This window comes from Schistosoma mansoni, chromosome 3 (assembly GCF_000237925.1).
Source record: "Schistosoma mansoni strain Puerto Rico chromosome 3, complete genome".
NCBI classification, from domain to species: Eukaryota; Metazoa; Platyhelminthes; class Trematoda; order Strigeidida; family Schistosomatidae; genus Schistosoma; species Schistosoma mansoni.
Genome location: NC_031497.1, coordinates 6,698,514 through 6,762,958, shown reverse-complemented (window position 1 = coordinate 6,762,958; position 64,445 = coordinate 6,698,514). Strand labels below are relative to the sequence as shown.

At 34.0% G+C, this 64,445-nt stretch overlaps 5 protein-coding genes across 5 annotated transcripts in view; 1 reads left to right on the top strand and 4 right to left on the bottom strand.

Moving 5' to 3' along the window:
• Positions 1–3,811: 3,811 nt before the first annotated feature.
• Smp_174770 (putative coiled-coil flagellar protein) lies at positions 3,812–21,879 on the bottom strand (the record flags this gene model as incomplete). The annotated part of the gene is made up of 11 exons (XM_018799051.1): positions 3,812–4,027; positions 5,002–5,237; positions 7,652–7,898; positions 10,710–10,998; positions 11,937–12,047; positions 13,368–13,484; positions 14,929–15,002; positions 16,074–16,250; positions 18,435–18,750; positions 21,546–21,789; positions 21,825–21,879. 11 exons carry the CDS (start codon positions 21,877–21,879, stop codon positions 3,812–3,814), a joined length of 2,082 nt encoding a protein of 693 aa, XP_018650878.1.
• Positions 21,880–21,938: 59 nt separating this feature from the next.
• Smp_174780 (hypothetical protein) lies at positions 21,939–22,828 on the top strand (the record flags this gene model as incomplete). The annotated part of the gene is made up of 5 exons (XM_018799050.1): positions 21,939–21,964; positions 22,285–22,371; positions 22,406–22,504; positions 22,535–22,635; positions 22,674–22,828. The coding sequence occupies 5 exons, from the start codon at positions 21,939–21,941 to the stop codon at positions 22,823–22,825; spliced, it is 465 nt and encodes a 154-aa protein (XP_018650877.1). The 3' UTR covers positions 22,826–22,828.
• Positions 22,829–39,770: 16,942 nt separating this feature from the next.
• On the bottom strand, positions 39,771–40,019 carry Smp_202010 (uncharacterized protein; the record flags this gene model as incomplete). The annotated part of the gene is made up of 1 exon (XM_018799049.1): positions 39,771–40,019. One exon carries the CDS (start codon positions 40,017–40,019, stop codon positions 39,771–39,773), a length of 249 nt encoding a protein of 82 aa, XP_018650876.1.
• Positions 40,020–50,668: 10,649 nt separating this feature from the next.
• Positions 50,669–60,757, bottom strand: Smp_174790 (hypothetical protein; the record flags this gene model as incomplete). The annotated part of the gene is made up of 2 exons (XM_018799048.1): positions 50,669–50,802; positions 60,718–60,757. 2 exons carry the CDS (start codon positions 60,755–60,757, stop codon positions 50,669–50,671), a joined length of 174 nt encoding a protein of 57 aa, XP_018650875.1.
• Positions 60,758–63,939: 3,182 nt separating this feature from the next.
• Smp_174800 (putative zinc finger protein) overlaps positions 63,940–64,445 on the bottom strand; it is a 1,843-nt gene continuing 1,337 nt past the window's right edge. Inside the window, exon 2 of the mRNA XM_018799047.1 lies at positions 63,940–64,445. This exon is cut by the window's right edge and continues 1,084 nt beyond it. Coding sequence (XP_018650874.1) covers positions 64,278–64,445 — 168 coding nt within the window. The 3' untranslated portion in view covers positions 63,940–64,277.

Sequence of the window (64,445 nt, the reverse complement as noted above, 5' to 3'; positions counted from 1 at the left end):
GAGTGTGGGATCGTGGATGCGCACTGCTGAGGAGTCCCATAATAGGACGAAACGGCCGTCCAGTGCTTCCAGGTTTTCGATGGTGGTCTAACTTCAATTGACTCATGATTTCAACTTTGAAATATAAATAAGTACTTAAATTATGTTTAAAATTTTTTAAAGAAAATAATAAAAATGACATATTATTAAAAAATATATAAGTAGTACCAATCATTCTAATTATATAATATTTAAACATACTTGCCCATATTAACTTGTTTTTCAAGTTTATTTATTAAACATTGAATTGCATCCAATAATAAATTTAATTCTAATAATTTTTTTTCACGTGAATAGATTTGAATTTCAAGTGTATCAATTTTATATTTTAATTCAGCTATATTTTCATTTTTTCCATTTAATTCATTTAAACGTGTTTCATATATAATTATATTAGTATTTTTATGATTTTTGCATTTAATTAAATCTTTTTGAATTGCATCACCTGTTTCACTATCCAATAAAAATGCTTTTGGTGAGATAGCGGTTTTTTCTAATTTTGCTAAACGATCTTGATATACAGCTAACTAAAAAATTTAAAAAAATTTTTTTTTAAACTTGGGAAAAATTTATTATTATTATATATTAATAATGTATAATCTGATCCATCATTTCTTAACAATAAAATAACTATCCAATTAACAAATAACTGTCAATGCAAATGTCAAGACATTTGTACTGTATGGGGCGGAGACGTGGAGAATTACGAAAGCCATCATCCAGAAGATACAGGTGTTTATTAACAGTTGTCTACGCAAGATACTTCGGACCCGTTGGCCAGACACTATCAGCAACAACCTACTGTGGGAGACAACAAACCAGATTCCAGAGGATGAAGAAATCAGGAAGAAGCGCTGGAAGTGGATTGGGCACAATTTGAGGGAATCACCCAATTGCGTCACAAGACAAGCCCTCACATGGAATCCTGAAGGCCAAATGAGAAGAGGAAGACCAAAGAACACATTACTCCGAGAAACGGAGACAGACATGAGAAGAATGAACAAAAACTGTACAGAACTAGAAAGGAAGGCTGAGGATATAGTGGGTTGGCGAATGCTGGTCGGCAGCCTATGCTCCATTGGGAGTAACAGGCGTAAGTAAGTAAGTAGGTAAGTAAGGTTTATAAAAACATTAGAATGTAAACATGATTTTAAATTTCAAGAACGGTATAAACATTAGTTTTATTCGATTATGAGGTACTTTATGTACAAAAATCTTCAGTAACGTATAACTGATAAGATGAAAAAGTTGTACAATCATGGGCTTAGATTAATTATTTTACAGATTAAAATTACAATTACAAATTCTCCATAGAATGGTTTAGATTCTGTAGATTCGTATAGTAACCAAAATGCTTCAGCAAACGTTTACTGCAAGGTATACTAATTATATCGAATAGCTCCGCAACAGATGTTTAATTATTTAATATGTAACAAAATTTAGAATTAACGGCTTGGATGTAAGAACTTTTAAAATTAACCGACCAATGAACTAAATGTACAGCAATTAAGAATCGATTATGATAACTTAGAGACAATTCTACCTTAAATTGTTAGTTCTCAATATATGTGTTGTAACGAATTGTGATTACTCAAGTCAGTGAATTATATATTGAAAACTAGAGTATCCTACTTGTTTAACATCGGCTTAAGTGGTTTATCAACATTAAGACAAAGTGAAATATGATTATATATATTGAAAATTGAAATATGTAACTTAGTTTAATTAATGCATAACAATTACGTGTGTTTTTGTGTTGTAATAACAATTACGTGTGTTTTTGTGTTGTATTAAAATTAACTTCGAAAGCTAGAAACAATATTACATTATAGGTATCATTAACAAGTTTTGATTTGACAATTTTGAATAAATTGAGCATTAGGTAGATTGTTATAAATAAATTAATATATTTGTAATATCCCAATGAGTAGAAAAATTAGATTTTCTGACGTTTCGTCACTCAGTGTAAGCCGCTCCTTCAGAGAATAAATAACCAAATCAAAATTAATCCAAGCTTAAATAGTACACGGAACTACATGAATATTATGTGATCAATCAAAAAACGGGTCTGAATAATGTCAGGTCATTTCATTTCGGTCAAGGTGATTCATAAGCGATATGTATGTAAATTTGTATGTATGTGTGCACTGTTGATGATGAAAAATGTGTGACCATTATAATGACAAAGGATAGAGTTTAATTTGTAATGCAATGGTGTGAATTGTAAATAATATCAGACTAGATGATTAGGATAGATAGTCCAAGTAGGATATTACAAATATATTAATTTATTTGTAATATTACATTATATTCTAGGATAAGCTATACGTGATGGAATTACTCAATTGACTTGACGACAAAATAAATATTGCAATAAAAATTCATAAGAGAAATAAGATGTATCGAATCGATTTTTTCTTAAAAAAATAACAATAAAATTACCTGTAGTTGACTAGACTGAACTTCATTTTTTAGTTTTTTACTTTTTTCACTCTCTTTTTTCAATAATTCATTTTTTCTTTTTATATCATTTTTGATTAATTGTAAACTTTTTATTTCATCTTCTAATTTATTCATTTCAATTTCACCTTTATGAAGAGTGAAATTTTGTAGATTCAATTTTTCCTTGTTTTTAATGAAAGAACAAAGATTAATGAGGAGACTTTTGAGTCTATATTTAAAGGTCAATAAAGGGATATTTTGTAAAAATTGATGTATATCAGTTATTTAGGATTTCGCTTTCATCTAGTATACAAGTAAACTGAGAACACAAGGATATTCAATCATACAAATTTTGGTGCTTTTTTCTAGACTTCAGTTTTAGTCTACATCTTTCTACGCCCCGGTCAATATATTGCAAAATAAACTAATTTTTGGATAATACCTAATGTTTCTGTCCCAAAAACTTACCGAATCCTTTCTTAAGAATTACATAATAGGATTATTAAACCTGGAATCATAATATCATAATCAAATTTATATGGTCCTAGGATTTCTATGCTAACAATCAGAAAGTCTTTTTATAGTAATATAATATCAATTACGAGGAACAAACCTTTAGATGTATAATTATTCATTGAATGATTAAAACAGAACGAATATTTCACTTTCGTTCTCATTTTGCATTACAATTACTAATAAAATGGTCTGAACTTACTAGAAAAATTAATTTCAGACGAAGGTATTAAAATCAATAGACTAACAAGAGGCATAATCAGTTTTAATAAATTACGAAGATATCTGTGGTTTAAGTAAGGATTTCGTTTTGTAAATAGACATGATTTGCAGAAAATTTGTTTCGAACAAAGTTAAACAAACTGAGATGTAATTTTAAAAAAAATCTATTTTATGTATGCTCATGAATACGTAGGTTTAGTGTTTCTGATGCAGTATTTCTTACATTTGTGCTTCATTGTGTTTTGTAGAAACACTTGAAGATAGTCAAGTACAAACAGCGTTACTAGAACGAATTGTTTTAGAAGATATAGAATATATAACTAAAGATTACTCCTATCTGAATCAGACAACGCTAAGAGTTTTAGGTGGAAAGAACCCCTCATGATAACGTGACGAGAGTAATAACTTGAGTGGGGGATTTCTGTTTTTCATATAGACGACTATGATTCATCGGCTCGTCTCAATCACGTGAACTTTAATTAAAAGCTATTTAATAATAACAGACTCAGTAAATAAACAATCAATAAACCGTGATCATTTGATAAAAACCTACTAAAGGCAGTATGTTTTCTTCGTCTGTTTACATTCTTATAGCTCAAGTGAATACAAAATGTTTTACCTGTAGAACACAGAATTCTTCATTACGTTCAACTATTTCAATAGCTCGAGAGTCGCGTAGTTTAATTACATGACCTATAGCATTTTTTAAGTCTTCTAATTGCTTCGTTGTTTGTGTAATTATTGTATTTTGCCTATGGATTGATTGTTCCATTCGTTCCTTTTGCGCTTCATTATCTTTGATAGTACAACTCTACACAAGCGAATAATGAAAAAAATAAGCAAATAAATAATAATGGTAGTGGATGATGATTACTTGATGTAGTAAACTGACTGAGGCAAAATGTGCAAACTGACACAGTGAGCAAATCAAAATTTGGCAAGTGAAAAGGTCATGTTATGCTCACGAAAATTCTCTAAACGATAAGTCCTGGTGGTTGACCAAGAAACAGTTTTATCTTCTAAGGAGTAGACATGTATGTTTATTCATTTTACTCGGTTAAGCCCAGTAAAATCTCCTTGGCACTCTTAGTCTTCCGATTCAGTTGCCGGTTGGAGACCAACGTATAAGAAGTCTGTGTACTAGTATCAGTTTGAAACACTGAGTGTGATAACACAAACTATTTTATACCAGTCTATTAATATAAAAGTTAAATGTCCATCACGGAGCCTCAAGATTTTGGGTTTGAACCCTAATAGTATTATGGATGCAAACTCTTAGTGTTTTGAATTAGAACGGAATGTTTGCCCAGTACTTCCTGGTTTTTTATGGCTATCTAAATTCACTTCATGTCGTAGACAAAAGTATTTACTATTATTAAGCTGCTGTTATCTTTTTGTCAAAAATAGGTTCAATCCATTATTAGAAAACACTGTTTGTAATCTAATTCAAGTACATACTCCAGGATCTTAGTTATTAACAGGCTGTGTTCTGAATTTTGATACGTGTGAGTGATGAGGCACCAACCTGCTTCTTGGACTGAACTGAGGAAAGATAATTTCAAACTTGACACCAATTAGATATAAATCAAGTTATCAAACCTCTGTATTGTACCTGCACAATAATAATAAACAACTAAAAAACAAATGAAACTTAAATCCATCCATTGCTTCCAGGTTTTCGATGGTGGTCTAGCTTCAATTGACTCAGGATCTCAACTCTATGAAACTTAAATTACTTGAAATGCATACATATACTGTTTGAAAACATTTTTAGAAAAAACATACCAATTTTGAGAATTCATTGCGTAAAAGATCACGTGCTACAGTAACTTTTTCAATATTTTTTCGTTGTTTATTTAATAATTCTTCTTTATGATCTAAATGATTCTTTAAAATATCTATTTCATTTGCTGATATACGTAGTTTTTCTCCCAATTCTTGTATATGTTGATTTGATAATTGAATAGAATTTAAACAATTATTACGTTCTTCTTTAACTGTTTCATATAAATGAGCGAAATCTTTCAATTTTTTCTAAATAAAATAATTTTTTTTAAAAAATTCACATAAAATTAGTATAAAAAGAAGCTGTTATAATGTTAATAAGAAAGAGATTTTAAACAAAATTTTTGTTGCCCCTTTAGTCCGACTCCAATTAGATCGTATGATGATGTCATTTGGGCTACCATCATTAGTAAATAACGGAGTAAACTATGTCGAATATGAAAATGAATTTCGAATACGCATATTTCTTACACTCATTGAAACGTACAGACATTCAAAATAAAAAGCGGAAAATCAAAACGAAGCGGAGAAGGTGAGTGAGAAAACAAATTTAGTTAAAGCGAGATTTCATATTTATGGTCAGACGAAAATAAGCTACAGGCATGTGATGAGTAGAATAAGCAATACACACGTATGCACTACTATAAAAACAACCAATGTTAATAAACGAATAACGAACAAGGTAAAAATGTGGCTCAAGAAGGATGATTAAATCAGTCTATCGAGAAGCTAGAATAACCGACATGGGCTTGATATAGTACTAGACACTATTGGATAGCCTGCTATCATTTTCAGTGATACAAATCAATAGTATCTCCATCTTCTTTCTTCATTCTTTTGATTAGATCGTTGACTATGGTGATGACATATGTGTTCACATAGTTTGATGTACGTTAGTAACAGGAGTTATGCTTTTCAAAAATTATTGTAAAGAATTATTTATCAGCTCATAAGACGAAGTTCGTTCAAGCACTTTTCTAGATTCAAGGTTAGCTACAATTTTTTACTAAAAACTGACTAAATAACTAGTGTTGCAGTTGTGTGTTGACAATTTCATTTATCCACTGTCAATAAAATAATAGTCTGTTTCAAGAGTATAACCTAAACGAAAGGTTGAAAGTGGGTTGACCAGCAGTATATCTAGTATCTAACAAAATCTATCGAATTGAGAATATACATCAAGAGCCAGCCAATGAGCGTAAGTTGCATATTAGTTATGTAGTTCTTGCAAAATAATAATTTTTCTTCAGTGGCTATTACCGTTTACTTTTAATGCTTGTCTGCTGCCTTTATGGGAACCTATTAATGAGAAACTTTCTACAAAGAATCATTTAATCGATTTTGTACGCTTTTCAAAAATATTTGCACAAAATAAAGTCTTCAAGTATGTTAACTCTGCTTGATTTTTTCACTTTCATTTTATAGTAGGTTGGCTCTTTTTTCAGTAGATACTAGGTTACTTGCATAGATTTAGTAAGCTATGTCATTATCAATCACTTTTAAATGTACAGCATATAATCTCTTCGTTATGTAACACATGAATTCGCAACATTCAATGCATTTTTTATTATAATTGTATTGTTTTAACATTCTGTATAAGTTAACTTCATTCTTGTGCGTTCACTGAACACTTGTTTATTTGTACGTATTTCCATATTGAGTACACATGTTTGTTATCTGCGATTGTTGAATTTGAACCACTACTTAGTTTTTTGGGTGATTTTGGTAAATTATTCTTAGATAAACATTTCAGGAAGCATTTCTCACTTAAATGTACCTTGGTGCATTTCAATACCTTACGTGACTTACAAATTAAGGTTTTTTAAAATGTATTGCTTCTACTGACACTTATTACAGTACTGCTTTTTATAGACAAACCTAGTGTTCTGATTTAAGATTTTATGTGTGACCCAATCATTTGTTCCAGGTCATCCGGCAAATTTAACAAGTTATATACTAGGAAACAAATATCCAAATAACTATGAGCTTGTAAAACTCATAAATACTAAAATGAAGGTTAACAATATGCTGATACATTAATTAACTAGGAATTCGAAATGGCAAATATCTATACGAAAAAAATATACTTTTTAAAAATATTTACTAGGTCAATCGCTAATACACATACATGAAAATGTGAATTGATGTACCGGAAGAAATATTTACGAAACAATTGAGTAACCATGACTAGATGAGTCAAGTTTACCAGAAGAGAGATGCAAGCAAATTAATTGAATTGGATTTTGTTTATATCTTTCGCGAAACTCCAAATAATTTTATCTCAGTCTAGTGTCTTGGTATAACCGTGTTAGACTCAATGTTATTCATCTGATTTCCTTCAGTTTACTTTGTTAAAAAGTCGGGAGTTACCACAGCTAAGGAATCCCAAATACAACTGAAGTGGCATGAGATTACCTAATGTCTTTAAATGGTTTTTAAGTTAGTGGAATTTCTCAATAATAATATTCTCTATCTCTTGGAGTCTGTGAACATTTCTTGTTAGGAGAATAAGTGTAGCCCTTAGATAACGCACATTTAGGTAAATAACGAAGGTTTATTGAAATCAAAATTTGATAAATACTTCATAATTTAGACCAGAATACAATATGTACAGTAACAAAATCGATAATTTCTGCAAATACCTGTGTACTATTCAGTGATTTATCATATTCATTTATTTGCAGTTGTTTTGACTTAATATCATCTTGTATACGATTGTATCGTGATTGAGCAATTAAAAACTCTCGAGATTTTTGTTCTCTCTCATCTGATTTAATAGTAACTAAACGTGTCAATTCTACAAGTTCAATACGTAAATTAGCCAAATCATAATTCATTTGATCTACTTGTTGTAAACTTTGACGTAGTTTAGTTTGTTCAAGTTCAGTAAGTTGACACTAAGATATCAAAAAAGAAGAGCAAAAAATGAATTAAAAAATAAATCTCTAATTAAAACTCCTTAATTAATTCATTTGCATTGTTAGGTATATTCTCAAAAATCAAATACCTGAGTCGTATTTGAACGTTAAAATATTTTATGTTCAGGAACTTGTATATTACAGCTCCAGTTCTAATATCTAATCGCTTAGCAGGGTTATTAATAAACCAGCCTGATTACTTGTGAGTTTGCTTAAAACAAAAAGAATTTGTCATTCATTGTTCATATTACTACGATTTGATTTGTGAGACCTAGTGATTCTTGTATCTAATGTTTGATAGCACATATATTGTTCATTAACACATTTAAGTAATGCATAGAATTTTGTGTTAGTGGATTACAGTTTGATTATTAAGTGATCAATTTAAACTGACACTTTATGAACACAAAATTTCATTGGCTGGAGAAAGTATTACTTGGGATTTAAGTGTCTACTTGGAACTTATAATTTGCAAATCAAAATCAACCAATTGTTTATCTGGTTCATTACAAATCAGCCGTATATGCTAGTCGTTAGCCAGCCGTTGTAAACAGTTAAAGGATTCGAGCCAAATGCTCACAGTAATAACTTTTGTACACTTGGATTAAAACCTATACTCCACATCCAGGAAGGATAACTAGCTGGTATTCATATTATCTAACAGCTTAAGAAATAAAACCTTTTTCTATCTCCAGCAAAACCTTTCTTCTTTAAATTTCAAACTGGAGTTTTCTTTGACACAGTCAGTCCCTTTTATAAATCTTGTTAGTGTAATGAGGAAACAGAGTCGATCTGGAAAAAATGTGTTGTATGTAGTCCATACATCTTGCACAATCTGATCAAATATATGCTTATCAAAACAACTGATACATGAGAACTAGTAGAGGTCGATCAATTAACAGGTAAAGAAAATATAAAGTGATAAATGTAAATAAAAATGAAGAAAATTTGTGTGAAATAGAGAGAATAAGAATCCATACCACCTATGAACCGGAAAACGACTTAAGGACTGTCGTACCAGATTCGAGGTTATTGTTATATCGTAACAAAGAATATATCAATGGTAACTGCTAAGAATTATTTATGGACTATTATTTCATATATTATAAGTGGATAACCATTAAGTAACTATATTATATGTATATCCATATTCCTTTTATTATAAGGGTTTCATTTGACCTATTGACTACTATTATACGATTTCCTATTCTTAAGTTATTCCCAATTTATTAGTTACAGCCTCTCACAGACAATTTTGGCTTGATCTTGTATAATTGTTATTTTCTATTTTATGGTATGGTGCGATCTGATTTGCTTGTATATAAACTGCATATGTCTGAAATACATTATTCATACAGTGAAACCTGATATTGGTGTTCTGAACTCAAACGGACGGGGTTAGGCGAGAAGAACCGATAAGTACTCATAATTGACTCTAGGCTGCTCGTATTTTTAACGCGTCTTTGGCATGGCACAGCACCAAGGTCATATAGGTCGGTGTTCTAATTGGAGATTTTGCCACGTGATAATCAATAGGGCATAAGAACATAACAGTTATGACAAATTGTTTTGTGTGCACAAAGTATATTTGAATTCCTAATACCCAAGGCGTCTATAAGCTTTCTTTGTAGTTCTTTGTAGTTTCTAAAAGACACTAAAAGATGTATTAGGACAGATTCAATGGCTTGTTTCAGTTATGTGTTTTGCTATTGATGAACATGATTTTCATTTAAACACATATAATTAAACTAAAGAGTAGAATATTTCAAATAACTTGTAGAATAACCACAATTTGACGGTGGCTAGGAGTAGAATATATGATGCTCCCTTCGTCCTATTTGGGACTTACCAGCTGGATGAACCTACATCCCAGTAGTTATCTGCACACCGGAACCCCATTTACTTCAGCCCATAACATCAACAACATCAAACAACCAATTTAAAATGAACTAAAGTTTACCATGTTGCACAAGCCAGCGGCTATCTTCACTCAGTAGCTAATTAGATAACAATTTGTGAATTTGATGCCAAATGTACTAGGTTCTAGGCCTGAAGTAAACATCGACTATGAGATGCAGCTACATCTGGATGACGAGTCCCAAATAAGACGAAACTCGTGTCTAGGATTCTACTGGTAGCCACCATATATCCCTGTTTAAAATACTTCTGACTTAATGGTAATATCAATGCAATTCTCAAAGTATTTACAAATGTTAAAACAGACTGATCAATTGAAGTTCACAAAATCAACGGAAGATTCAAATAACCAATACATTATGAACTTATAGATTTATTAAAATTCTTTCACAGAGAACTCTTTTACAACAGATTCAATAAAAGTTCAGCTACTGGTAATAACAGTCGGGTGATATTGTATACAATATATAGACTAGTCATGGATATTGGTTTATACTTTACACAGTGGAAATTTATGAGTAAGTGTCAACCTGTGCTAATAATTCACTACTAGGAAGGATCAAGCAATACGAAAATGTAATTTACAAGGAAAGTCCAACTAAACACCCATAAGACATATACATTGTCAGTGTATTCATAGAGCTTTTGACAAAAAATTAGACCAGTGACCTATTATTTTCTAAAAGATGGACTAACTTCAGATAGAAAAAGATTCGAAACCAGAAAATAATTGACAGATTTTATGCAGTCTCCTAATGTATTCAGTTCTATGAGGTAATAATAATGGAATTAAACCAACTGGCCTTAACTTCTGGTGTGATATTTATGGTTATATACAGTGATTCAATGTCTGAATTTTATTTTACAACTTACTTGACTTATCAGCATTTCTTTAAGCTTCTTTATATCATTAATTAATTGAGTACGTTTCTTTAATAATTGAGTATTTTGACCAGTTTGTTTCATAGCCAAATAATTCATATGCTTTTCAGAACATGTTTTCATTGTAAACTTAACAGATTCTTTTAATGCTTGTAGTATATTATCAGCTTTACGAGTTTTACGTATAAATGCTTCATGTAAACGTGTTTGATGATTGATACGATCTTTCAACTGTAAAAGTTCTTGTTTTAAATGGTCCATTTTCAAATCTGTTTCTGTTCTATTTTCAAACACAAAAAAACAAACAAGAAAGGGGAATTAAAGAACTATTCTGTTATTATTTCAGATTCAGTCTTCAATAATGGTACCAATCAAGTTTAAAATGGTAGTTTTATAATGAGGAAACAATTTTTCATGTTCAAAGATTTTTCAGCAGTTTATCTCTTTGTAGTAGCTTTCAAATAACAAAATAGTCAATATGTTTTACATATTGTGTTGTGTATAGCGTTGTTTTACACAACTATTTCGTTTTTGTTAAGTTTCCTAGTTCAATATCCGAAAAATATAAGTTGACTTGGAAATGCACATACAACTTTCCAACCACAATAAGATTGGGATTTCACTAGAATATTTTAATATTATAGCAGCTGAAAACGGTATTCATACTTCAAAACATCTGACAAACATTTCATTTAGTTTGAATGATATGAATGATTATTAGTGGATTGTTCACCAAGCACTTAAATATACCATAAAACACTAATAATATCACAGTTTTTAACTTTTAACAAACTGCTATCGAAATAATTACATTTAGGCTGATTGACAACTGACTAATAACATAAGTTTTGTTCATACTTTTTTCTATCATTACTTCAATTAATTTATTGAGGTTGAATAAGTCCATCAATCTAAGCAGTTCAACGTCACATATATTGTGTTGCACAGTCCTACAAAATGTCGGACTGGACACGAATATCTCAATCTTAATGCCTGTGACCATAAAAATAGGCCTTGTATGTTTGAATCTTACATAGGATATCAGTTCTCTAATATTACAGATATTCTTCTTTGATGAGCTCCAACTAACACGAAACGTGGGTTCAGACCTTTATACTGCTAACATTCAACCACCTAGTATGACGAAAAAGATAATTGCATAAAAATAAACGTCATTTTTACATTTTCAATGGTACCATGAAAGTAATTTTAATTTACTTTTGCAGCGTCATTTCCGCATTTTTCTGTTCTAGTTCAGAAACATGTATATTTACAGCTTCATGTTGCGCTTGTAAATCACAGAGTTTCTTCTGTTTTTTAGTAGACTGACTACAGAATAAAAAACAATTCATACGGTGGTATTAGAGCAGTAAACATCAAATAATCCGTGCTTATTGATAAGTGAATAACAGTTGATGTCTTAATTGTTATCCGTTTCTAAAATTACTGAATCAGTTATCAAGTGTGTTTGTTCATTATTACATAATAAGAATCAGAAAACCTTTGAAAGTTAATCATTCACTAAACTGTCTTTAAAAATAGAGGATAATTTATAATATTTTCTGTACACTTAGTCTTTATGAATGGAGACCATTTCCAATTATACTGAATCATTCGAGATATACTCAGATAAAAACAAGCTGACCGAAAGTATATTATGTGATGATAATGACTTCTGGAAAATGTGTTCGTTCCATGCTCCTAAACTGAATCACCATTGATTATTCTCCTTTTCTATCGAGATTTTAATAACTTAATTTAGAAACTGGAATAAATTTAAGGAATATATCTGAATAGTAATGAGTAAATAACTGATATAGTACCCTTCTTAAGACTCGAAATTCTCCTATTTGATCCAATGTGACTTCCAGTAAACAGGGTTGGTGAGTCTCGAAGTAAGGCGATATTGATGTTTAATGATATGCATTTAGAGACTCTTCAGGTTACATACAATTAACAAAAGGGTTCGGTCACTGATATCATTCTAAAATTTATTAATATTCTATTTTTAAACGTAAGAATGACCTATAACTTTCTCTGTAGTCCGAACGATTTCTTTAACTGTCGTCAATTGCTTAAGATGCGTTTTCAGTCAAATGAATGAACGATTTTTTCATGTTAATTAAATGAGCTAGAGGAATGTCTAACGATTAAAAGCAGTAAGTTTTAGACATTTCATTACAAGTTCATTCACAATTAAAGTCTCAAATGAAACGTTGATTTGGAAAATGACAGAATCATTGTACTGAATAGCGACTCATCGTAAATAAATACCTCCGACCCTTTAAAAACTTTCTATTGATCAGGGTTTCTAACCAATTATCGAACGCAAACTCTAAAAACACATTTAATGTGTGATTAAGCTCGGTTGTATTTTCCGTAATGTGATCCATATGCGAACATACTTTATGCTCATTCTTCGGCTATTCTCAATGACTATAATGCTTTTAAAAATGAATTTTTTGTTTAATTAATTGCTTTAAAATAAAACTGCTTGTAATTTGGTGTCTAGGGTAGTATAATCAAACTAGATAACAAATAAATAAAAAAGATTGACAAAATTTTAAAAATCAGTCAGTTTTCATGAAATCATAAATACCACTTAACATTAATAAAATCAAATTTCAAAAAGGGACAAATTTACATTACTTTTGTAGTTTTACACTTTCTAATTCAAGTTGTAAACGAAGTGATTCTAGTGTTTTCATTTCATCTTGTAACTTCAACTGTTCATCTGACGTTTCGGTTTTTAAACGTTCTACTTCGCTTAAAATAAATCAAAATTACATATATAATAATTGTCAATATAAATATTCAAAAGAAAGGGAAATGAAATATGAGATCAAAACCCATGAGGACCAGTATACTTTTCATAAGCATTACAAATGACATATCCCAGTCTCAACTGACCACATGTAGGAGTGAGAACTTTACAATGACTGACAGTTGAGTGTTAAGTGACAGGATACTTGCCTAGTACTTAGAACTGATTGGTCAAGTTGCAACATCACAACGAATAAAAGTGAAGCAATATTTTGTCCATTTTTTCCTGATTTTAAGCGACTTCAGAAGGTATCCAGGTATCTATAAACCTAAGCTTGTTGTTAACTGACATCAGTCTATGAGTTGAACCGTTACCTTTTTATTGAGTAGAACTTAAATTAAATTATTCGAAAGTCATTTCCCTCTATCTTTTTGCGACCACTCAGTTTTCTAATGTTTATTTAAAAGTCTGGTCATATGAGAAAACTTTAGAAATGAACTGTGTCGGTTGAATAATTCAGTTTAACAATTCAAGTATTGTATGCTTTTCCAAACAAGTGTATTTAAGTTTTCCTTTCTGTGAAAATTTAATTAGACGAGATTATCTAATCGTGTTTCATCCTCAACTGAAACAACCGAGATTAGGAAAATATGTTCAGCTGTCTCAACCAAATACGGTATTATCTGTATAATATCTTCTTCACTTACATCATTTATATTTCTGCTATTTCTAAAAAAGAAATTCAATATTGTATAAATACCTTTACGACAAGTGAACAGAGACCAAAAAAGTAACAGTTTATTGAGATAAGCTTAAAACAATCTCTTAGGATTCCAACCGTCTGTGAGTCAGTTAAGAAACTACTTTTGTAAATGAGTAGTTTACAGAAAAGTTAAAAATTGTACAAATTTTACACAGTTAATAGATTTGTTGAAACCTTATAAATATTGTTCTGTCCGTAAACAAAACGTATAATATCTAAATTAACTTTTATAGATATAGAATAACCCTAATAGACTTTTAGGAGTCCACGCATTGTTGTTGGTTAGGATTTACAGATGGCATTAAGGTTTTTGTTTTTGTTAGAGTTATAGATTTAGATTTGATGATTTAGAATTAGGATTTAGGAATATGTCCGTTTTATGTTTTAGGTACAATCAGCATAGAACCAATGCGGGGTGTTATATGTTTAAAACTTTATTTCGTGCGATAGCAATATTTCCTCATTTTAAACGCATTAAGTACGCCATGAGTGTACGTCTACTTCGTGTTTTACATAATATGATGAAAACGTTAATGGTTTTGTAGTCTTTTCTGGAAAAACTCAATAGTTGTTTTCTTGTTACTGATTCATACGTCTAGATATTAATACTTTTAGTGATAGAAGGTTGAATTTTAAGATCAATAATTTTAGACAACAATTAAACAAAAAAATGAACTACATACTCCTTTTGTTTTTGTAACTTATCAGTTTCTTTCATTGTTTGTAACAGTTGTGATTGAATTTCTGTACTTTCTGACTAAAATAAACAATACATTAACAAGATACGTTTATCAACGGGCTTAATTATTCCCAAATGTTATCAACTAAAAATATTGGTCATTAAACATTCAATTGTGAAAGTTTGCCATAATCAATTAAACTATACATACATACATCTGTCGGAAACACATACTATAGATGCATAGCTTTAATCGTTTCTCCTCACCTTATCATTATTCTTGACCTTCAATAGTCTAAGACATTTTAAAAATAAACAGCAGTATTAAACTTTCAACTTTTCCTCAGAAAGACCATAATAAATTAGTTTTTCATCTATTGTTCCTCGTTTCCACGTACAATTGTAGTGGCTAAAAAGGGTTGTAAAATATTACAATTGTCTTGCTTACAAAACCTCACAAATTTTTGAAATAACACATTTTGTTAAATGAATAATGGTATGAGAAAGTGTAATCATATGTACATTCATTCAGCGCTCCTAGGTTTTGGTCGAAACAATATGAAATTCACAATGTTGTGAATATATTTTTTTGTTAAAAAGCATCCTGTCGCTCGTAAACCTTAACAGAAATGTTACTCAGTGAGCAATGTATTTCGAGAAGTCGATAAGCGATTTAAAGTCATAATCTATATGTAATGATGAGTAGTAATAATCCGATGTATAAAACGAAGCAGATAAAACAAGGATGGAACCTGTTAGATCCAAATGACCATTCTGGAACAAATATGATTTCTTTGCATAATATGCTAGTACAAGAAGACTACCTTAGTGACAGTTTTGATAAGTAGAAGGTTACGTTACCTGACTTTGGGGACGCATCACAGCATAAACCATTCACTTGAGCTCCTAATTTTCTCTCATGACAAAAGATTATTATTTAAAGTTATGTTATGACTAATGATGATTTTTATTCTACATATAGATAACTGTTAATTTACACCCACATTAATTCCGCTACATAAAAATAAATAGATATCATTGATAACTATCAGTTGAAAAGTATTTAAACAGCTTTATGGAAATAAAAATTAATGATAATATTTGACAGTTTTTTATAGACGAAAGAAAATGTAATGATACGATCCTAACCACCAAATTTTGACATCGTTCTTCGACATCGTTCTTTAGTTTGGTTACTTGTCCTAACATCTCCTTCGTATCTTGCAATGTTTGTGTTAATTGTCGCGTTTCTCCCGATCGCTTATTTATTTCGCTTTTCACTTCGCTAACAGATTTTTCTAATTGTTTACGCTGGTTAATAACATCCTGTTTTCAACGAAATTGTCAAAAATAAATAAACATAGATGATAATACTTTATTTAAGAGCTTAGTCATATTGAAAATTTAATGATAACGATCATCTATTATGGATGCACACTGCTGTGGACTCCCACACTAAGACGAAACGGCCGTCTAGTGCTTCTAGTTTTTTTCAGTGGCGATCTGACACTGATCAGTTCACGATCTCAATGAGATTTAACTGTCTCTACAATCCCATACTCAAAAAGAATAGTTTGAGTTTTTAATAAGTTAAGGTAGAGTGGATTTGACAGAATTGCACTAACTTATTCGTAAAATTCTAATAAATCATTCAAGCAGAAAAATACTTTCAAGTTTTAGGTTTTATTAATAACGACCTTTATTTATCAAACACCGAATACTACAAGTTGAGAACCATATGTACATTAAATACTCTTATGAAGTATGCTGTTTTACAGATTTCCTATTTACTTATATGGGATTTGGTTAGATTTCAGTAATCAATTAGTTTTATAAACGTATCTCTGTTTTAATTGTTTTACTACTTTGTTATGAAAGTTGATTGCATACGATTTACGAATTTTCTTACTGAGAACTAAATGAAGTCATTTGACACCTAACCAAGTTATTTCTTATAAAATACAAAATAGATGAAAAATAAAGTGCTTAGAGTATAACCCGTATTTTCACTCTATTTCAAATTAGTATAAACAGTGAGCAATTAACAATTCTTACTTCCCTTCACCTAGTCCTACATGTCATAGAACGGAAGTAGCATTTTGGACGAAAAGAAGCTTTGCACCAACCAAAAAAACGGAATATTGGTACAACAATTTTAATGTACATACATAAATCACCTACGGTTTCATGCACTACATTGACAGCTAAAATAATAATACTACGACGAACTGATTACAAGTTACATCTCTCTTATATCCATCATTTTTCACAAGATAAATGCCAGAAGGCTTGGTTCAAGTGCAAAATATTAGTTAGTGTAAGTGAGTGAATACTACCATGGGTTTAACTAAAATCGCTATTTATTTATCTTGTACTCTTCCCTTTAATAAAGAGACATAACCATGATTACGTTATGAGCCAAACTCAATATAAAATATCTGACTTATTGTGGTGTTTGAATGAACCAATGATTCTTTTGTATTGATGTTTGTTTTGATTTTGAATTCTAAATACAGTACATTCGTTAGTGTTCATCTAATACTTCTTTATAAAATGGCGTTATTGTTGGGACTACTAGTTCATACTATAATTCCAATACTCTTAATTATCACAATTATCAACGACATTTTTGAATCAAACTATAAATTAAGTGAACAAAGGGACCTTTTACGTTTTTTGATACAATCACAGTATGTAATGTTTGGTTATTCCTCACTAGTAAACTATAGGCTGAGTATAATTTACTAATAAATATCCATAATTCTCCCAGAAAATAGTTTAACATATAATCTTAAATCTTCTTAAAAGACCGTTTGTTAGTCCTAAAAACTCAGTGCAAGACGTCCATATTTAAATCAATAAAGATATTATTGAATTTTCAAGTTTTACAGCCCAAAAAATCACATACCTGTATTATCTTATCATTCTAAACGATCGTTAACCCTAAAATTACTAAAGGAATGATCTATATTGTTCAACCTGTGACATTTAAATTGCCATTGTCCATACTAGAAATGTTAAACATATTATTGGAAGCTATGGTTTTAATTCCTTACATTCCTTAGATATTCGGAGTCAGTCTTCTGTTTTAATTAGTGGTAACACTCTTTCTCATTTTATGAAAGTTGGTAAACCGTGTCAGTTTATTTCACTTTGATATAATGAATCATCTAATGCCCCACAGTCATACTTTCATCTCACCGCAAATGAATCTTAATGAGAACAGATGATTGAATTATAAGCAAAGATGGATAGTGGCTAGCAGTGGAATCCAGGACGCTCGTTTCGTCCTATTTGGGACTCGTCATCAATGGGAAGATTCAAACAAGTAATGTCAAGTGAATTCAGGATGATTGAATTGTTTTAAATTTTTATTTAAAACTGTAATTATTCGTTATATTGAGTATAGTTAACCCCATATGAACTTTCGTTTCATGGGTTATCATCTACTTGTTAGTATATATTCCAAAATCAAAATTTATCACGTCTCAAATGAAGTCATTCAATTACCTCTTCTTTTGGCATACGATTATATTCATTTTCTAGCATACGTTTTTCATCTTTCAAGCTTTCTATGGTATAATTTAATTCATCATTTCTTTCTTCAATTTGTAATAGACGATTATTTGCATTCAAGAGTTGTTCACGCAATTTATCTGCTTTTGTATTATAACCTTCAGGATAATTGTCAGCTTTTGATAAGGATTCGTTCAAACTATCTAGTTGAATTGACATTTTTTTAGATAACTGTATTAAATTGAATTCGTTGTCTCTTATTCTGTTTGTTTCATTATTTGGGAAGAAAATATACCAAAAGTGATATAAGCTAACATAGACATAAATGTTAGTCAAAAGAAAAATCTGAACTCTTAATAGGACAAAGACGTTTAGGACTTTGGAGGACCATGAATTGGTACTTTTACTGAATCGGTGACGGGTACTTATCAGCAGACCTATATTAGATCGGACTATTACTCAGTTCTGGAAGAATATTTACTTTCCAAGTGTCAATGCAAATCAATGAACCGAGGTGTAGTTTGAGAAAATGTGAAATAAAGTATTTCATGAACAGATAAAACGGGAAAAATATCGAATAAGTTGGCCGAAAAGTTATACAATGACAAGTTTGAGTGCATTTTTATCTGGAAAACAGCCTTATGTTTAGAAAGCTAAACTTATACAGAGGCTAGCGCGAATATAAAACATTCAGTTATCATCTAAAGATTGGGGCTATTGTTTGGGTCAACTTAACAAATATTTGGTTATCAACAAGTTTAAGGATAAAATAATACTTCACGTTGAATTGTTTTAAATCTGTGGAACATGCAATCCATAAGATTGCACAACTGAAAACATTCGACAGCTTACTGTTGATCCTCTGAAAGTAATTTCTTTAAAAACCGTAACTCTGGATGCTATAATGATCAAAGCCCATAAATTTTTAGGTTTTTGCTTGGTAGACGCAATGCGTTCTAGTCATCAGTTCTGCAATCTTAGAGGGAAACTCACTATTTTTGTCCAAAATTTACCAGGATTCTTCATTTTAAGATGATAATTCTAATGAGAAATTAGTTGCGTTTGATGCAAATATATAACAGAATTATGGCAAATTAATTATGGCCTCATCTTGGTCTTCAATCCATTCATTTTTGAGACAAAAGCTTGAAATATAAAAATCACTACAGATAGAATGTCTTTTTGAACTACTTATTTCACAGAAGGATACTTCTTTTATTTATAACTCGATAATATCGAAACATTTTCCAAAAGTCTTATAAAAACAACCGGAATCGCCAATTGAAAAGGCACGGCAGGTACTCAAAAATATGTTTATAAAAGTTGCAGCAACGCAAATTCTTTGAACTACACTAAGGTTCCGATAGATTCCCCATCTTGGTTCAGTAATGAGGTTTTTACCCTTCTACGTGAAAGCAAATGTTTTGGCGATATATTTGGGGTACTGAGTACAGACGAGAAAAATTCTCAATATCAGGAGGCCAAAACTATCTATGTCTCGTCCCTCTGAATGTTTAAAAGGTTGTACGGGGAAGAGCTTGGGAAGGAGTCTATAGAATAACCTAGACGCTTATATTCCTGCATATGTCAGAGAACTAAAAGAAGAGAGAACATCCCAGTATCACGAGGGGGACAGTAGTAATACATCACTAGTAGAAGACCATTATGGTAAGGCTTAGGTTTTCTCAAATTACTTTAGCAATATATGTACCATAGCATTGCCCCCCATCCGGTTCACCAACAATAAACACCCTGAAAACTGTGACCAATAAAGAACTCGATGCCTTTGGTCTGTTAAGCAAGCTTGATAAGGGTAAATTTATGGGACTTGGTGAACAAATCTTAGTCTGCTAAAAGGAGCTAGCACATTTCATCATAAATACCTTAAGCACATATTTCAATCTATCAGTAACCCAAGGTAGATCACCAAAAGGCTGAAAGAACGTCATAGTAAGTCCTGTCTTTAAAACAGTCACGAGACAAAACATGAGAACTATTAACCTAAGAACATAATCAGCGTTGTTGTCAATATTTTAGAAAAGGTTATTTGGTTGTTTAAGTTTTTCGACAAAATCCTGGTCTTTTTCTGAAAAGCAGAATAGTTTTAAAACGGATTATTCATGTTTCACTAACGTATTGAATGGGCGTGAAAGTTGATTTGTTCTTAAAAATCGAAAGCCATGTATAGAAGTTGCCTTCGTTGAATTCAGTGAGGCCTTCAATAAAGTTCCATACAGCGAGCTGTTACCTCAGTTAATTGATGTCAGGTTTGGAGGCAACTTACTTATAAGTATGGATAAATGATCTCCTAGTTGGGCGTCTGAAAAGCGCATTGATTAACTCCAAGTTATCTAGCTGAAAAAACCATGTATCGCCATTGTTGTTTCTTCTGTATGCAAATGACCTCACTAGTGTCACATTGCTATCGGTTTTTTTATAAGCTAATGTTATCAAGATATAGAGAACGAATGTATGAGATAATAGCTTCAAAATCACCTGAAGAAATTATCTAAATGGTTTAAAATTTTACAATTGCCGATGAATGCAACCGAGAGCGTTACTGTGCATATTATTCACTAAAATGCAGATACATATACGGTGAGTAATGCTGAGCTACCTGTTTTCCTGAAACACAATGACCCAGAAGTTCGTGAGCTTGGAACGAGTTACTTGTCCGCTGACTATCGACTGAACAGAAATCTTGTACTGGTATTTCATATGTTCGAAACAAAATTAGATTGTTCTACAATAACATGTACGGAAGTAACTACTGGATAAAATGAGTTGAGTAATAAAAACTGGAATACCCTACTCTAACTAAAGGTATTAAATCAATCAGTGGTCGACTGTTGGAAGCAGCTCAGTTCCCTAATATTGATATGAGGAACTGATAAATGCACATGGTTCAAAATTATATTCTTGTTATTAAAATCTGAGCATCCTTCACTCATAGCCTATTTGCTCTGAGTAAACTTTTTTAGATGGTTTTCACTTTAGACACGAAGTTGGTAATAACTTGCAACGTGGTCAATCATCAATTATCTAAAACAACGGTTAACGACCGTACGCTTTATGCAATTTTGAAATTCTAATAAATGCACATACTTCGAAAGAAGGCCACTAAGTTTGAAGAAACGATGCTTCATTTGAGCGATTTGAACACTGCTTAACTTTCCTTCATATCCTAACTTTTCTACTGCATCAATTGCTGAAAAGAAGCCTCCCAGTGACGAATCATCTTTGATGTCATTGTTATGATCAGCTTTATTGTTTTCTAGCTCGTCTGAAGCAACGAGAGGTTCGTGAATACAATCTGGTCTCGCGATAAGGAATTCGTCATCTGATTTATCTGCAATCAATGTATATTTCAAATAATCAAACCACTTGGTTTTGTAGGTAGCTCTTCCGTTAAAGACTTAGGATCGTTCTCATAAGACATTTCTCAAATACTTCCCTTTGGTACATTCAAATTGTCGCAAAACCGATTGAGTGGTTGTCATGGCAATCATCAGTGAAATTTTACAGTAACTTACATCTTATTTTTTTGAAAAGACATTTAGTTTGAATTACGATAATTATTTGTTAATATATGTAGAATCTATGTTTTAATAATCATGAATCACCTTAAGTTGGTTGTGGTCGGTCCAAACGAGGTTATCATTTATAAAGAATTATCTGATTTTCGATATTTTAGTGTGGCAAATCATATATCTGCAACTTTCTTTCAGAAGCTGTAGATCAGGTTACCGGTGGATATCATCCAACCACTGGTGTCAGGCATGTCTATTACTTACCTGTTAAATAATTGTCTAAATACTCATAATATCCTATCTTTACAATGTAGAATATTAGAATATGAACAAAAAATCAAAATAAAAGGAAAACCCAGTAAAGTTGAAGTCGAGCTATGGGATGCAAGTGGAGATAGAAAGTAATTCTCTAGTAATATTTGTGATGCCCCATAGATATGAAACTTGCTGGCCAGCTATTTTCAGAGGATCTCATGGAGTAGTTTTTGTATATAATCCTGATAATCCTTATCACATAGACGATTTACATAATTGGTAAGTTTTTCTTACTGACACTTTTTGTAGGTATCGAGAAGTGCCGTCTAGTTTGGGCTTGAGCGAACAGCAAATGTGCATCATTTGTCACAAAAAACCAGATACATCAACTCGAGACCCAGTTTCTCTGCGTAAGCTAAATATATGCAAAATCACCTGTTACTTACAGCAGACGACCTGCATAAAATACTTCACCTATTCTCCAATATACCGAAGGATGGGGAAAGACTCAGAGAACAGTTTGGAAAATTCGTGTCACATGTAGCATGGGGCAGGGTTGAGGCAAATGAACAAGAAGAGCTTAAAATAATGAATAGTTAGAAATATGATTGGTTTTCAAACTTCTGCTTCATGACCACTACTATTTTGTTAACGACATAAAAATAATGCTTACAACATATTTTTCGGTCACTATGGTTTGCATTTTGTTCCTAATTAACTTGAGTATTTACTGGAGCATTATTTTTTTTAAATCAGTGTCACTGAGATAAAATCATTCATATTCTCCACATATCGATCTTACATAAGACAATTTAGTCACTGACTGTCATTGTGTAAGCAAACAGAAACTCATAGGGACGTTTTGTTTCGAAACGACACGTTAAATGTAAACTAGAGGACATTCATATTCCGGACTATAGTAAAAGCCAACGGTCTAGTGTCTGAAGATGTACGTCAGTTTGCGTATATCTTTATGACTGCCGTTACTTCTCTGCCACAGTCTGCACAATCCCGTTATTCTGAAAAGTATCTTCATATAAAATGGGATATGTTGACCAAAATGATCCACAGGTATTTCCGTACACCGATAATGATAAATACATTCAACCTCACTCATTGTGCTTTCGCCCTTCATACGAGTGAAGACGCTGGATCGTACTCAATGATGAGCCAAAAAATCGGGATGTGCATTTAGGTTCGGATCTAACGACGACTTGAAGACATCAAATCTTTATTACTTGAAGAATACGAGATAACCTGGTAGTATTGTAAATGCCTAAGGGTATCCACTGGAGCACGTTGAGTCCTAACTCAAACTTTTAATGAAACGCTCGGTATGCGTTAGTTCATTGAAGCTGGGTAGGTTGTTGGGATATTCTTTCTATTGAACATGAATGTTCATCACCATTTGAAATAAATTCCCCTTAAAGTCCTATAAAAAAAGCCCTGATATTTTTTTCAAAACCTTAGAATAGACTTTCATGTTGATTTGCTGGAACTGCTTTTAGTTCTTTACATACAACATTATCCTATTTTGTTCACAGTTTTTAAAATCCACTTGTCGCTCGTTCTGGTTTCAGTCGTGTTTATGTTTTCTGATTGCTACCTAGCAATCCGTAAGATTGCGATAACCACATCTAAACATTCTTATAGAACTTCGGATTTGTCGTTGTTTGATGAAGGAATCTATGTTTTGTTTTATTGTAAGTACCTGGCTTCTTTAAAAATTATTACTAAGTAGTATATAAAATTTAGTGTTTACTACCTGGGCGGTTTAATCCCTCTTTTAAAAGTTACTGTACTCAATTTTACACTACTATATGGCCTACTTTAGTATTGGGCAGTTAATAAAAGGTTGTAACCTGAAGACGAATTGTGTGTGACAAAATACAAAACTACTATTTAATTTTTATTTTGCACTGAAAATTCTCTCTACATTTGTGGGCCCCACAATGATATCTTTGGCTAAGTATTAATGTAGACATTTATGTCCAGATGTGTGGTTATCATTTAGCAACCGAGAAATCCCAAGGATTAGTTCACCAGCTGGTTACAATGCCAGGGCTAAAAATTCTAATTTTACGACCCTGTTTTCCCAGAGGCTATTATTGTTGGCGTAAGTTATTGATTTTCAATTTCTAATGTAGTTGTTCTACATTGAAGCCCCATAAGACTTGTAGTGCCGTGCTTCGCTAATCGTTCAACTTGATAACCCTTATAATACAAGTCTTAACGGTGCATAATATCAGAAGGCGAAGGGAAGCGGCAACTACATTTTTATTGACAAATAACGAAGGTCAGAAAGCTGTGAGCACATGAGCAAATGTTAGCGAGCGAAGAAAAGACGATGTGTAGTGGAGAAGGCATGTAAGTCAACTCGAGAGCGAAGCAAAAATAACGCGTATTGGAGATGGCGGGGAAACCAACTCGTTATTAGCAAGCGTTAATCAGTATTTATAGTCAGACAAAAATAAATGACAGACATGTGATAAACAGGATAAGAAATGTACATACACATACGCTCATATAAAAATGGTCAGCATTAAAAGTGAATAATTGACAAGTTGTAAACATGACTCATAATGGACAGGCGAATTGGCTTGGCCAGAAGTAAGAATAAGGCATATGGGCTTAACATGTCAAACGATACTACAGACTTTTATGACATGAGGCAGTGATAAAAAGACAATTGGAATAAAGAAGCGATCCCGCCTACAAAATTGTATCAACAAAAAAGAATTAACCTATTGTTAGTGAAACCATATAAAATATAGGTTACAACTGGCCACATGACAATCTGCGTTTACAGATATTATAAAATAGAAGGCTAAATCAAAAGAATAAAATCGGCTCATCCCACTTTGAAGACTCTCTTCAGTTAGAGACGTTTACATAAAACTTTTGGAATGAGAATATATAGCCGTTTTGCGAAAAACAATGGTGAAGTTTGAAACAAGACAACCTAGATTATAATAATTCACTTCGAAAAACAATCTCTATATTGTTCTCAAAGCATATTTCCGAAAACTAATAATGCCTGCAAAACCAACCTTAAATACAGGCTGATTATGTATCTTTCAGTATCCATTGTAGATTGTTTCGAACATATATTAGACGCAAGATAATGCCATAAAAAGGATAATTGACAGCTTCATCCTAGTTTGAAAATAAGCTAACTTTACGTGTTTCAAAAATTTTTGAAGCAAACACTAATTTTACAATTAGATATGATAACCGACAATAACAAAATATAGAAACTTAATTATTATTGCAAGATGTATACTGGCCATCACTTACAGAATCAGTGAGTTATGAACGGAAATTTTATCAGGTAGATTGTAGTGTAAACTAAAATGCAACTATATTACAGGACACTATATAACCTATAATTTCCCAAATGATTACTTTTTAATTATAGACCTTTGATTTTGAAAAACCTTTTTGTTAATTTAGAAGAATTTGGCCATCTAGTGGAAGACTGTTTGCATCTGTAAGTCTTGTGATGCAGCCGAATTCCGATAAAAATCTAGAAGAATATTTCAGCTACCTTTCTAAGTATACATCTATTCTCTAAGCTTATTTCCATAGTAAAACACTACTTTCACTCCTTAAATGTCAAGACGAAATAATATCAAATTATATTTGTATTGACACTGTAAACCGTTTGTCTTCACTGTTGAACTCCCAGAATTTTCTCACTAGTTGGGCACCCACCCAAGTGAAATCGTGATATCCTATGTAGTAAGACATATATATACATAATCTTTTAAAATAGAATCCTTTAGTTGGGATATCAGATTAAATTTAAAAGGTACAGTATGAAACTTTCTATTCGGTTGGAAGATTTGTTTGTTAACGTATACATATTCTACGTATTATAACCAATTCACTGGATGCCGGCTCAGTGGTCTAGTGGTTAAGCGCTCACGCGCGAGACTGATAGGTCTTGGGTTGGAATCTCGCGAGGCGGGATCGTGAATGCGCACTGCTGAAGAGTCCCACATTAGGACGAAACGGCTATCCAGTGCTTCCAGGTTTTATATGGTGATCTAGCTTCAATTGACTCATGATTTCAACTATATAAAAAGAATTCGTATTATAATCGAGTCATTAACGCTGGTAATTTTCGATATTACGTTTAGCTACTTATAAGTAGCATACATTTACACGAAATATGTGCCGAAACTTCATTTTTATAATAAATATATCTCAATAAAATAAAACATGGGTCAAGTTCTCTAAAACTTATGTTTCTCTTTTAGACCATAGCTCCAAATCATATCGCAAGTCGTTAGAGTCTCATAAAAATATGTTAATGTCTTATGATATGTATAAGGGTTCGATTTTCTACATGGCTGATATTAGGGGCTAAATTTGATCAGTATATTTTGGTATTTCTCCACCCCGGATGGATTATCATGACATTACCACTAAGCACAAGACTGAACAAATGCAGTCCTTAAATATCAACAACGGGGAAACTCAAACTAATACATATACATTTATATTCATATCCATCGAACAAGTTGCCATATGAGCTCAGTAGCTTGAGCGATAACAAGATGTTGTTTGAAGGAAAAAAATGGAGAAATATAATGGGGCCAATAGTACGGAAGTATGACTTTTTAAAATATCATACGAACGGCTTTATTTATTTTTTATAATAGGATTGGAAGATGCTTGAACTATTTTATCTGCTTCCATGTTATCCTATTTCTAGGCTTCTGTTTGATCTTTCGTAGTCAGACGTCTTATAATTCCAGACATTTCTTCAATGTTATTCCCCTATTACTCTGACCTTGTCTCTCTTATGACCAAGTAGTACACAAATTGTAATTTACTAATTGTATTGCTGTATAGTCATACATTTCAGGTATGTTATTGTATAAGTTTCGAGTCATAAATGAATTGACTGCAGTTAAGAACTGATTCGTTTTCTATTTTCCTTTTATATTTGAACACTAGGTTATAACGAGATTGAGAACCAATAAACTTTAAGCTTTTGGTTGTTGTTTACTGGTACGGCCGAGAGTGGGGAGAGTCCACTCTCCCTCTCGAAATGCTCTCTCATGGCCAGCGAATATATAGCCTCTGCCAGGGAAGTCCTACTCACTGCCTTCTCGTGGCAGGGGTGTTGTTTACGAAAGTGAGAGAACGAAAAGCGAATGTCCGGCGCTATAACCGGATTGGTGGACACGGAGGGTCCACCTAGGGGAGTTGGAAAACCCTGATTCCAAACCAATGGTGCACATGGGCTCCAGTATCCTGATGGAACGAATGGCGAATGAACCTGCTGTTGGTCAACGGCTACCATGGGACTGCATCTCCTCACGATGCTCCACTGCCTTGTGGATCAGACCTTTAGGTCAAAGGCTCTGGGTGTGGCCCCCTTAGGAAACCGTCTGTTTCGGTCTTGGGCACCCGGGCAGTATCACAGCTCACACGCAAATAAATGAAATGATGAATTCTATTGACGATACTATTCTCGCTCATACTAGAAGCAAGACAATTTACACTATTATTATTATTACCATTATTATTATTATTATTATTATTATTATTATTTACTACGTCGCTTTTTCACTCCCTTTATTCCCAATTTGTGTATCCTTCCTTTCCAACTTATGCAGTAGCTCGCCCATGGTGGAAACTCTGTCCTATCTAAACGATCTCCAGTCACTGTCTGGTTGTAAGTGAATGCTTCCACAGATCACGAATACTGAAGCAGTCTTTCTGAAACCACGTACGCCGTTCAAGCTGGCTTCCTTCAACGTTCGCACACTAATGCAGATCGGACAACAGATGGGGCTGGCTATGTCTTTAGAAAGTCTTAATGTTGATGTTTGCTGTCTATCCGAGACCCGTATTCAAGACTCTAGTCAAGTACTACAAATTCGCTCTCCATCTGTCGCTTCGAAAAGCTTGTTTCACGTGCGCTTATCCGGGGACCCTGTGGCATCTTCGTCTGGTCTTGCTGGCGTTGGTGTTGCACTAAGCGCTAGGGCTGAGGCAGCACTAATCAATTGGATCCCCATTAACAGTCGGTTATGTGCTGTTAGATTAGAAAGTTCCATCAAAGTGAGAAGAAACCGGCGTGAGAAACGGTGTCTTTTCGTCATCTCCGCCTATGCCCCGACAGATTGCAGCCCGGATGCAATCAAGGATGAGTTTTACCACCAGTTAACAGTTCTTCTCCAGAAAGCGCGTTCGACAGATATTGTAGTATTAGCCGGAGACTTGAATGCTCAGGTCGGGCGTCTAGGCACAGAAGAGAGTCGTTTAGGTGGCCGATGGGGACTTGTTGGTCGCAGGACAGATAACAGGGACCATTTGCTGCAACTGTGCACAGACCACAACCTGTTTCTGGCTAGCACTAACTTCCGGCACAGTCATCGCCGGTGTGCCACCTGGCGTCCTCCCTCTGCATCTCAAGCCTGGACTCAGATTGATCACATCGCGATCAGCTACCGCTGGCGTGGTTGTGTACAAGACTGCCGCTCCTTTTGGAGTACCTATCTGGAGTCTGATCATGCCCTGGTCTGCGCCAATCTCACCTTACTTTTCAGTGGCTGAAGGATTGACCACCACCAACGGATCGATGTTAGTAAACTGGCTGCAACATCTGTTGCAAGTAAGTATCGAGCGGAGTTAGCCTCTAGGCTAGCTACCATCCCACCGAAAAGTATAGATGAGCATTGGTTGCATCTTCACGACGCCATGAAAATGGCGAGTAAAGCCGCTTGCGGCTTCACGAAACGTCCCGCTTACAAGCACTGGGTTTCTTCTGGCTCCTTACAACTGATGGAAGCCCGTCGGTCTACTCCGGGTGACCGTGAGTTTGACCACAAACGAAGGCTGTTACGTAATGAAATCGGGCAAAGCTTGCGTAAGGACCGGGAAGCCTGGTGGTCGGAGCGTGCTAATGAGATGGAAGCAGCAGCTGCATCTGGTAACTGCCGGAAGCTCTTCCAACTCATCCGAGCCACTGGCAGCAAGAAGTCTGGTGTGAGTGAAACAATCTACGAGGATGATGGGATGCCAATCACTAATATCTCTCGACGTCTTGGACGATGGGCGGAATTCTTCGAAGGGCAGTTCAACTGGCCTGCTGCTCCGGCAACATCAACCAGTTTGTCCTGCCCCCCATGGCCGGTGACGACTGATCCACCAAACGAGGCGGAAGTCCGAAAGGAACTCCAACTCTTGAAACGTTACAAACCACCTGGCCCAGATGACTTACCTCCGGCTCTTTTTAAAGATGGTGATGACTTTCTGGCTAAGGAACAAACGGTGTTGTTTGCAAAGGTTTGGGAGCAAGAAAGTGTTCCAACATCATGGAATGAGTCGATAGTCGTCCCTATCTTTAAAAAGGGTTCACGTTGTTCCTGCAATAACTATCGGGGGATAAGTCTACTTCCGATTGCGTCCTAACTATTGGCTTCTGTCATTCTTCGTAGGTTGTTTAAAACCCGAGAACGATTGACTCGCGAGGAGCAGGCTGGTTTTCGTTCTGGTCGAGGATGCATTGATCACATCTTCACCCTCCGCCAAATGTTAGAACACCGTCATACTTATCGCAGGCCAACAATCGTAGTGTTTCTTGATATCAGGGCTGCCTTCGATTCGTTGGACAGGACCGTTCTCTGGGTTTGTCTATTGAAGAAGGGTGTGCCTGAGAAGTTCATTAACATCTTAAATGCCCTGTATACGAACACCTCAGGCAGAGTGAGGGCATACAACCACCTTTCTCCCTTGTTTCATTCGAGCAGTGGGGTTAGGCAGGGTTGCCCGATCTCACCATTCCTCTTCAACTTTGCTATCGATGACATTCTGGAAACAGCTCTAATGGATGTAAGTAATGGTGGTGTGGATCTGCTGCCTGGAGAACGACTTCTCGACCTCGAGTATGCGGATGATATTGTCTTACTGTGCGATAATGCCCAAGGCATGCAATCCGCACTTAATCAGTTGGCAATCAGTGTCCGCAGGTACGGCATGTGCTTTGCACCCTCCAAGTGCAAAGTACTCCTACAAGACTGGCAGGATTCTCATCCTGTACTCACCCTGGATGGTGAGCAGATTGAAGTAGTTGAGAAGTTCGTATATCTAGGTAGCTATATAAGTGCTGGTGGTGGCGTGAGTGATGAGATTGATGCACGTATAAGGAAAGCCAGAGCGGCTTATGCCAATCTGGGCCATCTTTGGCGCCTTCGTGATGTTAGTCTGGCTGTAAAAGTTCGGATCTAAAACACGTCGATGAGGGCAGTTTTGCTCTATGCTTGTGAAACCTGACCTCTCCGAGTTGGGGATGTTAGACGACTCTCTGTGTTCGATCATCGTTGTCTCCGAAGGATTACTGACATCCAGTGGCAACACCATGTTATTGATGCAGAGGTTCGACATCGTGTGTTCGGGCGCAGAGACGATAATCCAATTGGTGTCACCATCTTGAAACACCAACTTCGGTGGCTTGGACATGTTTTACGAATGTCGTCCCAGAGACTTCCACGCCGTGCATTATTTGCCGACTCTGGGACTGGTTGGAAAAAGCGGAGAGGAGGTCAGTGTATGACATGGTGTCGTGGCATGAAAGAGAGCTGCAAAGGGCTAGCTTCTGTTGGTCCTTCACGACTCCCTGGCTGGGGTCCGAGAGATGGTGCAACACAGTGGCTAGAGACGTTATCGGATATGGCTCAGAATAGAAGCCAGTGGCGATCCTGCTGCAACCTTCTTTTACTTTCTACATAAAGAGTGGTTCTAACTTTCTTAACTGAAAGAGTCTTCTGGTTGTACATTTCAGTCCGCCTTATCTTTTCATCCCTTCTCTTCCTACTTTCATTATTTTATGTGGCGCATATGTATCTGGTGCCCTTTTGTACCAATATATATGTGTTTAAATAAATAAATAAATAAAATTACTGGTCGATTTGCCAAATAGTACTTAGGTTAGCAGTCTCAACGAATAAATAGCTAAACCAATCGATAATCGGAGTAGTGATATAATCGCTTTCCTCATATCATGACCCAATCACATTGGTGCAACACAAATTGAGCAATTTACTTCTCTTTCGACATAACATGCAGCCTTGAGTTCCTATGTGAACATCGACACAGAAACACACGTGCTTCTAGTTGACGAGTCAGGATTAGGACAAAACAAGTGTCCTGGATTCTACTGGTAGCCACAATTCAATTTAATTCTATGGTTAAATTTCTGAACTCGGTAGTTCGATAGGTTGATAATCCTGGTTTTTCTAAAGTAATAAAATAACGTTATATATATATATATATATATATATATATATATATATATATATATATATATATATATAGTTTAGTAAAATCTCACTTTAATATCAAGGCGAAAAATAATATACTCTTTGTTAAACTTTTCCACATTACAAAACATGAAAGTACAGTCTAGAAGTTCTATCAACTGTCTAACGAGATTACATTATTTGACAGATATGGAAAGAATCAATAATTTGTGTTATCACAGGTCTCAAAATAACTTCTGTATATTTTAGTCAACAAGTTTGGTATCGAAAGTTGATAGTTCAAGATTTCTTATGAAAATATTTTACAGTTTTTGTAGGTAAGTTTTATTGGAATATAAAAAGTAAACTTAAATAGAACTGCTACTTTCTAGAGTTATTTTACCTTCTATCCGTACATAAATATATCACTTACACTAAAAAACATTTAGAATTTTCCATACAATTTTAGGTAGCTAATTTTCACATTGTTTCAAACCGTAACTAATTGTACATATTAGATGAAACATATGATTTTTTTCACCCTTTAAAAACTTCATTTTATTGATAGTTATCGAAGTTGATGAGTCGCATTTCGAAATTCACAGCTACGGTTATTGCTACTAGATATAGAAAATTGTTTATTCACCACTAATCTTATATCTATTGGTTAGATTTCTGACAGAGTCATGGCGGCCTGAAAGGTTTGGTTCCCATCCCTAGTAGTATCATGAGTCAATGTTGCTAGGGGGTCCCAGATTAGACAACATTGACGCTTGATGATCCTTGTTTTCCAATGATACTCAACTGAGTCTGTTATTATTGTCAATTGCAAATCAACCTGATCTATACGGAATCCTCCATTGAGTGAAAGTTCGTTCACATCTTTATTATCACTCATTTTATTAAAGGTATCAGTTAGATTGATCAGCTGATTTCTTGCTCACTAAAGCCTATTACCCCTCTAGGAACACAGACCGGCGACCAGAGATTCATAAGCGAATCTTTCCTGGGCTGTCCTTATTACTTGTTCCTAAGTTATATTCACGGTCTTGATGTCTCTAATCGATTCACTGTGTTTTTAGTCTGCCACATTCATTTTTATGTTGAGAATTCCAAGTCGGGGCTTGCCTTGTGATGCAGTACAATTGTTTCGATTCATCCGCAGCATCTTTTCCAAATTCCTCCCTCAACTGACAGCTGGTTTGTTCTCCTCCAAAGTAGATTATTGCTGATCTCTGGAGAAATGTTTTTGGAGCATTCAATGTTCATAATTGTTTATGAAAACCTGTGTTTTTTATTTATGGCAGCAGTAGTTGAAGATTTTCTTGGTTCTTTGAATAGACCGAAAAGTTTTCTTTATTTCATCTAACCTCCTTTTGGAGCCGTATTGAATTGCTTCACTGATGTATGAACTAAGAATATGATTGATCATGTCTAAAGCTAAGTATTTATCTTTAATCTGAGGCCTTGCTCCAAAATTGTCATCATCAACACAGAACTCCTAACCAGAAAATGCGTCATTTTAGTGAATTTTTATTCATATATGTGCAGAATATATGTTACAAGGTATCGAAGTTATCCAATATTGAAAATTAAATTTTACACATGATATAAATATTCTGTTACATCATATATATAACGTCACTACGACTTTTCAAGTGTAGTGCTGTTTCTACGTTCCACTCTGGACATATTCAGAGATCCAACTTTGAAATATATGATAATGAATAAACAGTCTAAGAACGAGACAATCAGTTAATGAATTAATCTTCTATGTCTTCATACAATCCCCGCCGTATGGTAGTAATCAATATCACTGAAACGTAAGAACACAACTAAATTCAACAAGAACACTTAATTCAATCTTTATGCACGTTAGTCAAATAAACTGAGGTTATAAAGTTAATATATGAGACTGAAGTCATGTTTATGAGGCTCAATAAGAATAATTTTCATAACACTATAATAAACTATAGTGGTTTTGCTTCGTTAATCAATCACCTTGATGACCCTCATTATATAAATCCCAACGGTGTTTGGAATCACAAGGTAATAAGAAGCGGCGACTACAGTTTATAAGCGGATAGCACAGATAACAATACTGTAAGTATATCGATCGGATTTGAAGTGGAGATGCGAGTGTGTGTATGCGAGCAAACACAGAGGTAAATTTACAGTTAAATCGAATAAGGCGCAGCCAGGCAAGGCAAAGGCTAATAATAGGACTTGAGTACATATATACATGGGGAAGAGAATGAATCATCGAGCGATATTTAAGGTATAAACATCTTAGCTAGAGTCTGTCATGTGAACAAGCGTGCACGTTTGTACAGATGTGGTAGTGATCATAATAGTACAAAGAAATATGCGAATTATTACTGTTCAAATAACATTGTCTGTTAAGTAAGGTAACAAGAGGGCTTAACCAAAATTAACCATAATCGAAGTTGATTGTAGCAGAATTGTTATAATGTTTCCGGCCTGCAAACAAAGATATCTGAAAAAATGTCTGTGTTTGCACAATCTTTTGAAGATATCGGTCTATACAAAATTGAGATAAAGCTAATGTGTCTGTTAACATTTTTGTGTATCTGGATTCGTGCCCGTCTGTGTGGTTATGCGAAATACTGATAAGAAATAAGAGGAATGTGGTATCATTTTACGAAAACATTATACATATAAGCGTCAAGATATTCCACGTTTTACAGTGTATAAATGAGCATAATACTCCGTATGTACACAATGAAGGGGAAGAACTACAACTAATATTGAAAATAGTGGGAAATCATCAACTTAAAATTGTAGTTATATGGCGTTGGGACCATCTTACCCTGAGGCCAAATCTCGCCATTACCTGAGTCTCCTCTTTTTGCTTCGTTAGTGTCTTTGATTCTTGAGACCCGTGTTTGGTAAGATGCCGTGCAAATACGTTTAAATCTGAGGAGTTCTGTACGCTGCTGGAAGAGTCGACTTTCTAATTGAGCTGCTCTATCAGTTGTGATAATCGCTGGCACACTATAACAAGAAATCCAATTCTTGATTAGGGCTTTGACTACAGACTCGGCTGAGGTACCTTTTATCGGTACTGCTACAGGCCATTGCGTGGATCTATCGATGCATGTAAAAATATAGTCCTATCCATTCGAAACCGGCAGTGGTCCTACGATATTGATGTGTATGTGCTGGAATCTAGTGTCTGGGTGATAATATATAGAGGTAAACTGAGAAATGAATTCTAACAGACGGATTTCCATCAGAGAATAATTATCATGCTTTACGCTCAATGCTTTCATGAGCGGTTTGTGGTCCGTGTATACAGTAAAATTTGTACTTTCTACTATATGTCGAGAGTGTAAATTGCTAGTAATTCTCCTCCGAAAGTAAGATAATTCGTTTGCGTAAGATTCAACCTCTTCGAGAAAAATGAAAGTGGTGCCTACGTGCCGTTTACTAACTGTTGGAAAATGGCTCCTATCGCTACATTCGATGCATCAGTAATGATAGCTAATGGGGTTTCGTTCTTTTGTCTAGCTAGTGTCTTTTTTTGTGTAATGCCTTCTTGGCGTTCTCGAATGCCTGTATCGCCTCTGCTGATAATGTAATGTGCGGGCACGTTCACGTAACGTGTCAGTCAATGGTGGCAGTATTGCTGCACAATTCAGAATAAATCGTCTATAATATTTTACTAACCCGAGAGATCGTCGTAACTTCATATATGAGTCGAATAATGGATGGTCTCGAATAATATCGACGGATCGGCGTAATACCTTGAAAAGTTACTATGTGACATAGGAAATGTATGTATCCCTTTCCGAACGCACACTTCTCAACGTTTACAGAGATATGATAGTGATCATAATAGTACAAAGAAATATGCAGATTATTACTGTTCAAATAACATTATCTGTTAAGTAAGTTAATAAGAGGGCCTAACCTAAATTAACCATAATCGAAGTTGATTGTAGGAGAGTTGCTATAAAACCATATCATCCAGTAATTTAGGGTTGCGTACAATATTCCCCGGATTCAGGCTGCTGTACTATAACAAATAAATCCGAAATTATCAAATCGAATTCTCTTTTGAAAATGTCATTAAATCTGACACAAAATGTTTGATATCTCTCTATGATAAATTTGAAAGTCCATCACTGAAGTAAGTATATAAACTTGCATAAATATTTCTAGGTAAACAACCAATTGTCTATCCAACAAGTATGTTAGAAGTCTACAATTTGTCCATCATTGCTATCATAAGTTTTGTTGAAGTGCAAACACATAAGTATAATTGTTTGCGAGACTCTATATTTAGAGATATTTGTCTATCCACAAGGATATATGAACATTGTAATTTCTTTTGTAATTAAGCTTCTTTTTGAAATGATGTTTATTTAAACAACACTATAGTTAATTTAATAAAAGCTTATTTTTGTTCTCTACACTCGAAAAATGATTTTCATAATGGAAGTGTTGTGGAGATCAACTTGGAAATGAAAATAAATTTAAAAGAACGGATAATCAGTCTAATTCATATCCTAAATTATGCTAATCAACTTTTAAATAATTTACCTACTAATCATCAAGTAACGTTACACGTTTATTCATTACCTTGATAATTTTAGTTATTTGATAACAATGTTTTCCGTCAGAAATAAAATTTGATAGATTAGAAATGAAAATGTCAATGATTTCTTTGTACACAGACAGAAGTTCAGATGAAACAAATACCAAATGTTCAATGTCTAGTTGGTATTAGGTTGAGTTTCGTTTGTAAACGTACAGAAAACTTATTAATAAGAATCTAGAAAATGAGAAATGATAGAAAAAAAGAGGATGTATGAAAAATAAAGACTAATGGATAATCGTTTCATCCTAACATGAGACTTCTCAGCGTTTTACATCGACGAACTTACCAGGAACCGGACTCAGAACTGTCAGAATCCTCAGCCAAAGCTTAACCTTGAAATCACTCAACCAACACCTGATAATATACACTTTTACTGACGGTGTCGCTTAACCATTATCAATTGACAGTGGACATATTTATCTCACACTCAATATGATTGAACTCTTCACTAGAACTCAGTGGTTTATCACTCGAAATCAGTCATTGATAAGCACATGGGAATGAAAATAAAAACTTTTTCTCTACGAATGTACGCAATTTTCTCGATTATATCTTATTATCTTTTAAGCGATTTAGGTAAAACAGTTATTTAAAATGAAAGTATATTTTATAAGTCATCAAATAATACTCTTATAAACGATGACTATGAATTCGACCCTTGTAAGGTAGCGATTTACTCCTTTATTATCAATGTATTACTTTCAACTCCGAAGTGACATTGAAATCAACAAATGTTCATGTTTTTTTTCAGTATATATAATGTCCGTTTATTTCCTCATTGTGATCAAATCAAAGAAATTAAATCAAATAGATGATTCCTCGATCAATATAAAGGAATGTTTTATGTACACATAGTCCTTTAAGCCCACATCTTCTTGTATATTTATAAGCTAGACATGATTTAGACGTTTCCTCTTTTCTTAAACCTTTAGTCAAGACACCAGAAGTCATGACAAGTGGTCGTAAACACTATAGTTTCCACTCATCATTCAACTCACCTTAATTCTGAACTGGTACAAAACTAGGTCGATTTCGTTGTCGTATACTAAATACAACATTTTAATAAACTGATGGTTATTTTTAAAAAGTTAACTTATCTATAATAGTAGTTACTAAGTTAAAAGAAAGCCCAAAGATTTGTATAACATGCAAACGATCATTTCATAAGTACTCCATGAAAATACACAAACTAATTCACTAGTATTTAGTCGTATGATTTTAATACTGTTCCTTTCTCAGCTCTATTCTCTACAGTTAGTTTACTGAATGCATTATCAATTGTATAAAACTATGTGTTGTTAAACATACATATGTTTTAATACACATATTCTCTGAATCAAAATCGCTTTAAGAAAAAAATTCTTTAAATCATAATAGTCAATGATTAAAATCTGATTGAAAATATCACTATTAGCCATCATTGACGGATTTATTCTGGAAATCTTAAAAATTATCAGAAACTGTACTGCTGAGAATAATAAGTGAAAATAAATGAATAAGTATCAATAAGGAAAAAGATGTCTCGACAAAGTTGTATGTACAATTGTGGAAATCATTACAGTCACAATTTTTACATTGAGATAACTTTGAAGTATAAAATGCCATAGCCTCAAGTTCATATAATCAATTTGGCGATACTGACAGACATCAAAAGAAAATATGGGGGTATGACGGTAACTATCAGCCAGAATAAGAATCTATGGCAAGCAGAAGTATCAAAAAGCCTAGAATTGATTGTAAGTAAACTGACGTAACATTCTCAACAAAGAATAGTGAGTCATGATTGATAAGGTAAGCTTTATTTTAATGTCATCCTATTAGCATAAGAGAAACTATTCGATAGACAGACAATATAAAGTCCTCACAAATAACTGTTATGTTAACAGATAGCCATGACCGTTCAAAACTTCATTTCAACTAGTAAGTGTGAGAAAGAAGACTGTATCAACCACATATGTGGGCTTAACAATCCAATCAGTAAAATGTAAACTGCAAGCACCATATACCCTAAAATAACAAAGCAATAGAAAAACTCGCCTATAATTAAGGTTGACAAAACACTAGTGAGTAACATTCCAAACGCATTACATTAAAGGCAGAAATAAATATCCGAGCTGACCAATTAGACAGTAAAAGCCATTGGACTAATGCATAAAAATGACATGTGACTAGGTTCTTTTTATTGTCCAAGAACGAGTCAGTTATATCTGATTTTTATTTCACATTCTTTTAATAACCGTATCCTGTTTCTATCACTACTTTAATCTCACACTTTATTTGATGTTGATTTCATACTATTTATGTGGGGATTGTTCGAACAAAGTGAGAAAAGGAAATTAATCATCACTATATAAAATGTATGCTTTCAAAAATGATATGTAGGAATTATCTTTGCGGTATTTGCTCAGTCTGAATTATATACTTTCTCTTAGTCGTGGCTTATCCATTGAGTGATAGATAAAGCAATAGCCAGTGGATTTCGCGCTAACCGCTTAGACAGCAGTGGAGTAGTAATAAATTCCAAAGTATTTATACACCTAATATTAAGGATTGTCTTATAGGGGCCAAGATCATATGAATGATTGTTGTCAAAGTATACATCCTGTCTATCCTCGTATGAAATACATGACTTAACCCGCGTTCGTGAATAACGGAATTAAATAAGTCAAATACAAGAATAGATTTCGAATACATATATTTTATACACTCATTGATCTGGACAGGAAATCAGAAGGATGAAGCGAATAGAAGAGAGCAAAGCGAAAATAACACACATTGGAGATGACAGGTAAGCCAACTCCTTTAATAAAGCGTTAATGAATATTTTTTACTCAGATAAGAATAAGTTACAGACATGTTGTGATTAAGATAAAAAGTGTACACACACATGCGCTCATATAAAGAAAGTCAGGGTCAATAAGTGAATAATTAACAAGGTCAAAATGTGACTCAAGATGGATAGGTAAATTGGCTTGTCTAGAAGCTAGAATAAGGTATACGGGCTTAACATATCAACCGACACTACAGTCTATGTAAAGAGTGATCTATGCAGAAATGGCACTGTGGTCGCAGTATTTATAACGTGGTAGGACTTAATGACTCTTAGATTAAGGAATAATTCGATCATGTGCCGCTCAAATGTTCATAAAACTCGGTTTTAAACAAAATAGGTGAATCAAAATTGTTTTGGATGTTAAAAGCATTAGCAAAAATACGACGAACAGTCTCATCGCATAATATTATGGTTATCTTACTAGATTTTCTTACAACTGATGCTGAATTTTCACCTTTTTCCGAAAGCATGTTAAACTGAATCTGCTTTCGATCACAACCTGAATTTCTTATTCAGCTTCCTTTGGACAAGGATTTGATGAATAAAATGAAACTATCCCTTAACATTGACTTCACAAGTCATTTCATCGTCACGAATGAGGAAACGTGAATTAGACAACTATATGCTATACTTTATAGAACTTTACAAGTGTGAAAACTTACTACTTGATGAGAATAGTGAAAAGTGATTTATTTCAATTTTTAAGACAAAGACCATTGATTGAGAAAATTCCCCCTCTCCTTTCAATGGTTTTCATATTTTCACGAAGACTCGAGATAAACTCCAGGTATTCGAGCCAGTCAGTAATGGCTGTTGTTTTTATCTATTTCGTCATTCAATTGTAGATATTTTGAAATACTTTCTATCATGGAATAGACTAGAGGTATGAGCTTTTGTATGTTGTAATTTTTCTTCCATCATGACTGAATGTTCCACACTTGACACGTCCGTATAAAGATAGGGCGGTATTTTCGTCGACGAAAAGCTTACATTTCTCATGTGGGCCAGCAAAAACGACAGAGAGTGGAGCACTCCATCCATCATAGGGTACGATAATGTAAATGGTAATTGTCGCCTCATTTTTGTTAATTGCCAGGTGCAAGGTTAAAACCGTGATCGAGAGTGGAGTTTTATCCTTACCCTTTCATGAATGATACATTGGACTACTTTTGTAGTCTAAGATCAAAATTTTTGGAATTAAATGTAAATCATTTACAATTGCTAGTTTATTTAGGTGTACTTTGTCGGGATTACACTATTAAAATAATCAGTATCATAAATTGCAAAATAATTTGTTGCTTATGTTTAGCTAAAGTGTTAGTCCATTTTGTAAGTTGGCTGAATATTCAAAAACAAGAAATTAAATATTGAACCACCATTAATATTCATGCATAAATTTGTTTACATAGGTATTATCAAATAATTCCTACTTACTTCCATTGCTAATTACTTAGTTATTTTTTATTGATTTATGATCACAAGCTCAACCTTAAGTACTAAACACAGAACTATTTTCCATGTCAACCGTTTTATGTAATAAGATAAAAGCTTTCATTGAATTAATAAGTAAAATTAATTGAAGTGATCTGAGCTCTTTTTCACACTAAAAAACTTCCCAAAAAAAAGATAAATAAAGATCAAAGAAAATAGTATGAAATCAAATAACATCCTTGTATTTTATGAAAAGAAGAAACTAGATTAGATTGTCGGAAAAAAAGTATAGTAAAAGACAAAGGAAGTTCGTATCACTTAGGGGAAGCCTGAAAACTATGTATAAGAACAAATGAGCTAATCAGTTTTTATGCAATCTAGTGTGATTCTCAGTTTCTGTTTTGTTCTTGTGGATTGTTGACATCTCTGGTTTATTGTTTCCTAATTACTATTATCTGATACAGGACAGATGAAACATGGTTAGCAATTGAAATCTGAGACATATATTTCACCCTATATGAGACTCTTCAACTGAATATAACTATATCCCTATGTTGTTATTCACTCCAGAACTCAAGCCCAGTAGCACCATTACTTCAAACACCGTCGCGTTATCCACTTAGGTATTGAGTCTAGGTAGCCACTCACTTGTGAACATCAACTCTGGAATCCAGGTACATATGGCTAACAGGTTCCAAATAAGATGAAAGGCGCATCCTGGATTCCATCTATAGCCATATTCTATCAATTCTATATAAACTTGTGACATAATGGCCATTTTTAGGTAATTCTCACAGGATTCATATATTCCAAATAAGTACAGGTAAATTATCTGGATACTGATCAAAAGGCATACATTCTTGACGGTTATTGAAATCACCATCGAAGCTCTTTAGATGGAAGTTAATTTTTAAAGAAAATAAGAATAACTAAAACAAATATTATTACCGTTCCTTAAATACGTATATATATTACATGATATCAAATCATGGTTGGAGCTGTCTAGTTAACCATAAAAACTAAGGAATATTATCGAATAAATTGATGATTTCAAAAAAACTTAATAATATAACTGTCAACAAACAAACCGTCCATCAAAATTTTTTTCGCCGTTACATCGATTTTATTTTCACTCCCTTCTAAAAGAAAATAAAAAGCACATCAAATTCATTTGAATAGTTAAATATGACTTACATAATTTTAATAAATTTTTTTATTATTTAACTTTTCTTTACATTTCCATCATGTAATTTTTAAATTAGGAGTTCTTTATTAAAAATAAATCAGACAATTTCAACGTCGGCGTTATAACTTCACCTCTGTTTCTTTTTAAATTGAAATGGTTCAATATAATTTTGAGAAATTTTATGTTTAATACTACTATTAATAGTAATTGTAATATTCTTACTATTATTATCCTTGATAGTAAGAGAGTGAAATATAATTATTTGTACTGTGGTAAGCTGACTGGTACATGTTCATCTCGTTAAGTGTATATCTTATATACAAACATCCTGCTATTGTATCTAAAGTAATGACGACTGTGTGCGTTTGTTTCTCTCTCTCTCTCTGTAAATTTATATATATATATATATGCATACATATTAGTCCACATCAATTCAATCGATTGGTTTTCTTCTCTCTAAGTTGTTATTTTTATTGCTACTATTTTTATCATTGTGGTCATTATTATTATTATCATTATTATTATTGTTACCATTATTGTTTTTATTCCACAACTAATTATAATAATAATAATGGCAATAATAATAATAACAATCATTATTCGTAATATTATTGGACCTGTAATTATAATAGTAATCATGAAAAGCAATAATAATAACGATAATAATAATGGTAATAATAATAATAATAATAATAATAATAATGGTTACAAATATAATTATAAACAGTATGATTATCGGGTGTTTGTTATTATTTTTTTAGCATTATTACCTCCATATTATTGTTTTCTGTTATGGATGTCCATATATGTCCATATAAAACTATTATTATTACTATTATTATCATCAGTACGGTTAAAGTCATACTGATGACTGAACATTTTCTAGAGTTGGATGTTTTTTCGTCAAAATGTTGAATACTTTAGTAATTAAGGATTATTGAATAAGAGTTGATTATTATTCTGAAATTGTCTGAGAACATTCACTTTCCATGCTTAATCACTTATGTGATTTCATACATAGATTTACATAAAAGATAACAGTCGGTAGATATCATTGTCCTATTTTCACTCATACTTGCTACTGCTGCTTGTCATATTGCATAAGTAAAGATTAGTCGATTGATAAGATGACTATACACATCCTGTAGATGTTAGATAAAAACCATATTCATTATTTACACAATGTATGGCTACAAATATCCATACTCTGTAGTGGTTCTATACATTATTGGCCACTATGATGGGAATTCAGTCTAAATACAATTATTTTACTCAAACGAATAGTTCCACGGGATATATCGACCTTCACTAAGTAATACATTTCAGCTATCAACTTCTCATTTTGACCAATAGGAAAGAATAAACAGTTTCTTATCGGTTATACAATAACACCATCTTTAAACAAGATTATAGTATTTTCCCATATTACTGTAAGAAAAAGCTTTCATTCCGCTCACAATCAAGAAGGCTAATAATCGACTGTCCTATTTAGTTCCTAATATACTGACCAAATACGTTAAATTCTTTATAAATAATTTACGTAGATCATTTTGCTCCCTGAAATATTTTGATGTACGATGCAATAGAACTGTTATAAACAAAGTACACTTTTTTGGTGGAACATCAAAGTGTATAATAGTTAATAAATTCGATAGTTTCTTCAAATGTAAATACCTGGATATAACTTTACCTTAAACTAATCGTTTTTGGGTCATGGATGTTTTGAATGTAATTTTAGAACTTATTTAAACTGTCGAACTTTAAAATTAACGAAAGAATATAAAGCTATGTAGTTTGATTTGATAGAAGTATTTATTCAATTTGAGTTTAATACTTATCTACTTATCTATTTCACTCTGTTATTTGGAATTCCCAAACAACGGTATGATACTCATGTCAATAATCCCACTTCAGATTCGTAACGGTTTATAGACTTTCATTGATAGTATTTTTTTTAAGAGTCTGTATATAAAAACTTAATTCGTTGACTCAAGCATCACAATTATTTTAATGTTATGTTTTTGACCTCTAGAATTCATTTAAATCTTAATCTCACTTAAGAGATTAAGTAGTAAACAATGGCTAAAGAAATTATAATGGATATTTTCGTTTTGTTTAATGGTATATATTCAAATTTTATATTTCAATACCCTGTAGCGTTAAGTGGTAGTCTGTTAAAAAAGGTGCTTTGGTTTTAAAGAATCACGGTTTGTTAGAAACTTACTTAGCGTTACGCAATCAGATAAGAAGGGGATACAATAGTACGGAAAATATTTAGTTCCAAGTGTTTTATATATACATGTATAATCGTTCCGGGACAGTTTAGATCTTCATTTGTACATTGTTATTTGTATGGTTTTAACGTGAATGAATATTCTTTCTTAGAAGTTTTATTTCTTATTCATGTAGACGTTAGAAAAAGATCTTGCCAATATACTTCTTTTCTACTATTGATTGATCACTGAGGAGTGTCGAATATCATGCTTGTCTAGTTTTAAGTTGCAATGTAACCACTAGCCTAAGTGACTGAATATTACATACACTATGTTGAGGTGTTAGGTAATTTGAAGTAGTTAAAAGGTTTTGTACTAACCGGTACATGTCATCAAGGCACACCTGCTATGTTGAGGAGTCTGATCCCCCTTGTGAGATTTGAACGTATTAGTTGAATTGGTCACTACTCAATGATCAGTCACTTATGAACATCTCATTCCTACAGTAAGTCAGTTATAACCGAAATAACTCAGAGATAATTTCTTAGGCTGCGAAACTGAGTGACGAGTACTTGAGTCCCACAAGGTGCATCAGATCTCTGAAGGTTATATTTCCTCCTTGTTGACGGGTACCAATTATCACGAAACCTTGACCCACAGTTTCTTCTCAATTTGTCAACTACATTCAACCACATAACATATATATTTCCTATTTTATTGGCATATCATTGAATCTCTATCTACTTCTTTACTCTGTTTTATTGTATATTTCTATTATTAAACATTACATTTCATTTCAATATCTTATTTTACACTGCACAATATAAAACGCAGGTCAGCAATGTTAACGATTTTAAGGTCACTGGAAACGTATTAATTACAGAAAATAGTTAATACTCAGATATTTCTGTTGTTATTTTCTCATAATATATTACGTAACAATGATACTGACAAAATTGTTGTTCAACGGTGTAGTTTATTTAACATACATTGGCTACTTACTATAGATAGAATGTTAAGAAATACTTCAGTTAATACACGATATACTGTGTATTTCTAATCCATATACTCGGTAAATAATATTTTACTTATTAAGTTAGATAATAGCATTATTTATCATAGTTTAAAGCGTGAGTCAATTGAAGCTAGACCACCATCGAAAACCTGGAAGCACTGGATGGCCGTTTCGTCCTATTATGGGACTCCTCAGCAGTGCGCATCCACGAACCCGCTCTCGCGAGTTTCGAACCCAGGACCTACCAGTCTCGAGCCGAAGCCCTTAACCGACAGACCACTGAGCTGGCATCCAACGGTGTTAATGTCTAACCTCAACTGATCCACGAAGTTGAGCAACCATTCACCAATTGTCTTCAGTGAGTTCCTATCTCACAACAGACGTGGTTTTGAACTTCACTGGTCACTGGGTTCGAATCTCGCGAGAGCGGGTTCGTGGATGCGCACTGCTGAGGAGTCCCATAATAGGATGAAACGGCCGTCCAGTGTTTCCAGGTTTTCCATGGTGGTCTAGCTTCAATTGACTCACTCTTTCAACTATGATAAATACTAAATCTCCACAAAACCCCTTCTGATAATAGCATTATTATTATTAACACTACCATATGAATGTGTTTTCCTGACTGCTATATCATTACAACCACTGACATTTCGTTACGTGATGAAATGGAGCTCTTTCTTTATTTGTAAAAGCCAATAGGGTATAGTGCTCTATATGATACCGTATTTTGCATATGTGAAACAAAGCAAATATGGAAGAATGTTACGAAAAGCACGTAGTATATTATTCAGTTATTAAAGCACTTAAGTGAAATATTAATGATAATGAATTTATATCTTACAATATTTAATTTGTAAAGCATTAACAGTTTAATTAATAAAACTCACTTTATCATATGGCAAAAAAACAAACATATAAGTTTTGTTATTTTACTATTTTTCGACATTAGTTAGTTGTTTAAAAAAGTATTTGAATTCATGAGTTGATCTAAGCTAAACCACCAATGAAAACCTAGAAGCTCTGGAAGACCTTTTCGTCCTAGTATGGGGCTCCTCAGTAGTGAACATCCACGACTTAGCACGTAGGAGTCCTATACCTGGACTAAACGGACATCTACTGCTTCCAGGTTTTCAATGGTAGTCTAGTTTAGGTCGAGTAATGAATTCAATTATTAAAATTACTACAATCTCCACAAATCCTCATTCTGATTAAAAAAAGTAGGCAAATGTTTGAAAGTAGTGTTGGAATTTAAACGACTAATCTATCTGATTCGATCAAATGCTTTGTTACAACCTATCTATCTTTAACTACCAACTGTCACTATATCTTGAATTAGTATATTTGTTTTATGAGAAAAATGATAAATGATCATATACTACGATGATTGTATTCAATGGAAAAAGAATTTATTTTTCTAATTCGTACTATCTTTTTTTGTTAGGTTCACATTCAGAATAATCATTGTATAATTACAAAGTACGGCGTTTAGATGATCTACTGAATAGTTTCAATGTATCAATATTCTTTTTAATACAAATAGTTGATGCATCTGATTTAGCACTACTAATAAAAATACTGTTTGCAAAATGTTTTTATCAGTCAAAACGACTTTTTTAGTTTGGTGATTTACAATATTACGACAGTGAGTTATTTCTTCATCAAGTATAGGAGTGTGATTACACTGAGTTAAATTTAAGTATATGATAATTTTCTGCAGACTGGACATATTCCACATTGTTTTCAAGGAAACATTCTTGATAATGAAGCTTGCCGAATTCTGTTTAATTTCATTTGAATACTGTGAGATGAAATGATTTCTTTTCGCACAAATAAGTTAGTCAAAATATAGCTGTTCACACATTAAGCTACCTGTTAGAATGACTTATTAGTTCCTACTTTACATCATATGAATTATGTAAATGTGTCTTGAATTGGATAAAAGTTGTCTGATTTTGATTTTTGTCTTTTTTCTCGCCGTTTTTTTCCATATAGATTACCACAAAATTTGCCGCTCTTTCTAACAGGCCACTTAAAGTTGTAATATTGAATCATCAGTCAACTTAAATATTCATTCTTTGACATACAAGAAAGTAGATAAAGCAGAAGACACATGGAAATTAGTAGGAATTAAAAAGGTGATTTAATATTTCTTATCGCTTACATTTTTTAACCAACCAGAAGTTGAAAAATTTAGTTTAATTACATCACATAATTATGATTGCTGGATTTGGTCACCATATTACTAAGTATTGCGATGGGCATAAACTCTGGGTCGTCAGTCACCTCGCAGTTTTCGATTTTGGTGTTGGTTAATAATTTGTTACGTAATAAGCAGCTTATTAATACAATGCTAATTGAATTTCTTTTGGTCGATTGATTCGGTCTTGTAAAAGCAATTACTTTTGAATTCTGGACATTGTCGTGTATAAATTGTAATTCTAGCCATCTTATGTTTTCCGTTAATTTAACCAATCAGCTTAAACATCATATAACTGGTTAAAGGAAGGGATGGTCTGTCAAAACATACAGTCTATTTGGGAAAGCCTGCTAATTTGAATTTACAATATGTATTGTATTTTAAATACGTTTGTTACTTGGAAGAGAAAGCAGATTCAACAATTCTATTTTAGTAGTTTGATATCGTCTGATAAATAAAAGTTACCAAACACAAGAGCAGTTGACCTCATTTCAGATAGGTTGTTGAATAAACACTATATTATATTCATACATTGTTGATTTAACACCAGATACAACTAATAATTTTAAGGAGGAAGTTTATAGAAATGTCAAATTAACTTTATGGTTGGTAATACAAATTCCTTCATTGGACATATTCCGAAGAATTAATGGTTGAAATGCTAAGCAAATTGTTTGGCCATAGTTCCGATTCACTGTTAACAATACTTCGACATTGCATTTAAGGAACAAAACATATATTTGCAACGAATCCATAGGAAACTTGTTTCTATGAACTAGCGGACTAGCCTTCCCTATTAACATATATTATCTACTGACCATAGAATCATGAAGTGAAGCAAAGTGTATGTCTAATCTTGTATTTGTCCCGTAATCACACAAAATTCGATCGAAGTCAATCAGTTTAAGTAATAAGCACAATTTAAAATCACAACTACAACAAAAGAAAAATGTTTCGGAAGACGATGGGAGAATATTCAGTGATTTTCAAGAATAGTATTATTTCGTGACTCTCACTATCATACGATTCTTCATTATATTATGAGAAAGATTTTGCGACTGACATAATTACAGAATGGTTAAAATCTTTTTGATTTTCATTGTTATCCCTGAATAACAATTCGTTTACTTGATATTACAATTGAAACCGATTGATATTACTTGTTTAAGAATAGTCCATACGAATGTTGTTTTTTTCTTTCCCAACAACCAGTACTTACAACTGGTAGATATTTTCTAATGATTTCTAGTGTAAAATGATAATGACTCAACTAACCAATTCTTTGCTAAATTTATTATGTCTAGTGTTAAAAATGTTCAATAATTTATTTAATATAATCCCCAGATAATGAAAACTTTTATGATAAAATGTACCATAATTAAGAATATTCATCTTCATATTGTTAGTCAATTTCCTTAGGACTTTCATTCTCCTTTAGTGAAGCATATAATCTTTTCTAGTTAGACGAAGGATGATACAAAACCCTGTAATAGGGGTAAAATCGTTGAACATAAACTCTGCTTTTGTATTTTCAAAGTAATTGGGAATAATAAAAGAATTCAAAGAAAGATTTTTGTTCTGTTTGAAACTGGAAAAAAATTAAAAAGAATAAGTAATTATACAACATTTCTTGCTTTTCAACTGATATTCAGGTTACTTCATTTCAAAGTAAAAGTTGACTTCGCAAAACACAAAAAATCCACTGAGTTAAAAAAATTATGCTGCAGACGAGTATCATTTAGGTTGAGGCATAGTCCATAGATTATTGCTGGTTGCGTCCGATCACCACGTATAACAGCTTCATACCATTCAACTTGAAAAAAATGAAACATCCGCCCACTCATTCTAACATGCATGTGTTTGTTCTAACTACTATTAAGTTAATAATCATATGACAATTAAATGTGTCATTTTGACCTTACTGATTGTTTTGTACTTATTCATATAATTAATTATGAACGTTTACCCAAATATATCTTCGCGTAAATGTGAATGTTTGTATTTTTGTCTATATTATCCTATAAAATTCATGAATAACGTTGATTCACACAATTCACAGAGGGATTGATTGTTACACCAAATTACACAATCTACGCTTCCTAAAATCTCTATAGTTTATAGGTTTGGTCTGCTAGTGTACTTTATCTGGAACACATTTATCCCAAGAACATTTCGTGTCAGACTTTTGTCGAGTGGATTTTATTATACAACTAAATTAGCCTATGAAATACATGAAACTAACAGGGATATAGATCAACTGGAGTCAGCTTCTATTAAAGTTCAAACCATTTAGACTGACGATCACATTGGAACATGATTGGTAGCAATATGGACTAGACAAATATGACATTCCTTACTCCTCAAGAAACCAGTAAGTCTAAGTAAGTGTGTATTCACTAGTGGCTAACTTGGAGAGAAAACCTGTATAATTAAATTAAATCGAATGTAGGATATCATCACAACAATGACAAACAAGCAGAGATATAATTGGGGTTTATGGACAGTCAAAAACAAAATAGTTAAAGTATATTGGTCCAAGCCCTATATGTTTGGTTTCGAAATTATCATGTAATCAAAAAAAATAGTTGGTGGATAAATGAGTCAAATAAATAGGCATCTGAAGTTTTTTTGTCGCCGAAACATGAGTATTTTTAGGCTTAGTCCCACGAAATCTAAGACTGTTCGAACTCACATGCTAGTTAGTTAACTTGAGGGGCTACAATCCAAATATTTTGTCTCAGCCAGATGATGACCGACTGCAACTTCGAGCAAATAAAGGGTTTTGAAGAATGTATATTGAATCTTAATTAAGCTACTCATTTTACCATATGTAAAGCATATGTTTTTTCATATAATGGATTTATAATATATGATGTTTAATAAAGTAAATAAAGGGTCATTCAAAATGATGAAATGGATTCTATTTTGTCTGAAATGTTATGTTCTCGATGTTTTCTAGTTAATAGAAAAAAAAATGGAAAGAAATCAACGCTGACTTCTTTAATTCTTTAGGAAAGCAATCTTAGTAAATTTGCCTCACAAATGTCATGCAAAGTTGTTATCTTAATGATAATATAAATTTGTAAGTGCTGTATTCTCTAGTTTAAATATGTGACAATAAATGTCACTAAAACTTGTGTTGAGAAAATTATTTGAAAGTATAGTTAAGAAATTTCTCAACTAAACCATTCACGTTAAAGAATAAAGCACTAACAAAACACCTCTAAATGTTTACATTAATACGAAGTAATAAATAGTACTTCGGGACTAGAAAAAACAACACTAATAATCATATAGCGATTTCTTCATAGAATTGAACAATTAGTGACATTTATACTTGAAGTAACTCATTGAATGTATTTATTATTTTCATGTACAGGTTAACTAATTTTAAGGGATTCTATTCAGTTTCATTGGTAACAAAAGAGGATGATTATATATCTTAGAATTGCTTTTCTTTTGCTAGTTTAAAAGCATATTCCGAAAATATCTGAAAATCTTCAACAAAACATTTGATATATAAAACTTTCAAGTTTGGTGAACAAGAAGTAACTCAGTTAGCTCTTAATTAAAAAGGAAGGAACGATTGAGAATGACTTTCAGTCATGTTTATTTTTATATTATATTTATGGTATATACGTATGTTGGTTTACTGAGAAGGAAAATTAATTTCTGATCTATGAGTTGTTATTTTTTATAAAGTAGATTCCTTTTATTCGAGGAGGCAGTTTTTTCTGAGTAAGAAATAATCATTTGATCGCATTTCAGATAATCAATAATACGGTCACCATATACATAATATTTTTTCATTCTAACGGTTTCTGAAATAATACTTTTGTTAACATATCACACCTGCAACCACATTAATCCCTTAAATGTTTTCTTTATATCGAACAATTTCCGATAGTTTACGCGTTGCTCATACATGACAGATGCTTCCTTCGATAATCACTATTGGTTAATACAGAAGTAGGCTGAACGAAAATTAGGAACAGACAAACTGAAAAGTGACGTCGGTCTATAAAATTCATTAAATGATGATCTTAAAAACGTTGAAACAAGTAGACTACTTGGTTATGGTCAGCGCAATGACCACGACCAGTTGTTGGAAATGTCGGGTTGAATGACTTACAATCGACCACAATGTGGCAGATGAAATCAATCTTAGATTCTGGGCTTCAGTGTCTCACCATGTGTATTCCTTTATCATCTTTTCGGAATGTTTTATTAATGCTTAGTCGATTTAATTATCATCCGACTTAGATTTTTTCCATTTTCTCACTAGTTATCCTGTTACTTTCATTCTGTCGTGTTAATATGATGTGACAAGTTGGTTAGCTTGTAGATGGTGTCGAGTCTCAATTGACTATGATCACCACTAAAATAAGATTACGCGCCAGAAAACGACTTGGTTCCTTCGATAGGTCAAAAACCAGAAGGCTGTAATTGATCCAGATAAAGTATATTTATTGGCGATCTCCTGGTATCGAAAGAATACCGAGACCTGCCAAAGGGTACAGGCAAAACGGCAGAGCACAAGAAAGTTCTAACGAACAAGAAGGACGATGGAATGAAAAGTGATTTTGATACAGTTAAACAAAACGAGTACAGTAAAACAATCACTGGTACAATTGGTTATAATAATAATTGTTTCCAATATACCAATCGCGTTCTTGTCGAGAAAAGCAGGTCACTACGAGCTCCACGTTGATTATGGCTCATAGATTAGTCTCATAACTAATGGTTTAAATTTAACCTGAAAAACTTATTCAATAAATTAAAAGTATATTAGTTTTTTTCATAGAATTTAGTATTTTCTTCTGTTAAACGTTCTTCTTTAATGGTTACCTCCATTTACCAAACTTGAGGGATGAAGTGAGGAAAATCAATAGAATAAAGTATTCCGTATAAGACATTTAACAAATATTGATTCATCAAAACTAGTCAATAAATAAACCATGTACAAATGTTCCTTGTTATTTATATTCTTGTTTAATTTAAATAAATGTTTAAATACTGTGACTTAACTAACTTGAAATTTATACATTTTACAAAGTGTACTTTTCATAATAAAAGAAAAAAACAACTAAAATTTCACAATAAAATTAAATCTCAATGTATTGTATGAATAAGAGACAATACTTTATTGCTTGTTACTATGAACTAAAACAGATATATATACACTTCGTCATTCGAAACTAAATTTCTTATGGTTTTTCTATCCTAGCGCACGTCATTTGTATACAGATTAAGTTTTGAAAGAAATGATTAAAATACCCGATTTTGTTAGACATTTTTTGTGGATTGTTTAGTTCAAAGCAAAATTAGAGTGTGATGTTAAAAAAATATTAATGTGTTGTATATGAGGGAACAAAATCTAAATGATCAAATAGTGTGGGTTGAAGGGACTCAACGTAAATGAGAAAGAAAAATGGATAAATGAAGATTTATTTGACATAAAAACTATGATAATTAGCTTTTAATATACTCAATCCTTTTCAATATGAATTTATATTCAGATTTGTTAATAGATTAAATTTTGAGAAATGATAACTAAGTCAACTTACAACTGAATAAATCAAACCTATTCACATGAGACTGAATGTCGCAATTACTGAACATTTATTAAATTATAATTTTGAACCTATCGTACTCACTACTTTGATGATAAGGTCTTGTATCATGTTCACTTGAATTTTCAACTATTTCAGATGTAAAACTGACAAAATGAATGGCAATTCTGAGAATACGGTAAACTTCCACCAGGCTATGAAAATAGCAGCATGATTTACGGATGCCCTACTTTAATTTTAATTTCATAGGAACATTTGTGAATATAAAGAACCAAGTGACATTCCAAAAATTATAACTATTGCGTTCAGTCAATTTCTATTCCAAACTAAATACTGAAGCTCAGCATGGGAACATGTGCTTTGGTACACCTTCAATCTTAAGTACAGGTCACTTATTTACCAATTATCACGTGTTGAAAAATGCCAAAGCTGGAAAAAACCGATTACATCGTTGGTCGACGGGCTTGGCTCCAGCCTTAACAAGATACTTATAGGTCATTCAGAAGTGCTTATATATATATATATATATATATATATATATATATATATATATATATATATATATAATCTGATATATTTCTGGATCTTTTGATTTAGTGTTTAATATTTTCTTTAGAAGTTATAGTAGATTTATTTCTTCCATGCAACTTTCGATTACTGTTTAGACAAATATTCAGTAGATGTAATCTGTAGTGTGGTCTATCAATATGAAAATATATATATCCACACCTTGAGAACTATTTAAAAAAAGTATGGATGATTTATCAAACGTGTAATTTCCTATGACAGATTTTGACAATTATAGTGGTGGCTAGCATTGGCACCCGACCGTTGCTGCTACCTTGACGTGGTGGTCGGGCTTGCCTATCGTGATGATCCAATCGAGCTATGCTGGCTGGAATAATCGTTCCTCAAGGTCCTACCATGCCAGACAGGTCGGTTGAAGAGCGGTAAGACTAAAAGCAGCAATCCCAAGGTCCGAAGGCGAAGTCGTACTGCTGACTGTACAGAGGTGTGAAAGCAGTAAGGTGTTTCCTTCAGACAACCAGCATGACAGCGATGCTGCCTTCCCACAAGTAGGGGTGGGGTTAGAAAAGGTCGACCCTAAAAATGCACACCTCGCCTTATCCCACGGATTTCCGTCTCCGGCGGTAAGGACTTTTGAAGAACGGAGCTAACACGTCAAAAATCCCCCACAAAAAGGCCGTGCGTGACCGGCCTCAAGCAGTTGTCCCTTGGGCACTGCGGTCACGCTCCCAGGTCGTTAAGACCAATACTAATCCAACTTCTTTTTCAGGTCCCTCAAGAAATACCCTTCCACGGTGTGGGCAGCCGGGAAGTGATACTAGCCCTCATACCCTTAACTGCACACGAGACCAAGTTGGTCGCTTTCAAATCCTTCCTACACCTAATAACTCTGTTATCTCCACGACTAACCCTTCCAACGTCCTTTTATCACCTCGCATCGCTAGGGCAAACGATTCGAGTACACAGAACGTTATTCCTGGTCTCCTGAAACCACGCTCTAAACTACATATAGGAACTTTTAATGTCCGAACATTGTGCCAAATAGGACAACAGGCTTCCTTAGCTAGGACTCTAGAATCTTACATCATCGATGTGTGCTGCGTCTCCGAAACGCGCATACAAGATCCGAGTAGCGTCATTCATTTGACCGCACCTAATCAAAATAAAGAACCATCTCGATACACGCTTCGTGTATCTGGAAGCCCTGGTGCTGCTTCCCGTGGCCTCGCTGGAGTAGGTATAGCATTAAGTCCTAGGGCAGAACTAGCTCTTTTAGACTGGATCCCAGTAGACAGTCGTCTATGCGCTGTCCGACTAAACGGATCAGTAAGGACTCGGAAAGATAGGGACACTCGTCGTTGCCTCTTCGTTGTCTATGTCTACTCTCCCACTGACTGCAGCTCAGACGATATAAAAGATGAGTTCTACAGGAAACTTTCTGACCTTCTCCGAGAAGCTAGGCGTTCTGATGTAGTAATAGTAGCAGGTGACTTTAATGCTCAAGTAGGTAAACTAAGTGAAAGGGAAAGACACCTGGGAGGATCTTATGGTGTCATGGCGAAAAGAACAGATAATGGCGACCGTCTGTTGCAGCTATGCTCAGATAACCGCCTATTTCTTGCAAATACTAACTTTAAGCATAAGGAAAAACATCTTTTGACATGGCGACCCCCGAATTCGTCCCAACGTTGGACCCAATTAGATCACATCGCTATCAGCCACCGATGGAGGGGCTCGATAGAAGACTGTCGCTCATTCTGGGGCACATGTTTAGATTCAGATCATGCTCTAGTGCGAGCACGTATCTGTCTGCGTCTTACTGGTCGTAGGAAAGACACTGCAGGGAAGCCTCTAAGGGTTCTACTTAATGATAGGCAAGCTAAGAATATATTTCAGGAACAACTAGAAAAACAGTTAGGCAGCCATGTAAGTTGTGTCCACCCCAAGGCAGCGTGGAATGACATCCGAAAAGCTGTGGAAACAGCAGTGATATCCGCTAGTAAGGTAAACCATAACGTTAGGGAGAAACAATGGATCTCGGCAGCATCTACCGCACTGATAGATGTCGTAAACTCATCCCACCTGGCTCTGAGCATAACGAAGAGCGGAGTCAACTTAAGCGCAGGCTTATAAGAAGCCTACGTAATGATCGTGAACAGTGGTGGGTAGCGAAAGCAAGAGAGATGGAAAAGGCAGCGGCAATAGGTAACAGTAGGCAGCTATTCAGACTCGTTAAAGAAACCGGTATTAGGAACCCGAATATCAGTGAAACCATCTCAGATAAAGATGGGCATATTATTCATTCTCAATCCAGGAGATTGGATCGATGGGCAGAACACTTTAGGGATCAGTTCAACTGGCCTTCAGCCACACTTCAATTACCCACGATCCCCAGTCGTCCTGAATGGCAAATTGATGTAAGTCCTCCAACCCTCTGTGAGGTTGAAAAAGCTATAGGAAATCTGAAGCGAGGGAGAGCCGCAGGCCCTGACAGGTTGACCCCTGAGATTTTTAAAGATGGTGGTCCAGTACTAGCAGTGAGATTGACTGAGGTCTTAGGTAGAATCTGGGAACTGGACGTAATTCCATCTGACTGGTCCCAATCACTGATTGTGCCAGTCTATAAGAAAGGACAAAAGTCCTCCTGTGACAATCACAGAGGGATCAGTTTGACTAATATAGTGTCTAAAATATTAGCTTCAATAATACTAGGTCGCCTAACCAAAGCTCGTGAAGAGCAGACTAGAGAAAACCAGGCTGGTTTTCGACCTGGACGTGGTTGCATAGACCAGATATTCACCCTACGTTAGGTTCTAGAACATAGACATACATTTAGACGTCCCACAATAGTAGTATTTCTTGACCTTAAGGCGGCATTTGACTCCGTTGATCGTGAGGTTCTATGGCAGTGTTTGTCACTGAAAGGAGTACCAAAGAAGTACATTAACCTCATAAAGGCTCTCTACTCGAACACAACTGGTCGAGTTAGAGCCTATGGCGAACTGTCATCAGAACTGATTACCACAAGTGGCGTTCGTCAGGGCTGTCCACTCTCCCCATTCTTGTTTAACTTTGTCATTGACATACTTTTAGAGATATCACTTTCATCAGCTAAACCTCCAGGAGTTGAACTTTTACCAGGAGGCTCACTTGTTGACTTAGAATACGCCGACGACATAGTTTTACTCGGTGAAGACGCTGACAACATGCAGAGTCTTCTGACCACTATAAGCAACTATGCAGGCATGTTCGGTATGCGATTCTCTCCCTCGAAGTGCAAAATGTTACTTCAGGATTGGGTTGCAGCGATACCTGAACTAATGATAGGGAGTGAAGTAGTTGAGCGTGTAGACCACTTCACTTATCTTGGGAGTCTCATCAGCCCTTGTGGTCTGGTATGTGACGAAATCTCAGCACGGATACAGAAGGCTCGTCTAGCTTTCGCCAACTTGCGTCATTTATGGCGTAGGCGAGATATCCGTCTAGCAACCAAAGGACGGGTTTACTGTGCAGCAGTTCGCTCCGTCCTACTTTATGGCAGTGAAACATGGCCAATAAGAGTAGAGGATATTCGTAGGCTACTAGTGTTCGATCATAGGTGTCTTCGAAGCATTGCTCGTATATCATGGGACCACCGGGTAAGTAATGCAGTTGTTAGGAAACGAGTACTAGGTAGGGATGGCAAATCGATTGATGAAGTAGTGAAACTTCATCAGTTGAGATGGCTGGGACATGTGTTACGTATGCCCGACCACCGACTGCCCCGACGTGCAATGTTTCATGGTGTAGGAGTAGGTTGGAAGAAAGCTAGGGGTGGCCAGACCAAAACGTGGCACAAATCAATGAAGTCACTGACAAGTGGACTGGGCCATGTTGGTAGGTGTAGACTACCTGGTTGGGATTCGCGTGATGACAGCAACCGATGGTTAGAGACCTTGAATGACATGGCTCAAAATCGTTTGCAATGGCGAAGGTGCATCCACTCTTTGTGTTCTACCAAATTCTAATCTTCTGAATTCCTCATGTCTTTATCTTTTTCTCTTTCCAAATTTATTTCACTGTACTATACTCCTTCAATAATTTCTTCAAACCCTAATCTTTTGGATTTCTGATTATACTCCTACTACTTCTACCACTATGGGATTTGAATCGACAACTGCATCTCTGTGCTAATGTGGTATGGCAACTCGAACTGATGTACGTACGTACGAAGTTCTACGTTGTGACTGACTGACTGACTGACTAGCATTGGCATTTGTTCATTACGAACATCAACACCACAATCCAAGCACAACTAGAGAAGTCTTAAATAAAACGAAACGCACGTCGTGAGTTTCACTGTTAACCATCATTCCGATTTTAATTAAAATTTGTGACTAAATGGTAATGTAGAGGAATTCCACATAGTCTGTACATATACCAAAAGAGAGTGGTCAATTACAACAAATAACATCAACAACAGAAAGACTCAAACACCTACAAATTTGGTTTTAATAGTTGAAAAATCCGCATCGAGTTCTCTTAAATAGGGAATATTTGAGTGAACCATTGTTTTCATTCGCAGTTATAAATCCATAACCACTATATTACAACGGCTAAAATAAATTATATGTATGAACATTAACATTGACTGGGGCTCAGACGCGTCAAGACTATATTATTGGTAAATTTGATAAAGGTCGTTTAAAAAAGGGGTAGGAAATTTCGTCGTGAAGAATGAAGATAAAATCAATATAATAAAACAGGTCACGTGATGATGCATGGTGGGAGAAATGTTACGCCGGAAATAATTCGGAATAATATTAATCAAGTAGTACAAACATGAAGTATAATTAGGATAACGATAAGAAATTCATATGAACTGAGATGAATGTGCAGAGAAACAACGGAGCAGAGCAGAGATATACACAAAATAAGATCGGGGCTAGGTAAGGGTCCATACTATGTGACTTTTATTTATGGGAAGACCCCGATCGTGTGAGGTTGAATATGCCACTTTTAGATACGTGAGTTAGGTTTTTGGGAGTTGATCTTGATTGCTTCAGCTATAACTTTGCTCCATTCAGGTAGACTGTTCGGGACTTTATGTAAAATAGAGACAGCTTCTACCAGATGAGGACAGTGCCAAAAATAGATTAAATGAATTATTTTCCCAACCATATCAGGACGCTCGAAGTATGATTTATGTAAATTGGTGCAGTTGAACTGGTAGAATATGTTTAAAAAGCCCATCGGTACCTTTCCGTCGTGCATTTACGGGTTCGACTGAAAAGGTAACATGCAGCGTGTTCAAGTTAAATTTGCCTGGACCACTTTTAGATTTGAACAGTGAAAGTAGTCATTTTACTTCAAAAATGAGTGGTTTTATTTTGAATTATTAAAGTTTACCTCAAATTGATGGAAATAGAATCAAATAATAATGTATACTTGTTACTACAATACTCTAATTTTATAAACACTGCTAAAACGACTACGAAATGAGTTCAGAGCTATATCTCTCAGCAATAAAATCAGAATGCTAGGAAAAACTAGTTATCGGTAATATACACAAAATTAGTTATTTCGAATGAGTTAAAGTTAACTAAAGGTCACTCACAGACTGTCCACAATTCTTAAAAAAAGATATTCCAACTAGTCGATTTGTATACTGACTATATATTCGTGACTTATATTTAGTTAAATCTCATCAGAGAGATAAAAAAATTTCAAACTGACTTTAGTTCATTGTGGTACCAAATAATTATACACTAGAAACATTTCAACGTGGTGCTGCAGTCTACACACAGCGATCTAGTATTCAGAAATCGTTTATCAACCTCTTAACTGACGTAGATATCACATTACGCTAATCAAAGGTAATATTAAACCAGAAAACCTTTAAAATCCAAGAATCAGCGACCACTAGAAAAGTAAGAGAGACAAATCCGACAAAATGGGTCAGAAAAATGCAGTCCCCTCACCAATATATAACTTTATGACCACCCAAAATACAAAATAATTAACACACATATATAAATACAGACTGTAGCCTGAACCAACGTAGGTCAAACGAAATTCGGAATAACGGTCTGCTTTTTAAAAGTCAAGTGTCTCAACAACTTAACTAACTTAAACATTAATTCAGTCAATACAACAAATGGTTCGGGAGACTTCATTGGATTACACTACTATAAATATAATTTATAGAAGCTAAAATTCCCAACCTTACCATAAGCCAAAACTGTTTATTAACATAAATAATTATGAACACAAGTAGTACTCGAGGAATTTCTCGTCAACAACAGTAGCACGACACTTACACAATGTGAAAGTCAAACATTAGTCCTGACAGATAGGTTACAATTTCATCGGAGAATGGATGACCTGAAAAAGCTCTATCCTATTCGTAAAAAATGAAGAATATAAAGTTGTTAAACCAGGATACGCTTTGGATTGCCTTCCGTTTACATAAAGAGGGCTAGTATAAGGAGACAATTATTAGCCCTTTGTAACTGACCTGCTTTCGGGAAATATGGAACTTTACAAGAACATATGTTATTTCCTGTATCAATATCAATTTATTGGTGATACGCAGTGACTGGTCATTTGTACGCTGTTATCTAAAGGTAGATAGAGAGTAATGTTTGTTTTCCAGCCACTCGTCAAATCGATTCAAAACATCCTCTCAGGATCTGTTATACAAGTGAAAATTAATTATTTTTTTAAATGAAGCTGTTTCAGTCGCTAAGATGAAGTACTGTGAATGGCAAAGTTAATTACAGATGCTGGGGGTCAATTAACTAGTTATCATATGGAAGCTTGGGAAGAATAAGGAACTACTAAATATAGTAGATTTAAGCAGTCTACATAAATCAACAGAGACAATAACATAACTCCACTATTCGCTCATCAGTCCTTTTAGCATACAACCTGAATGTTATCATTTTCTGTGTGCACATATATATACGGCTTAGTAACCTTGTAAAATGTCAAACTAAACCACTTACTTCGTGTTAACTATTGGTTTACCTAATCGAAACAAGAGGATTATATCCCAACCAATAAATCAAATTCACAAAAGAATTATTTAGTATGGTTATGCAAAACATAAGAAATCGAAGTTAATTCCGTCATTCACTAGAAACAATGTCCCTAACAATTACTTTTTCGAAGTGTTTTCGTGAGTACTAATATCATTAATTCCATTACGTAGCAATAACAAAGTATATGTTTATCAGATAAGGCTACAGCCAATCCTCTTCAAAATCATTTATTCTCCCTAAACTCGCACCTTTCTTTTGAAAAGAGAATCAAGAGCAACTAGCAAGGCTTCGTCCCTTACTTCAAATCAATTTCTTTTATGTTTTAAAATGATGTGATTGATTACCTAATTTACTATCAGCCAACTATAACAAAGATGTATCAGCTCTAATCTTAATTGTCACATAATAATAGCTAATAAAAATGCTATTCTGTTCGTATATTCAGCTCAACTTTTGTGCAGGTTACTAAATAAGGTACAAACAACAGAACAGATATAGGGAAAAAAGTACGTAGTTTTGTTGTCATACAGTTATTCAATTAGGTATTACAGGGAAGATTAAATAATTCACAAAATATGGCCTAGAAGGACTAAAGAAATAAACTAAGGATTACCACCATTTTTTAAATAATTTATTCGTGCTGCATCATACATCTAAAGTGCCAATGTTTGTTTGCTTCGACCTTACTGTTTGCCTTATGGATGATATAACAACAAATGGGGTTACAATTAAAATTATTATGTGGAGAAACAACACCAGTGGTAACATCGTAACATTCACCATATTCCCGTGGTTGTTCGACTCTGTTCTGTTACTTTTTGTTCCAACCCAACCCAATTTTCTAACCTACAGAGTGAGCCAGCAATCTCGGATTAACAAACTATTGTAATGTAGATAATTTACAGTTTGATCAGTAGGCTCTTCACTACCTAGCAATCAAAACCTCACTTTAACACCGGGAAGATCTCTAACATATGGACAAGCAAAGCAACACCAAACTTCCTAAAACACTGCAACCGCTTGACTGGTCAACTGAAAAAATCCCTAACGGGAGGGAGTTTCGGTCTGGAGGTATAAGGTACTGAGTCTCAAAATCGGTCGAAATAGTTTAGTCGCATCGATTCTCTATATTTCTCTTAAATTTTAAGTAAATTCCAATTTATACTTTCCGTCTGTTGCGTTAGTACTGTTTATACAGTGCTTAAATTTACGATGAATTTGGTATTAATATCCCTTTCGTTCGTTACCAAGTCCGTTAGTTCCATTCCTTGTGCAGCAACTCGAAGTGGTACACAATAGACCAGGTCTCATGTTGATGACTGACTAACAGGAAATTAGAAGTCAGCTTCTTAGCGATAACTATAGACTAAGTAAAGCTTTTCAACTCACAATATTCAATTGGTGACTCCTCTTGTAGGTACTGATTAGGAGAGCTGTAACTCGATGTAGTGTAAGTAGAGATCCCATAGATTAATAATATTTCCCAAGGTATCCCAAAACACATCGTAGCTGCCGCTTATCCATGAAATCCTCAACGTAGAGGGAAAACTGTGAATGGTTTTGAACACATAAAATCTTGACCACTTTAATCGATTCATGTTTAAAATCTTGTTGCTTGGCCTGGCTTCCCTAGATGAAGCTCTACAACCTACTTCCACTAATAATCATCATCATATCCGAATCATGATTCACAGAATTATCTGCCCGAACACATATTCTTATGTCAACACTCTTTGGCTGTAGGGGAGAAAAACCGTTCACTAATAAATATACATACGTACCACCAACATGCTGGAAAGAAACTATCCTGATACGATTTTACAATTTACCATATCACCATTTCTAATCCAATGGTACAAATAGTGAAGTGGTCATCACAATCAAATGATATGTGACCAGGATATTGGGCAACAAGATAAATTTTGCTCGAATTACTGCAGGTATCCACACGGCTGCCTTGATACTCTTCGTCTGATGTCAACAATGTTCACACTTTAGCCCTACTTTATGCGAATTCACAGGATCCATTTATTACTAATTAATAGTAATCCACACATAGTTTTTAACTATCTTGTCTGAGAATCGATATCTTACATTTTATAATCAGTAAGAACTGTCCTGGTACGGCCGACAGTGAGGAGAGTCCGCTCTCCCTCTCGAAATGCTCTCATATGGCCACGCGTATATAGCCTCTGCCAAGGAAGTCCTACTCACTGATTTCTCCTGGCGGTGTTGTTTACAAAATTGAGAGGACGAAAAGCGAATGTCCGGCGCTCTAACCAGGTTGGTGGACAAGGCGAGTCCACCTAGGGGAGTTGGAAAACCCTGATTCCAAACCAATGGTGCACATGGGCTCCAGTATCCTGAGGGAACAAATGGTGTATGAATCAATCGTTGGTCACCGGATACCATGGGACTGCATCTCCTCACGATGCTCCACTGCCATGTGGATCAGACCTTTAGGTCAAAGGTTCCGGGTGTGGCCCCCTAAGTAAACCACCTGCTTCAGTTTGGGCACCTGGGTAGTATCACAGCCCTCACACAAATCAAAGGAGATTTGTGCGGCGCATATGTATTCGGTGCCCCATTGTACCAAAATTTATGTGTTCAAATAAATAAATAAATAATAAGAACTGTAAGGATAATGATCCATTGAAATGTGAAGTGGTAGCAATACAGGAACAGTGAGAAAGTTGTGAAGCATCCGAACTTACCAGTCAAGTACTAACCCTGAAAGTATCTAGTATTACGAAATTTAGTAAATACGAGGTAGTATGGGCTTTGCTGAGACTAAAAGAGGAATGTATGCAGTTCACAAACTAGAATACAAACGTTTTTAATGTGGAATATTTAGCTAAGATTCAAAATTAGCAGGTACTAGACCTTGGGTTTCCGCATGCATTTAATGACAGTCCATAGACTGGAACGTTGATATGTATCATATCAAACAAGGTAAAACAAACATGTGACTCCGGTGTGAAGTGAAACAAATTGTACAAAGCTATGAGGTGCCCTAGGAATTGGGGAAAATGACCACAAGTTGAATAATATGATTTCAGAATCTACAACAAAAATCGCTGGTATCAGACAAGGGGTTGCTAATGTGTTGCATACAACAAAAGACTTCATGTGCAAAACTACAGACAACTGCTGATACAGTTTAGAATCTGCTTACTCATGTGCCTCTGACTTACTTTTCCCAAAGTTAGACAAGCGTTACATTATAAGACGACCAGGCTGCACTCAATCATGTATCTGGAACCGCAACAAACAATGCAGCTCAGCATCCGCGTCAACCGTATGTAAAATTATCGTCAAACTACATTGTTTTTGAGTATGTGGCATAATTAAAAGTGAGTCATTTATTAGTTGTCAGCTCCATTATCTCCAACCAATAGACAGGCTAACAACATAATCACTAGTTTCTATTCCGGTCACTATTTTGCGATCACCGATGTACCTAACATGTGAACTTAGACGTTGTCCCTTCGTCTACTTCGAACAGAAAATTAGTCATGGTACACATAAAAAACCCAAAATAAACCACTTTGTGCATCTTATACCTTGAAAGCTTTATGCAGCAACAAATAAAAGCAAAATATGAGGTGAGATTTGATTTCTCATAAAAAAATTAAAATAATCAAAATGGGTCAAAGGATTGATTACATAAAACATTAAATGTCGACTAGATAATTGAAAAGCAAGAACAAAAAGCATGTATATAGTGGGTAAATTTAGAAATTCTTCGATTGGGGAAAAGAAATGTATCAGTACATAAATGTACACTAATTACAAGATTGACAAAGTACTAATGTGACGATAAATGCACCAGTGCGATGAGTGAACTGAAAGGTTAGATTATGCACAGATCTTAGATTAACTGAAATAGTAAGTTTATTTCATAAAATTATTTACAAAATCAGAACTTTGGTAACCGTCACATCGTTACACAATTTTCAGGTTTCAACAGACAAGCAAGAGATCAAATGCGGTAATAAACGATATAGAAACAAAATATATGTAACGAGTTCACAAATAATTCGATTACCTGGGATTCACAACATTTAAAGTACGATATTAGGTAACGAATAGCTGAATATATAAGTTTTGTATCACGAACTGTAGCAATTACAACAGAAATGAAGGAGAGGTAAAGTATATTTCACAAAACTATCAAGTGTGTGTGGTCACAAGCTCAGGAGTTTGAGAACTGAGTACACAAGACACAGGCCCGGCGCATGTTTTTTTGTGGTAATAAAACGAGGCACCCCAACGGTATCGTTTACCACAAGTTCCACAGAGGTACTTACCTTCAGCACGATGTTTGCCATCTACATGCTG